Source organism: Thunnus albacares, chromosome 15 (assembly GCF_914725855.1).
Source record: "Thunnus albacares chromosome 15, fThuAlb1.1, whole genome shotgun sequence".
Lineage (NCBI taxonomy): Eukaryota > Metazoa > Chordata > Actinopteri > Scombriformes > Scombridae > Thunnus > Thunnus albacares.
In genome coordinates, this window is record NC_058120.1 from 25,434,112 (window position 1) to 25,495,059 (window position 60,948).

Consider the following 60,948-nt stretch of genomic DNA (forward strand, 5'->3'; position numbering starts at 1 on the left):
CGATCCATCTATTATGATTCATCTAGTGCCAACAGACAAATACTGATGGATTGCCATGAAATATGGAAATTTGTTATCATTTAGCTCATGGCACCACTGCGTCAAAGTAAAGCTTTCAGTCTTGTTTTGACTTGAATTCATTTTAATTAAAGATAATAATAATTTTTGACACAACAGAATGTCAGTGGTGGAAAGTAGTCAAGTTGGGTACCAAAAAAATGCTGTTTTCCCATTAAGGCATCAGTAATAATCAAATTTTGGGATTTAAATACTCTGGAAAATACTTTCAATTTGATTACCGCTGAAAGTCCACTGAAAGTCGAAGGGTTTTAAAGCATTTTGTCACGTAACTAACATGCTGCAAGTTTTATTCCTGCAGTTGCCAAAGTCTTAATCTGGCAGTGGAGGAGGATGTTCTTGAACAAGGGAGCTTCACTTTCAATTAATCTGCTCTGGCTGAAGCAAGTATTATATTAAACAGAGGATGCTTTAGGTACATATCTCACTAAAATGCCTGAATGGAGTGAGAAAGCTGAAAATCCCACAATGCATTTATTGTCTTTTGTGTATGAAAACAAACTTTCATTTGGTTGTTTTGGTTCAGTTTTTGTCAAACTTAAATTTCAGATATTTCAGTGGAGGTGTACAGGAATAGAGTGGTTAAACGCCAGCGTGCTCCTGTTTAATTCAGCCTCGGATGAATATTTAATTACATCTGTGGAGCTACAGCATGATGGTCCATCTCTGCAGCCGAAGTAGAGGTGGAAAAGGGAGACTCCACCAACACTCTCATTTGATGGGAGTTCAGCTCGCTTTCATCACGATGAATCATGCATTTGTCATATCCCTGCAGCTGGAAACAAATACCGCGGAAACATAATGTAAGTGTTAGAGTAAATTCTCAAGCTGCACTTACACATCTTAAACATTGAACTGGTGCAGTGTTTTGCCCGTGACTCCAACAGTTGACTAAGCTCCAAATCTTGAACAACGTCTGAAGCAACCATCATCAACCGTCCACCCTCATCAACAAGTATGGAGATTGGGCTGCAGCGTTAGGCATTGTGACGCTCTAAGATCAAAACCGAATTACGTCACCATGTCAGTGAGCTGTGAGCGGATAAAAGCACATGCGACGTTATTTTACAAGCCTAATGAGGCAGCTATATTAACTGTGAAAGCGCCTTGCTAATTATCATCCCTTGTGGATTGTTGTCAGGGTGAAGCTTGCCTTGAGAGCACGGTGCCCGTCCGGATGCATAAATCATTAGGGCATGGTTACAGGCACTCAGATTAATAGAGGTTAATATGGGTGGGTGATGGGACTTTGAGGAGATGGGTGGCAGGCTCCTACTAGGTGGATGAAGAGAGAGTGCAGGGCTGTATCGGCTCTGTGAGTGTGTGATGTGAGGAAAATGAAAACTTGACATAAGCTTCCAGATTCCAGCTTTTAATGGTATTTCTGCTTCATTGGCTTACAGAGTTCAGAGTGACAGGAATCACAGAGGAGAGAGAGACACAAAGAGTGTGTATGATGTAGACCAGACATCAAACTCACAGCGGCACACCAGCTGACACCCGGTTTTACAGAAACTGTAGAAACAGAACATTTCCTTTCATGAATGAAACGCATCAGTAACTGGGATAAAATCTGTTTTATACCACTGTGTATTTCTAGTTTGCTGATGGGGTTATGAGGTTCACTTGAGGTGTTGGAAAACACACAGAATGAGGCAAGCTGGGTGGAGCAATTTGCTTATTTTTCAAGTAGAAACAGTGAATCCCTGCAAATACGAAGGGATAGCCAGCAGCGACAGACTGGCAGGTAGCATAGAAGGCAAAGTTAAAATAGATGAACTGTAAAAAATCGTAGCACGGTAACCACTCACACCTGACATCTGTCATATATTCAGTGTAAATACATGTAAATTGCAGCTTATTATTCTCTTCAAACACGTGTAGCCTCTGCACTCATGTGTATCATTGTGAGCCGTAACAGCAACAACAGTGGCTGCAAACAGTAAGCTGCACTTTGATTGACAGCCTGATAATTCTGCCCACAGGTGGCTGAGTATGGTGTTGTGGTTCCCGGTGGACACACCACATTCACCGTGTGTCTACGTTAAAGAGGATGTATCATGACATATCATTTTCTGACCTGTACGTGGATGGAAATTTGAACCTTCTCACTGTGTACAAACCACTGATTTTTCCATATTTAATTATCAATAGGTGTAAATGCCTAGCAGGTGTGCGGCTCGCTACCTCAACACACTGCTGTGGTGTTAAAACAAACAAAAATGGAGGCAATGTGACTGAAATCTGCGGTCTAGAGGGACACGGCAGACACATCTGGTACCTTCTGTTAGAAAGTTGCCCTCATCTTGGAAAGCTGAATTCTAAAACACTATCCATTTAGCTGAAAAAAAAAAGAGTGTCACCAGATGTTGTTGTTGCTCTCACACTGAAGAAGCACAGATGGTTATAGATAGCTATAGAAGATAACTTAAATCTATAATAGTGAGTCTTGTCTTTATGCCAGCAATCATTTTGTCCAAGAAGACAGTGGATCTATCAGCCCCCTATATGTTTTTTTTTCTTTTAGTTTCCTCTCTTGTTTTTGGGCTTACAGTACATGTAGTGGAGACGTAGGGGGGGGGGGGGGGTGATGGGCCCCAGCAGCGGTGGCGTCAAGGGACATGAGGTGAAATGGAACCCACGCACTGAAAAGAGACAAGAGCGCCGAGGTGCACGGTGGGTTTTTTTTTTCTCCCCCCCCCGTCCCATCACACCTGTTTACAAGAGGAAACAGTGATGTCATCCACTTCACACTTGGGGACAATGGTGGCTGGAAGAAAGCAACAGGTCGCAAGGGGTGGTGGGAGGAGAGGGGGAGGAGGGAGGAGGCAAGGGAGGGGTTGTCGAGGGGCCTGAAGAAGCTATCTGTTTTATTTACCATGGATACTATGTTTTGGCCCCTTCGTCTTGAGCACAATAACACTTGCGGGTTCAAGTTCCTGCTGTCCCCCTATTCTCTGTCTCCTTCCTTTAATTCTGTACCAGCCTCTCTCTCATACATCATATGGTTGGGGCTCAAAGACATGAATTTCCCATCTATTGAGACTTCTCTGTAATTACCTTGAGAGGAGGAGGAGGAGGAGGAGGAGGAGGGGGGGTGGATAAAATGGGGAAGTGAAGAGAAGGGGGGGCACATATTAAAAGTGCCTGAAAAAGAAATACTCTGCATTCTTCTATCACTCTTCACAAACGCAATAAAAGAATGAAGAGGAGGGAGCAGGGGGGTGTGGGGGGGGTGTAGGGGGGTGTAGGGTATGAGGGTACATAAAAATGGGGTGCGTTCCAGGAGAGTCGTTCCCCCGAGGGAATCTGAATAAATTAATCACAGCGATTGGCTTTCTCTATTTTTTTTTCACCTCCTTTCCTCTGGCAGGACGCTGTCATCTAATTGGGCCCTGCCTCTGCGCAGGGCTCTGATTGGACGAGAGGGAATGTGAGAACCTGAAGACCCCGGCCAACGAGGCTGACAGGGGCTCAAAGGGCAGCTTCTCTCCCCGACTTGAATGGAGAGGAGCTGGGGAGGTAGAAGAGGAGGGAGGGGGGGGGACACTATTATACAGCTACTAATGGAGCGCCGGATTTGGAGTGGGATAATTAAAACCAATGGAAGTTGGGGGAGGTGTGAGGGGAGTGGGAGTGAGTGTGTGTGTGTGTGTGTGTGTGTTTTCACATGTGCATGTTCACATGTTTGTAAGAGAGGAAGAAAGAGCGAGAGGCCATGAGAGGCAAAGGAGTAAGAAGAGAGAGAGACAGAGAGAGAGAGAGAGAGAGGGTGAACCCCAGCAACAAAAGCAGGGATGTTTCCCCCCCCCCCCCCCCCCCGCCTGCTGTGGGCTCCCAATAGCCAGACATCTGCCTCATTATAGCCTGCACTTCACTGCATGCTGCCCATTGTCCGCAGCCTTTCTGTTTGTGCACACCATTCTGAGGCCGGCAGAAATAGCTGCACAGCCACAATGTCTCTTAACACAGAGCGAGTGGTGGCCCAGAGGAAGTGTTTTGTTTTGAAAAACCTTCCTTGAAATCGGCCATTGCTGGAGAGAGACAACGATACCTGGGAGGCAAAGTGGGGAGATCGCACAGCTTGTTCTGGACTTTTCTTTTTTTTTTTTTAACCACTCAGATTCATGTTCCCTTCAGTCTAGTCAAAGGAAAGGTGCGCTGAGGGTTTCAATCAAACCACAAACACCCAGTGATTTTATTGATTAGCACACTTTGATAAGCCAGAGATGATCTAATCAGTGATATTACCTGGTGAGTCTGCACATAAGAGGCATGTTTGTAGATAGGAGGTTGCAGGGTAAACATGAGTTTAAAAAATAAATGGGAATCAATGTTCATCCCTTGAGAGTTTATCACTGAGAAAGGCTTGTACTTGTTAAATGAAGATCACAGTTATTGTATTTGACACTATTTTTCTTTGCAAACAATTGAGAACACATACTAATAGCAACATATTAAAGCTAGTTTTGGTCTGTTGTGAGCTTATTATACAGTCTTTAAACTTCACAGGTGTTTACACTTACTGCCCCTATAATTAGACCTCTCGTTAGGACTGTGCGCTGTTGGTTTTGTTGCACCTGTTAGAGGGACACAACTTGCACCTGTATGATTCCTACAGACCTTTTCCACAGCAGACATTTGAACTTGTCATAGGAAAAAGCAGGTATAATTAATAAACGATGGCTCTGTTTCATTGCTCGCTCATTCTTGCTGCTTATTGGGACACTAACATGAAACAGAGCCATCGTTAATGTTATTAGTTGCACCTGTGCTTTTCCTACTGTGACAATTCAAAGTGTCCTCTGTAAAGATGGTTAATTAGTGCATGGAGTTTGGTGACCTCAGGTAATTCCCAACGCAGTTCTGCCCAACTTCGCCTGAGCTGAGGTCTAATCAGCCAGAATAACTGAAAACACCAGTGGGAGTGCGCGTGGTCTTTTACCACATTTACACCAGGTATTAACATATGATCTGTATCAAAATAATGTATCTGGATAAGGGAAAACACATGTTAATGCAAGGTGTAAATGCACGCATGAACACGTTAGGATTAGAATGCGACTGGATCAGCCAGACCACATTTGGAAGTGGTCAGGCTCGCACTGTGATCGGATCTCAGCCAGGTGTAAATGCAATCCGTGCAGCATGACCACATTCATAGGAAAGAAAAAATCCACTCAGCAAGTTGAAAGGTCACTTAACACAGCCTCTTCCTGCCAGTTTAAGCAAGACTGGCAAAAGATACAAGTAGCAGCAGTGGCTAAAAGTCTCTTTCCCATGACTTGGGATGCTCTATGTTTGTTGACAAGTCCGCCAGCTAATCTGCATATTGAGATCCAATGACAATGCGGGCACAATTGAGATAACGAGAACATATTTTAACACCAGATTCCACACATTAATAGGGCCTTAGAGTCAGAATATTTTGGTGGAAAAGCTTTTTGGCATCGACTATTCACTGTAATAGTTCAGTGAACAACTGAAAACAAAAGCTTTTTGAAGGGCCAAAAAGATTTAGTGGTGCAAATCTTTGGTCACAATAATCACAAAAACTTGAGATCCTGGAGGCAGTGACTGAAAACTAGCTAATAAGATTTTAATACGTACAAAAATCATCCTGCTGTTTTCTTGGCTGGCTCACAGCTGCCCTTTTCATTCACCAGAAAGTCACAAACTGAATTTGTTCTCTGTCTGCTTCTGCTGCTGCTGTCACTGATTTACAAAACCTCCCGGAAGAGCTGTCCTTCCAACGTAGGCAGAGACACAGGCGGCTTTTATAAGACGACACTAATAGTTTGTGTGTGTGTGTGTGTGTGTGTGTGTGTGTGTGTAGTGGGTGTGTAGTGGGTGGCGGTAAACACACACATTAAATGCACACTTACTGTATCTGTGTGTTTATGATGTCACTGTGAACACTGATAAAAAAAACTCTCAAAGCGTATCGGTTTTAAATGCAAGTATAATTTATGTCAGAGGGGTAAAAAACATGTGAAAATGAAATAAAATATTCTCTCACACAGGGTCTGTTGTGTGTTGTTCTAGGATTTGAGTGGTTTCAGGAATAAATTTGAGGTCTTTCTCTAGTTTTCTGTCACTTTTGTAGCGAAGAAGCTGATTTTAACTGTTTACATGCACAAATATATATATTTTTCAGGATTATGCTCTCATTTCACTAGACAACGACTGAATTATCTGCTTAAACAGCAATTAGAGTAATGCAGGACACTAAAACTAAGACTTTACGGGCTCATTCATTCATTGGGAGGGAAACCTGATCCACAATCATGTTATACTTACAATTTAATGTGCATACAGTTACGCACAAATAAGATAAGCACACATGCAAACACACTGTAAGAGCACAGAAGCATTGTTGTCATTTTGCTAATAACTAAAAGCACTGTACTGACTGTAAATGAGTCTGGCGCACAGTCTGAGTGCATTTCATCAGTGTGGTTGTACTACAGTGGGTGGGGATTTAGTCAAAGGGGATTAATAGCTTACTCTAAACTCTAACTTTCATAACGAGCTATGACAAGATAATCTGACTGACTTTTGCTAATTCTCTGCACTAATTACTTTTACTCGGTTTGCGTGTTAAAGGTGTTAATGCATTTGGCTAATTAATCACTGCAGAAGAGTCCCATGCTGCCTGCTCTGCTGCACATGTTCAAGACAGAGAGAGACATATGAGTGAGAAATAGGAAGACGGGGGGGGCGAAATAGAGGGGAGAGAAACCACCTTCATCACTGCAGATTTTTTAATCTTTTATTCCACTTTTCATCCTAAGGGTCTACAATGACTAGGAGGGTGAGGAAAAAATACAGGACTTTAGCTCGTTCCTTTGATGTTGCCGACTGATGAACAAAACAGGCGAAGCTCACAGAGACGAGCTTTTATTGTGAATATTTAAACAAGTGAGAATTTGTAATTCATTTTTTATTGCTTCTCTGTATTTTTTTATCCATTTGCACTTTGCTGTTTTATCCTCTGACATCTATCTATCTATCAATCTATCTCTCTATCTATCTATCTATCTATCTATCTCTCCATCTCTCTATCAATCTATCTGTTTATCAATCTATCTCTCTATCTATCTATCTATCTATCTGTCTGTCTATCTGTCTGAGATACCATTTATGACACAAACCCGTCAAACCTCGGAACCACATCTTGATATGCGAGGAATGCGAGTACCCTTCACAAAAAAAAAAAAAGTAAATAAATCAAAGCGCCAAGACAACCCTCGCCTGCCTGCACATACCAAACGGGCACTTAGTTTCAAAGTAGCGCTGCCCACCATGGCCTGCATACTTTCATATACCGTGCTCCCTTTCTCCTCGGGGCCTGAGGTGAATGTGGCCTTTGAGAGTGGAGGGAAAGCAAACATGTAGCCGGCAGCTCTCGCCTGGGAAAAGAACATCCAAACTGAGTGGGCTGTCTTCAGAGCAACAGCCTGAGCAAACAACCTGAGAGGGCTTCATGAGAGTGGGGGGGCCGCTGGGTGACTGAGGGTCTTCATGGAGCCAGCTGGGGTCCTACCTTTCATACAACAGAGGCTCTTTTACATTTTCAGGCTGCCATCGAAGTGAGAGATGATGAGATATGATCCCGAATGACATTTGAAAAACACAAAATCTACAAAATGATTGATAGCGCATAACCGAAATGAATTAAAGTGCCCCTCTGCAGCTTCACTTGGCAGCAGAAGTGAAGTGTTTGGGAAATTTAAATTTCAATATCTAGAAATTCATGCAGCACACTGCATGCGCACCATCCTGCCAGTCTGTGAAACTTTATATCAAAGGTTGGGGTTTGATTGCATTTTATAGAATCTGAATCCAGTATCGAACCTGCTTCTCAAATCTCTTATCAAATCTATTTTGGGTATATATTGTGACTGCAACCCTACGGACTGCTTTTCTACATAAATATATGAAATAGATGCAAAATGCTGGAAAAATAGTCTTTAAGAATAAAAAGCACACAAACATACACATTCAACTGGTGAATTTGCCTCAATAGTGATGTTTGGTTGAGTTCTAGTTTGCAGAGAGCACATTACAGAGCCAAAAGTTTCATCTCAGCCTTGGTCAAATTACATACTGCATTAATAATACAGCTGACTTGAGTCATCATTTTTTTAAAAAATAATAAAACTTCAGGCAATTATTTCATTTTAACTAAAATGAGTTTTTAAATTAAAGTTTTACCTTTTGTCTTGGGCAGAGGATCGTGAATCAGTTTTCATGCCATGTGGGGACTCAGTGGAATTAGGTCAATACCTCATTATGTGATGGGGCCTACCTGATGAGGCAGCTGGATTCGTGAGATCACAATCCATCTTCGTCAGGCTTCAAGTTAGGTGCTTGTGTCCGAACTACAGCGGTTCGGACCACTCAGCGTCCTATGAGGAACTACTGGCAGCTACGGGCATGGTTTAGGTGTAACAGCAGCAAGAAGTGACTGTTTGTTTGAAAACAAATATGGCGGCTCCTTAGGGGAGGTTAGCTTAGATGCTGCTATAGCATCAGTTATATAAGAACTAGCTAGCTCCACTGACTTGCTTGCTAGCTTCCAAAATTCCTCAGATTAGGGCTTGTTGTTTTGTTTCCTCTTCAGCACTCTCCTACTACGTCATATGATCTGATTATATCATATTTATCTGACTGGTTGAAGTGAGCCCATGATAGACAGTATTTTTTTGAAAGTGCCTGCCCTTTTCCAAACAGTTTCCAACATGATTTCTCAGATGGTTTTTTGTGTAACAAATCATCTGGTGTGTCAGGTTACATTTTAGGCGCCAACCCATAATTCACACAACTGCCGAAAACATTTTTCCTAACATAAAAAATAGTGATTTCACACTATCTGACTGAACAATCTGTGCTGTTTTGCTCATGAAAACAAAAGCAGCTGCATTCTGGATATGTGTACGATGTTAATAAAGGTACAAAGAAATAACAGACTCTGTAAATAGTATCATTCCTCATTTTGCCTATCAATGACCAAATGGAGAGGTTTAAATGTGGAGAAATGTGGCTGTGAGTGGTAGTGGGGGGTTTACTGGCTTGTTTATCCAGCGTCCCCAGTCGTGACTACTGTTCACACAGCCAGGATCAGAGCCCGCAAATCAGGGCTTTGAGTGTTTAGCCCATGGATTAACTATTGTGCCCGGCCAGCACGATCACCCCCACACCCAGCTCACGGCCCACCCCGCCCGCTACACCAACCCCATGGTGGGCACCCAGCATCGAGGGGGGTCTAAGCCCAGTATTCACTAGGCATCTGAGAATAGGATGGCTGATTTGGGACCAAATAGTGTTATTAGTCCATTGAAGTTTATGTTAGGCCTTTTGAGATGCTTGCTGCTTTTCAGATGGCATCAGGTTCAGGAAGTTTAGATTGCAACTGGTCCAATTGGTGCCATTTTAAGAGGACGCTAAAGGGACTTCCAGTGACTTTACCCATCAAATTCAGTTTATTGTCATGGGGAGTACTATCAAGCCTCTGTATGTCTGGATGGAGCTTTCTTAAGTCTGAAAAAATAACCCTTGGGCTTGGAGACGTCACATTTTCAGTTGGGGTTATTTCTTGGGGAACAACAGACAGTGACTGCCCAGAGTCCCGGAGACATGTCACAGAAGCACTGGTGTTGTTCATCAAGAAATAGTTACAGCACATACAGCAACTGCCCTGAAACCACAACTTCTTCTTTTTATATTGCTCTTTGTGTACAGTAAACCAGACGAGCTGTTACCGCTTGCTTCCAGTCTTTATGCAAAGCACGACTAACCACCTACTGGTTCCAGCTCAATACTTGTATCAATGCACAAACATGAGAGCGGTATCGATCTTCTCATCTTGGCAAAAAAAAAGGGAATGAGCTTATTTCCCAAACTGTCAAACCGTCAAATTATTCCGTTAACAGAGAGCTTGTGTTATAAAATGCAAGCAAGGAGTGTGAAAGACACAGACAGTTCCCAGGCGGGGAGATTAAAGAAAGAAAGAAAGAAAGTCGAGTAGAGAAAGTGCATTCAGCGTGTTTAAGAGCTCGACTTAGATGGGAATATAAGTCAGGGTATCTCAGCCTTTGCTTCATCAATGTAGACCACTGTTTTTACAACCTGTTTCTCCCTGTGAGAGGTTTGATGGACAAATGTGGCCCTTCGGAAAGATAAATGATCAATTATGTTAAAACAAATGTCACACTGCATCAAATATCTGTTGATCAAATAATTTAATGTCGTCCAAAGCAATATATTTCTTTAAAAAAAAGTTAAACACTCACAATTGATGATCTGTAACTGTCTCTGGAATCAGTTATGACTTATTTTTATGACTTTTTCAATAATTCTGGAAATTCCTGAGATGAAAAAACAACTTTTGCACTTAGTTTAAGAACATGATTTAACACTGGAACTGAAGACATAGATTAAAAATGGAATTTTCGCAGTGTGTAAACATTTTGTACCAGTAGCCTCTGACACCAGTTAAACGTTTTTCAGCTTAAAAGACTTCTCTCCTCTCTTTACTGGAGAAGAATATCGCACTAATTCAAATTTTCATTGATTTCAGCGTGGTAACACTGTGCATCATCCTTTCACACAGCAGAGCGCCGATGCTCATGCCACATAGCTGCAGTGTCGAGGTGATGGCCTGCCTGAGTGCCGGGCCGGGGGCAAACAGATGGTCGACAACAGCCCAGGAGAGATGTCTTTGACCGGGCGGCAGCGCCAGGAGCTGCCAACAAAAAGCTCTCCAATCCAAGGCCCGGGGAGGGAACAATGGGCCAAATGCAGGGTGAGTCAGTTCTCATTCACTCAGCAGCTGGCTGTGAACCAACAGGTCCAAACACACAGCACTCCACACACACACACACACACAACAAGAGGAGACCTTACCACAACGAGGCCGAGTGGGAGAGCTTGTCGGCAAATGATCAAAATCATTAGAGAACCAATCAATGATGGTGTAATCCCAAACCTCTTTGTTGGCCTACGTTTTTGTTGTAGCACCTGTTTGTCACCTGAAGACTTTGATCACTCAGTCTCTTGTTTTTAGAAGGGCCTTCTCTGTTTTCTGACAGTGTGCACAGGTTCCTCTCACCTCTGATGTGTTGCACTTGAGAAACGTGTGGGGACTTTAATTTGAAGATTGCGGAAGCAGAAACACTTTTCTAGGTTTTAAAAAAAAATCGGAGAAATTCCATATTTTTCCCCATTTTGTCTCTAAAGGTAACGCAGAACAATGCCACTGTTGTTACACACATGTGGATGCATGAGACAGATTTGGCAAATATTGAATCAGTCCATTTAAATGCGGTTTGAATGAGAGTGGAAACCTCACAGGGCATGTTGAGTGTTCATTCCTGCCATATTTCATTCAGATTTTGATAATTATTTCTCCCGGGCAAAGAAAACTGCTAACAGAGTGTGTTACAGCGAGGGTTTAATTTCAGCTGCGCCTGTGTTTGCAACCCTCAACCACAACTGTGAAATACGCCAACATTTACAGGTCAGAGGTAGCAGTGGAAAGAGCCACCTTGTATATTTTAAAGGGACTGTGACGTGATTTATGCTGTACAGTCAGATGTGTTATAACCGCCCGTCTCCCTTTCTTGCTGTCTAATGACATTTCTGCCTATCTGCCCACCAGTCTGCCTGTCTGTCTGTCTCACCCTGTGCTAGACGAAGTAGACTGACTGAGCCCCTGTTAAACTTAATAGCTCTCCACAAGCACAGAAGCCCAGACAGGCTAACACCAATAAAACTCAAGCAAATTATATCAGAGAAAAAGAGGCACCGAGGAGTCATTTTGTTATTGGGTTTAGCATTCCTCAGCTTAGGAGAAGGACTCTTGCGTCACGCAGGAATAACTTTGGAACATTGTAAAAATGATGCAGAGTGTGGGCCTGAATATGCAAACGACTCTTAGCATGACTGTTGAGAGATTGTTGAGGTCTGGCTCCAACAACCTGAGAGGGTGAAAAGTGTCCTGGCAAAGCTCCTGTCCTCTTAGCCTGTGTCACACACCGTATCCCTCGGCAGGCTGCCATGATTAAACATCTGGCTGGTTACTTCACACCAAAATACAGTTTGCAAAAAGTGTGCAGAATGTGGAGGTGAAACTAGCATCACATTCATTGCCATGGAGACATATTGTAGCCTGCTCTCTTACACATTTTTAAAATGATCTGCATTGTTTGTTTACTTAAGAAAAAGGTTGTGGTTTTTGATTCTGAAATATTAGCCATGCATTTGCATGAACTGGTTTGAAGCGAATAATCTAGGCTACACAACGTATAGTTTTGTCAGAAGGTGGCAGTATAGGCTTCAATAATCTGCCTGTAAACAGAGTAGAAGAAGTAGAGGTTGCCAACCGGAAATAAAACAAATAGTTATATTGTGTTGATGAGAGAAAAATGGAGAGAGGTCTTCAGGAATTCATTTCAGAATGTCAGAAGACGCCAAGAGCAGAAACAGCTGATCAGTCATATGAGTTAAACGATTGCTACGTCATTATTTATTCGACAAACCATTTGCATGACCTTTTTTGTACATAAACTCTTTTTTGACGTTTCCAAAATCCACCTCAAGCGAGCCTAATTTTTTTTTTTTGCGAAATTGAGGACGTTTTTCGAATTTTGGTGTTTCCATGAAGCATTTCTAATGCAATTCTGCAAAAAATGTTAATGGTAACATGGCTATTGTCTGCTTATCTCACTTCTCTCTATACAGAGATGTTTATAGGTCCTAAAGTTTTTTTTAAAAATAACATTAATGAAAAACTTACCCTACTGGTTGTGCTTTAGGATATTTTGTTTGTCCAAATTCCTCACACAGCTTAATTAGGACATTAACATTATGCACGATTTACATCCAATGCCATGTTCAATGCAAAACCAGAGGCACCAGACTAACGCCTGGGACACACAGCCTGTGTGAACCTCAGCAGCACGTTGGTGTCGCTGAACTGCTGCGTCCCACACGCTTGCAACATCCACACAGACAGCGTTGCTGCTGCGGTGCTTCTGCTGCGGTGCTTCTGCTGCGGTGCTTCTGCTGCCAGCTCTATCTTTCTACATAGAGTTTGGCTTTGATAATGGCCATCAATAATGGCATGTTTCATATAATTTAATTATAAATTTCATTTATATTTAGTCAAGTATGTGCTCAATTGTTAAAAATAAATAATAATATGTGAGGTGAAAGTGGCTTTCTCTCTGTCGGGCATGGTGGGGTCTGGTTGGGGATACGTCTTTGTCAGCCACATACACTCCTCACACAGGATGTGTTTTTTTTATTCACTATATTAATCATTTCGCCAGTTAAACCACGCTGCCACCGCTCTAAGTGAGGGTGACCTGCAGTGGTGACACCTTCATGTCTGTGACATATTCTACAGATATGGACACTGAAACTATAGTGAAAGGTGTGATGTTGCTGGTGTGACGTCAATATGACTTTCAACAGATCATTTTCTCTATTTTTGCTGAACCGAATCTCTAGATGACGCCCACCATCCCCCCCGACATCATCCATCTGAGTTCAGTGTGATACAATGTGTAAATGTAGCACCTAATTAATTAGAAAAAAAAACATTGCCTGTGAACATAATCCAGGCAGCAATTATATTTGCCAATTCAACATGATTAGGAAAACAATTTAGTAGTATATATAAACCTAATTTCTAGGAGACAGGGTTGTCTTATCAATAACCATTTTATGGTTGCTATGCACGGCCGTTATAGGACGAAATAATTGTGTTGTGTTTGAACAAAAAAGGTTTTCCAGACTTGTCCAATATCAATTTTCTCTCTGAGGAATAAGATATCTTATCAAAAGAGATTTTGAAGTTCCAGTAGCAGACACGCTGCACCAAACACACCTCTCTGTGTGTGTTAAGACAATCTATGAGAGAAAATGAGTGGAAATGCTCTCACAATGATGCAGCAATCTTTGAAAGAAAGTAATTTTCAATCCAAGTCAACTGTAAAGTTAGAAAGAAATGAGTTGTAACTATAGTCTTATATAACGCCAGCAGGAATTTACTGCTATCAAACGTGCAGAGTTTCATATTATGACGCACATGGTTTGTCTCAGCTTCGTGCCGTCTGTGTGGATCCCAGTCTGGGTCCGACATTAGTCACTGATATAACAGACAAACACTGTACCAAGAGTGTTTATACAATCAAAGATAAGAATTTGAATGTCAGTGCTGCCACTATGAACTGTGGTTAACTCCAACAATGTAAATGTAGGACACATTCACAGCCGCTATTGGACCACTGTCTGTGCATAATGGGAGCTCACTGATCACTAAGACACAATACTCCGTCACTGCCTCTGCCAAGCAGTGTAAATATTTAGGGTCACCCGTCGCACAATGGAAAATGAAAGCCATGACATTCACTATGTGCATGTGTGTGTGTGTGTATAAGTGAGAGAGAGACTGAGCACTTCATGAGCATTTGCGTGTGTGTGCACCAAACGTAAGTGTGTGTGAGTGCACAAGCTTATACATTTTTTTTTTTGTGCGTGTGTGTGTACGTCTGTGTTTCTCAAATGCATCCGGCTCTGTGTGGACAGAAGCCAGCAGCACATACCTACAAGTGTTTGTGGGAAAACACAGATTCCCTTTTTTATTTTTTTTTATTTTTTTTTTATTTTTCAGTTCTTCCACCAGGCCGGGACTGTGACAGGAGGCAGAAAACCGTTATCTGTCTGATGTGGAAGCCGTGGCATTCAGGGCACCACATTAATCACTGCTGGAGAAAAGGCTCTCTGCTTAACATAAACACCATCCTCCAGAAACAGAGAGACTGAATGAACCAACACTTGCCTTTACTCTGTCACTCAGCCATCTCGCTCCTTTAATTCTCATTTTGACTCAGAGTTTTAGACCATTAGTTCTAGATCAAAAAGCATGTAAATTGACCACAGTTTCTTTTCCAAGTATCGTTAGGATGGGTTTTTACAGACAGATGGCATTATTTTAAGACACGAATTTGAGCTTTTTCATTACAAATGACTAAAGGTATTTACTGGTATTCCTCAGAATTGTATCATTGTCAAGGTGGATTAACATTTGGACCGTCATGCAACATTAAATCTCTCTACAGACTTATTATATTCGCACCTCTTCAATGCAAAGTGACCTATAATGCCTTTTTTGTGTTTGCAAGATATGTACAGTATATATGATTGTTTTTGACTATTATTACAGTTTAAACAAAGGTCACTCAATTTCTTGCTGCAAGGGACGTTGTTTTGTGCTGCAAATGTTATTTTAAAGTCATATTTTTAAGCCCATTTTTAATCAATTTTTCTATATAAAAAGCTAAATTAATAAGCTCTAGGGATATATTAGACCTTTAAATGCAAAGGAAGAAATTTATATTGTTGGCTCCAAGTTTACCAAAACATTTGGTAGATAGGAAAGGGGTAATTTGTTTTCACAGCCTGCACATGATACAGATACACATAATACACACCTTGGCACATATGCAAATATGCATGAATACACTTACTTTAACCTTAAAGAGTATATATATAGCTGCCCAAACATACTGGCAGTGGATTACACGACTGATATGTCCTATAAATCCTACTTATATGCAGCAAAATTTCCCATTTCCCTGGAAAGAGCAGATGTGATAACTGAAGGACAAGTGAAGCGATTGTGAAAAAATGCAACCAGAGGCACGGAAGGTTGAAAGGTTTGATATATTATAGCACATAAAACAGGTATGGGGGTATGGGCGCGGGAGGGGGTTCAGGAAGACAGAGGCAACTTTCAGAATAAAAAGGAATCCTGTGTTATTAGGAAACAGGTCAACACTAGGAGCATTTACAGGCACTTTGAAAAGAGCCTCAGAGACCTTGCGACGAAAGGAAAACTAGCTGGAGACATGGAGGGATAAATATAACTTTGTGTGTGTGGCCTGTGGTGGATACTCTGCTGCCGAACATAGAGCCTATAGCACTCATTCACTCATACAGAATAGACAGCTTTGACCTCACAAGGAGTCACAGCAGCCCTGACCTGAGCAACTCGTAACGTTATCATCGCTCAGCGTTTTTACGAGAGGTAGGATAAGGTTTCAGTCCCACATTTGAAACAAATTAAACTGGATAAATAAACTACTGAATAAATACCTGTGTTTGTCACTTGTGTGACTCACCTTGAATGGTCTGTATTCAGTTCATACTCGAACAGGGCTCTCTTGTGCTCTCTATACCCTCGACACACCCTGATACACTCAGTCTGTTGTGACCCTCACTGGTCATAAACAGAGGTGGAAAGTACCCAGTTACAATCCCGCCATGGGGGAGTTTGGATTAATGCGTCTTGTAGTTTTGTAGGCATTTATCCTAGGATGTACATTTACTTATGCTAAAAAAATTCAAAATAATGATTCTAGTTTTTAGCAAGTGGCAGCTACCACAGTTTGACGTCAATAATTTTTTTCGAGTCATTATGGTCTCAATCACTAAATAGGTGGTGATTTTGGAAATTATTGTTCCATTAATAAGATTAGAAGACTTATAGCTTTGATGTCTGCCATGTGGTTGTTGATTGACAGTTGGCTCACATGTTGCTCTCCCTGGCTCCAGGACTCGCACTTAGTTGGACTATTGTTGCAATATTTTGGTAAGTTTAATTTTACTTGATTATAATATCTTCCCTCTCAGCACAATTCAGCTAAAGTAGCTAACGTTAGCCCAAGTGTGCAGCATCCCAGAGGTAGCAGGGCGTGTTTCCAGAGCATGAAAGGCAACACTGTGCATTCCTTATTTGGAAGGTCCTGACTCCAAATGGAAAAGATGGCGGCGACCAAAAGCTGCAACTCTGAGCTTCAAACCAGCTCCAATGTAAACCAACAGGTGACGTCACACCTCGCTAAGTCCTTCTTTATATACAGTCTATGGTCTTTAACTGACTCAAAGTTGCATTTTTCATTATTTTTGATATTAACACTGAGACAGATGATTGTGTGCAGTGTGAAGCATTGGAGTATAACCAAACTATTGAGCTTCTTTTAGCTAATTATTTTGGTTTCACGGTACATTTACTGCATTGTTTAGTCACACGTCACTCTGCACTGCCGGAAGGGAGTTTATCATGTAAGCAAGCTCTAACATACACAATGTACACTGACAAAGTTAGCTACTAGCTGGTGAAGCATTTAGCAGCTAGCCAGGTATTTGTCTTAGAGTTGTGGAGACCATACTAGAGCTAAAAGGAGAGTGAATATTTGACTTGCGTCAATCAGAAGAACACAAAGATGACTTCAAATAAATAAAGTTAAAGCTAATGTTACAAACCTGCTGACTGTGTAAATAGGCAATTATTTGCTATCAAGTTAGCATAACAACTTTTTTAGCTTACAAATGATGGTAGCTGTGTATAGGTTAGCTCATTCTGATGTTTTTCTGCTCCTGATCACCCCCTTCTCCTCCTATACATCAGGTCCACAAAGGCTCAACCATGCAACTGGCTTTAACAGACAAATGAGTTGAGTTTTTAAACTAAATTCTCTGATTTGAAGCAGCGATCGAAAAGTTGGAGGCAGGTTTGTGACAAAAAGGTTGAAGGTTCAGTTACTTGACACAAGGCACCTAAACCCTAAGTCAACTTACAACACCTCCACCTCAAAACATCAATCTAACGATACTGAAGGAAATTTTCAGGAATCCCTGAAGATCTGCAGACTGAATCTTTGTGTCAAAGTCAAGATCGTGACATCTGTCTTCTTCCATTCCTTTTCTTTCCTCATTCCTTATCTCTGACTCTCTTATAAAGTATAAATTGCACATAAACATCCTGTCATCTCCACAAATATAAAATATAAATCTGTCATCTGTTCAGATATCAAAGTTGTCATTCAGCACAGCTGCCAGTCAACTTTCACACATCTGAGAAATCAGATTTAAACAAATATGACGTAAAATATTTTACCCAGCGATGCTAAATTGGAGTCAGATGGAGATCTAGAGATACATTTTTCATGACTTTGAGTGGACTCGGCTGCTATTTAGGTCATCCAGCATCATTTTAAGTGATTGGAGAGGATATCCTGCATCAGAGCCTTTGTCAGCAGCTTTCTCAGAGAAGCCTCAGATCAAGAAGACGTCTGACAGCTCTAACGTCTGATTAGGTTAAGGATTCTTAAAGTGGGCATCCTGCTTGGCGAGGGAAGAGAAGTGAAGTGTTTGACGTCAAGAGACTTAGATAATGGTGTTAATATTACAATGTAATCACTTCTACTCTGCATTATTATGAGACACAGTGATGTGATGTCCACAGAGCATTTTGACAGAACATGTTTTGTATAACAAAGCAGCAATGAATCCTCCCATTCTCACTTACAGATTCATAGAAAATGAATCACACTGAATGGACAAGGCCAATATGGCGATCCATATTTATATCTTGTACTCCATGAATATTACTTACTGTCGGACACAACACTATGTAACACCACACCAGATACATCTGAGCTTTAAGGAAAATAGTTGCAGATTTACAGTCATAAATACCATTTGATATATAACAATCTATAAGTGGTATTTCAGTCAGCCAGCAGAATGGATTAGTATGTGAATGTAGAAGGCGTGTGTTTGTATTCGGCATCCAGGCTCTTACCTCGTCACTACCCACATGGAAACAACAAGCTCAGTGAGACTGTTTTCCCAGGAAAAGACGACAGGATGAGTCATTTATGCAAGTGCCCCAAAACTAAACATATTTTCATATCCAGTGACAGAAGCCCTCTGGAGGCCATAGTAATTATGACGGGAACGAAGGAGGTTATCAGGTCATGTTGACCACTTAGGGAGTTTGGGGTGGATGGACGGGTCAACAAAACATCAGATTTTAGTGGAGGTGATCACTGTTCGTTTCCCATTTCGAACAGTGAGTCAATGTTGTTTTGCTTTTTTAACCATGACCGCAATTGTCCTCTAACCTTAACCTTTATGTCGTTGTTATTGTAACCATGACAACAAAGACCTCTTTAGTAATAAGTCTTACCCAATCCGTGACTTTTCCCTAATCCTAACCAAGGCATGTTTGTACTTAAACCTTACCAGACTTCAACCGTAGCATTGGCACATCATAAGCCCTGCTTTATTCACAGTGAATAATACCAACCAGAGTCATACCGTCACTTTGACTTTTGCACAAAACTTTTCTTTATCAGCTCACCAGATGTTATAAAATTGTCTGCCTGGAGTGCAGGGTTGCCAGCACTTTTGGGGGCAAATCTAATCAGCACTGTCGTGCCAGAGGAGATTGATGAATCCCCCGTAAAGGAAATGGATCCATTTCAAATAGTAATAGTGGTTCGAACCTGCATTTACCCCTAACACAGTGCTAATCTCAAACTCATCTCCTGGGAGCTTTGCCTACAGGGCTTGGCAATTTGTTTTTTAGGGAAAAAAAAGAATGATATAGGTGATCTGCATTAATTCAAAGAGCTATTCACTGCCATATAGGACAAGATGCACATAAATATACCTCTGGGAAATGAAAGGGGTGTGGATCAATATGATGACTCAGAGATTACTTCAGCATGTTGACATTTTAGGGCTTTCAAAACTCTAATCTGTTATGGAACAAAAAGTCCTCGCCTATTCAAATTGTTGGACATGTCTTTCAATAACAATAATACTCATCCTTGTTACTGTTGGTTTTATTAGGCCAATTATGAGCTTTCAACTACAATTTAAATATCAGCAAATAAACGTTCTCCTTGTTATGAATCAGATGAACTCATAAGAATTTCAGGGTGTTATATCTAAAAAAAAACAAAACACTAAAGTGATCAAAAAAGGGGGTTAGTAATTTTATTTACACGTAATGGATTCACAAAACTGCTGACACCGTAAAGATTTCATCAGGCCGAGAATGAGACGTGAATTGAATTAAACTCATCCAATTTGGCCGCAACAGATCCTTTGACATTTTTTTATGAATAGTTTTGAATAAATTTGACGAAACTGAAAAGAAAAACGGGTCAAAATATCAATAACTCTGGCAGCCTCGATCCAAAACAATTCCTATATGTCATATTCATAAGGACGCCTAAGTCTAATTTATGCCATATTGTTTTCAAAGGCAGCAGGTTAACATCGTTTGGGTCACCAGTGGTCTTAAAATACATGTTTTGAATGAGAATTTATAGCATTCCCCTCTAATGTGTTCTTTCCTGTGTTTCGTCCCGCTCAGCGCCGCCCCCGCCGTGAGTACGTACAGGTGCTGCTGCTATAGTAGCCTTGAGGAGACTAAAGTTAGTGTATTTTTCTGTTCTTCGTCAGCAGAGGTCTTTCACTCTCTCTAAGTTTTACTCTCTGGAAGCACACTATATAATTTTCTCTAAGCCAGCCGAGTCCCTATTTTTTTCCAACCACTAATTAATTATAATTCAGCACAGTTTGATGCAGTCAGGCCAAAGGAATGCCGGAGCCTGCAAGTCGAGTTTAGAGAAGAGGAGGAGGAGGAGGAGGAGGCTGACAGAGGGGATGGAGTGAGAGGGAGGGAGTCTGTGGTTTCTATCTAGCTCACAGGCCCGGCCCATTGAAGGGATTTAATTACTTGTATGACCAAAGTCTCGGAGGCAAAGACACAACACGCTCACTGACTGCAGAGGTGTGACCGATCACGCCGCAGACAATTACTGAGGGTTGTATAACCTCCAGCAGTTAATCGCTCCGGTCCCATGTTGGTGTTTGGATAAATGAGAAGAGCTGAGGGACGAATGTCAAATGCAACAGGTCCGAGCTCTGACAAAGCCATATGTCAAGTAGCAGAACAGTGAGGGATGTTTTCATGAAGCATCACGCAGGGTTTGCGGTGGCAGTAATGCGCTAAAAAAAAAGCTAGCATAATTAACATATTGACACCAGAAGAAGAGCAGTTTATGAGTGCAGTGCAAATATGCAGTTTATTTGCAAGTACACATGCAGAAATGTATGTTTGTTGTTATGTATGTAGGTGTGATCTCTATTTCTTCCCTTATCTGATACTAGAGAGACAGAGCACTTTACTTAATTCTTATTTTATTGGGATAATTATGACATCAGACTCAGCATCATTCAGGTAGTGGCTAATCACATAGAGCCACTGCTGCTTCATTGTGGTAACAGAGGTCACTATAGTACCTCCCTTACACACCTGGAAATGATGCTTTTTACTATAACACATCAACATACAGAATAAAAATGTAAACTGAAGCCACAGTTTTGAGATTTTTTAGTGTTTTTGGAATACCACTGTGTGAGTTCTTAAGCCTCTGCTGAAATGTCCTTGGCCAGAGCGACTCGATCAGTCAGGCATCTGATAAGGACTCAGACAGTTGCATGCTTCAGAAAGAGCAGGGACCATCTTTTCCCAGCTGGGAGCAGACAAGAACTCCCAAATATGTATTCTGAGACTTTAACTCGAGCCTGTTGCAAACAAGACTTGAATCGGTTCTGTCTGTAAATAAAAAAAACATTTGTTATGCACAAGCATTTAGCAAGTGGACACCCAGGAGATTTTAGAGCCTTTGACACAAGCTATATTTTTTTATGGGTCTGCACAAATGGGCACGGATCACTTGCACAGATTTACTAAACCACATTGTTACACATGATATTTCACACCTCGGTAAAAGGCACATCCTACCAACTCACCCCGAGAATGCCAACAGAGAAGACACTGAATGAGATGGATGATGGCCTATTTGTCAGATATCAAAGGAATTATGGATCGCCTCATTATACTTATACAGCTTGATGACATAAAAAAAAAAAAAAAAAAAGATCCTTAGAGCAAAAACAATCACGGCAAAGCTGCAGTGACAAACTTTCTGTCAACGCCTCTGCTTCTGCTGGCCTCTGCTCGACTGCACTGGGGAATCACAGCCTGACAGAACAGCTTGCCATATGTTTCACCCGGCAGACATTAGCAATCTGTACTTAAATTGAGCCTGAGGTATTCTGATTGAAATACTGTGACTGACTTCATTTGCATAAGTGGCCTTAATTAGGCGCTAAACTGAGGAAAGCTGTGGATGTCAAGTTTTTTTTTGTGCATGGCTGTAATTGGCATAGCGAATACAGCCTTAAATTCATCTGACTGCTTCGGATAAAGGTGCCAGTTAAAAACTTAAAGATTTTAAGAGGCAACTTAATTTCATGCCTCTTGCAAACTAGAATATTTCACCGTTAAAAACATGCTCATCTGTCACTGAAGATGTCAAAGAGTACAATTTGTTGCCTTTGGGAATTGCAGATGGAAACAAGGCTTTTCAACAGTCTCTCATCTTCAGCATAAAAATACAAGTTTGTTATGTTCCAAGGTTCACCACAAAACAAATGTCAACAGAAAGTTTTGAAATTACAAAGCAGTTTGATTTAAAGATATATTAAAATTCACTCTGTCATATTTGCAGAATAGGCTAGCTGTGAATCCTTATGAGAACGAAAAATGCCCCCATTTCCCATGTTCAACATTTTTGCGGTGAAGCTACTTCTTTGTTCATGCAGTTAAACAGCCTCAATAAAAATTTCCTCATTGATTCAGCAGACGGGTCTCAGCGCCTCAGTCTGCAGTATCGGAGTTTGCTTACGTAGGCATGTGTGGGTGGTCCGGCTGTTCTGTCATATAGACCGACTTGTTCTGCAGGGGTGACGATGTCATCGTGGCTGCATCTGCATCGAGTCCACACACACACACACACACACACACATCGCACACACTCAGGGTCTGAGGGTTAGGATGAGAGTGAGGATGATTTATGAATACTTTCAATTTGTTCCAGACAAGTTTTCTTTCTTAGTCTCTCACAGGGAGAAACATCAGTTCCACCACCACCAGTGACTGCAGAGCACTCAAGCTTGTGATGCAAATTATGCATCTTTCACTCTGTGTTCTTGAGAAAGAGGAGCACCAAACCAGAGCTTAACCACGGGGCACTTTGGTCACAATGCCGCAGACTTTAAACTGAGCAAAAAAGATTCTGTTATGCAAATATTTTGCGATGCTGATGCAAGCTTTAATAAGAAGCCTGCAGAAGCTTTGCTTTGCCTGGCTGTGTGTCGTCTCCGAGGCTAAAAACAGGCAGTGGGAGGAACGGAGAAACCAAGACAACAGCAGATGTGGCTGAGCATCCCTGCAGGAGTGCCGGGTGCATAGAACGTGACTGGATAGATTGGCCATCCCTGCTAACAATCAATATTTTTAAGCTGTCACCGGGCAAGTTGTATTATGTTGCTGTGAGTCGGTGAGTGGAATGAGACTCAAAATTCGAGAGCGTGAGAGAGATGCTTACAGAAAGGATTCTAGCTGTTTTGTTGAACTTTCCAGCTTTCTAAAAATGGACCAGCCTGGTCTCATGACATTTTGTGAAATGAGTACAATGTTTCAAAATGCAACAAACAACATGCTTCCTGCAGGGAAAAAGCAAGACAAATGATCCCCCGTCAGGACAGCATCAGGTACAGAAAACTCAGCGAGAAAAACAAGTTTATGACAAGTTTTTCAATGATGAGGGAAGTTTTCTCGCCTGGTTTCTAGATGCCATGAACGACAGGAAACACATTTTGTCTCGAGCATCATTTCATACCACAAGATATTGGTCAATGTTACAGCAACCACAAATCTTAATCAAATCAAGCCAGAATGAAGAAATACTCATGTTTTAGACTTTAGATTTCTTCAGTGTGTGTTTTGTCATTTCTGATTAACTGAAAACATCATCAGATTCAGTTTCCTCTTTCAAAATTTTGTCAGTGATTGTTTTTTTTTTTCTTGCCATCATCTTGTCATTGTTGTCCATCCAATCAGACATTTCTGGCTGCTTTCTGCTCCAAATGGATGCAGAATTGCAACATAATATTTTCAACATGTTTGTATCTTGTTGTTTCTATTTCTCTGGTCTATTTGTTGTGCTGCTGTATTGCTGTAAAGTTTTTATCTTAATTCAGGAAGTGTGTGTGGTTGTGATTCACAATGGCTGGATTCAGTCCCGAGTGTTTCATTCTCATATTTTTCTCATTTCATCATCAACAAAACCATCATCTACCTTTGATTTAACTTTAAACCAAAGTTTTTTGTTACCACAACCTTATCCTTAATCTTGACCAAATATGTTAATGTGATGAACACTTACATATGTCAATTTATGCTTATGAACAGCAGAAGAGTGTAATCTAGTTTTTCAGGACAGTCAAGACTGAATCACGTTTAAAAAATGTCTATAATTAAATCCTTTTAAAGAATATTTCGACTTGTTTTCAATGTCGCTCATGTTGTTTAGCAAATATTCTTATTCTGATTCCAGCAAAGCAATCCACCATATTTTTTATTTTTTCCAAGATAAACTCTCACTTGAAATGAAATGACTTGATAAGATGGAGATTTTTTTGCAATGTAACAGCCCTGCGTGAAGCTGGTTACCATTATTCAGTGAGCAATCTGCCCCTTCTAATTCTACAGCAGGGCGGCAGTAACAGTGGGGTGAATCCAGTAAAGTCGAGCCAGTGTTTTGGTCGGAGGTTACGGTAAGGAGTGCTCTGAATTGCTGTCCAGTTATAGCTCTGCAAACCAGAATAACACGCTGCCCACATACCCCAACACATACGCACACATACTCACAAAACACATGGTTAGCATCCTGAATAAGAGTTATATACTTTCACGCAAGAACCAATGCAGCTTTTTTACCCTCCCATTTTGGGGAAAGGCAGCTGTGCCGTGGGCATCTTCACCACAGGGCGGTTGTTTGCAGAGACCAGTTTAGGCCTGTTTGTCTCCCAGTCATCCCTCTGGGCCCCCGGGTGGAATAACTTCAGCCCCGTCCTATTACTGTTCAACCCCACAAAACCTGGTCAGAAATGCCTGATCTTGACTCCCTTCAAAATAAAACTTAGAAGAGAAAAACAAATAGGACCCAACTTTGATCTTTGCAATTAGGGGTAAAGGCTTAGTGTTTGATTCCAGTTTCTGAGAGTAAATGAGAACAATCTGGTTTCATTTTTGGCTATTTGTCCTCAGCTCACACACTTAACTAACTGTAACTGAGGGCTGATTGTTATAGAAAAAAATCTATACAGTATTTTAAGCTCAAGTTCACCAACAAATTTCCGTTGCCCGACTGTAAAACTTGCAATTATACTCTCCGCTCCGTCCAGCAGGGCATTTAAGGGTACACATTTGTTTCAGACAGTCTACAGAGAAGACTTTATTTGAAAATCTTAATTCACACATGTGCACACTTGTCTGAATAACAAAACATGCGCAGGCCTCTGAGTCCTCCCTCTGTTTTTTTATTTTTATAGATATAAATACACACCGAGTTAGTCTGCAGTAAACCGGCTTTTATTAGGACATAAAACTTTTTTTTTCCATCAACACCATGCAACTGCTGCTGCGGCACACAGGGGCATTTAGCAGGTTTATACTGAAATACCTCCACTCTGGCTCCAGAGGAATTTGTCCATCACGATTTCACTAGAATCCCTGAATCACAATCTTCTCATTGTTTCCCTGAGTTGCTCCTCTGTGCTTAAATACTCCTGGAGCTCTCGCCTCATTTTCCTTGCACAGATTACGTATTTAACCTCTGACAAATGTGTCCTGAAGGAAAAGAGTGGAAAAGAAAAGCTTGCCAAGAATGGAGGCATATCAAACAAACAGTGGCATCGCTGCAGGGAAAACAAGGAGTGGTTATACATATAAGTGTTAGATTAAGATGCGCTATAAATAGATTTAATTTAGCTCTGACTGCTAAACGTGGATCTCGTGGGAACATGCTAAAGACATCTTCTGATAGAAAGCTTTGAGGCCTTTTTTTTCCTCAAGTAATAAATCAAAGTCTTCACCTTTTAAACTGGGTTAAAGATTGAGGAACAACTGTATACACTGTAAAAAAAAAAATACACTTGCTTGTTTTAAAGTTTGAAACCGACAGATTGAATTAAATTTTCCAAATCCAAAAGTGAGTCAAAAGTGATTCAACCAATTTCCAAGATCAGTTTACTCATCATGGACGGCGCTAATCCCATGAAAACAGTTGTTTAATGTCTTGTGTGACTCTGGAGAGAGAGCAAAGCCAGAAAACATACCCCGTATGATGTTATAGTGATGTCATCAGTGTTAACTCAGCCTCAGCTTGGGGAATACTAATATGGACACCCGACTGTTGTTTTAAAACAGACGTGATAAGTTGTGAACTTATCCTTGAAACACAGGAAAGTCCCAAATTTTAAAAAAAATGCAACGTACTTTGTTGTGCTAGTGCAGGTTGGATCCTGATGCATTCTCCAGCTAGCTGCTAGCAACTGCTGCAGCTAGCAGCTAGCATCCCCAGTATGCTGTTTAGCTCAGACTTGCAGAGCACACCTAGTAGTCGGGTCAGGTCAGGGTCAGATCACGTTCTCGCTCCAAACTAACCACTTTAGAATTGCTTTTGGACTGGACCCAGACCACTTCCTCAAAGGGTCTCAGTGTGGTTGCACAAGAGTATGATTGCTGTGTTCAGATCTGCCCAAACAAATCGTGTCAAGGGAGAAAAGGAACCAGAGTCAGACTCAGATTCAGGTTTGAATGCCCAAGGTCTTCTCAGCTTCTACTGTGCCAATTTTGACCGTTCTTCCTGAAATTTGTCTCTCATGAGTCCCCCCCACCTTTATGTGCAATACTAAGGCTGCTTTCACACCTAACCTGTTTGGTTTGGTTAAAATGAACTCCGGTGTGTTTGCCCAGTTTGTTTAGGTTTGTTGTGAAAGCTGTCGATTGAACTCTGGTGTGGACTAGCCAACTGGACTGAGACCCACCTTTTCAGGCAGTCCTGGTTCACTTCCAAGCAAACTCTGGTGCGGTTCATTTGTGGTGTAAAAGTCCTGCCAGTGCCTCAACATAACCATAAAAAAGTTTAATAATGCTGTAGGTTCTAGTGGCAGATATTGTAATACAGGATTGGATATTTGGGCGGAAAAACAGTAACATTTTACCCATAAATGCAGTATCAACATTTTTGCGACTTGCCAGATACGTTCCACATAAACAACTTTTTTTTCACATTATGTTGAGAGAAAACGTGGCAGCATCATGTTTCCTTCAAAACACATTTGCTGTTGCACTTTAGTGGTATATAAATGTCGTTTCTAGGAGACAGGTTTGCTCTTGGTTTGTACGTAAAAGCCAACATGAACCTGAACCTTAAATCACTGGAGAAGCCCTACAAAGGTTTTCAAAATGCTGTATATGTCTTTCCAAAAAAATATAAAAAGTTGTATTACTCAAGACTGAGTAAAGTCTATGTCTGTAGAGCCATAAAACAAAAACCTGCTAGTACTGAGTAGCTACTAACTCAGTGTGCTGTGATAGCCAGTGATCAATGGTCATCATGAGTATGTAATGACCTCAAGATCAGGAGATTACTGCAGAGATGGGCTTCTAAAACACGCTTTAAATGAATAAATATTCAGCAAAGTGGCTGTTTTTCTATTTTCCATTACACTTATTTTCAGAAATTTCAGCTGCTGCTCTAATTCTTAGCGATTTTCATTCATTCTTCTGCTAAAAAAGGATATACTTCAATTCTTAAACCAACAATAGTAGAAGCAGGCAAGTCTGAGGAGGTCAGAGGTCAAAGCATCAGCACTCTGATGTAACAGGACAGCAATAACAAATAGTCCTGTGTTTCTACAGTTATTATGGATTTTTTCCCCCCTAAGACATAAGTGTTTTCAGCAGTCTGAAGAGTGATTTGTAGGCGATACTATAGTGTTACCACTGAATTGTTCATTTGGCACCATTAGTGAGGATCTGCAATATGAGTCACATGGCGGGTGAATCATGTTTTGCCTTTTAGAGGGATTATCTAAGACTGACAAACTGAAAATGAGAAATGTTTTGTTTTCCACCCCTCTTTGTTTTCTTCCTTCCTTCGCTCCTCTTTAACTCCCTCCTCCCATCTTTCAGAGCCCCTCTCTCTCTCTTCTGCTCCCCGTCCTCCCCTGTCACCTTCCTCTCATATCTCTCCTTCGCTTCCTTTCTCTGCTACTTACTCTCATCTCTTTTTTTCAATTTTTGTTTCTTCAACTTCATCTCCTTGTCACCTTTCTCCTCTTTCTTCTTCTTCCTCCTCACCTCACTCTCCGTCCCCTCTGCTTTCCCACTCTTTATCCTACCCCTTCTCTTCCTCCCCCCTTGTCCTCCTCCGCCATCCTTCGTCACACTCCCCTCTCACCCCATCAGCTGCTACTGTGGTGGCGGGGGAGACAGACGGGCTTGGGAGATATTTGTGGTGCCAGGCAGACATAATAAAAAATAAAACCAGAGGGGTGGATATAGGAAAATCTATTAAAGGGACTTATTCACATCTAATGTTGCACATATTGCTTTTGGGATCCCTGAATAACAGTGTTATTATCCCGAAACAAGACATCAGCCAGAGACACAAAGTTTAACAGGCGGGAAACAAGAATACTAAAGCTCATCCACAGTTTGACTGAGTCTGGTGTGAAATAAGAGAAACAAACTTGTTGTTTTGTCCGTGCTAAAATAAACACCTTTTTAAATATACTCATCTTATTTCTGGTGTTATTTGTTCATACTGCCAGCAGGAAGAGAGCACTTCCAGCTTAAAGTTACAGATTTAATGTGAAGAGGCGTCACCTTAGTAAGTTCAAGTTTATTAAAATAGTTTATGAAACATGGGAAAGTAGAAAAAAACATCAAGTGAATGTGAAATACATATAAATCAGCTTGAACTTGAAACAAGATAGACTGAAATGGGAAACACAAAAAAGACACAAACCCTCTGACGGAGCTGTAATCAAAATTTTTATATGAACAATAGATCACATGACTAGCTCGCTTGTATGTGAAAGCGGTCGCTCGCAGTGATCAACCCACAGATAATTATCATCTGACTCTGCTCTCTCAGCTTTATAGAACTTTATTACGTCTTCCAACTCATTTTTCATGGTTTTATTGGACGCAACTTTACAGTTGTAATTTTCTGTCACTGTTCTCATGAAGGAGCCAGAACCAAACAAAAGACAAAGACAAAGTTAACAACTAGATGGTTGAACATAGTGGAGCATTTAGCAGCTGAAGAAGCCACATTTTTTCCCTCAGGAGTTGGTAGAGGTCAAGAACAGAGCTCAAAAAGAGAGTGAATACTGGATTTATATTCACCACGTGGCCGGAGACACGGCTGAAAATGACTGCTAATGTTGCTCTGTATCTACTGGTTGTGTAAACAGGCAAATGTTTGCTAACGAGTTAGCTATTTTAACTTGAAAGGTGATAATACTATATGTAAATGTTGTGTTTACAGCTTGTTCTGCTGCTCCCAAGTGGCCAAAAAAACTGGTTTTGCAGGTTTAATAAAATAATCTGCAGAAAGGAAAACAGCTAAACAAACTATATAATTAAGCTGTAATAATAATATGACTGGGAAGAGTAATAAGACCTGAATAACAGCACGTATATGTACATTTGTCACCTCATGAATCTTGTGTTTCTGATATCTGTTTCTGTCATGAAGATGTTATTATTTAAGGCAGTTGTGTCTGAGCTTGTCATTGTGCTTTTTATTGTTATTTTGAGATTTATTTTAGAGTTGAGATGTTTCATCATCTCCTGGGGGTTGGAGGCGTCTCAGCTGTACTTGTTACTGACTGTATATATTTTTTTTAAAAAGCATTGTGTGTTTTATCACTCTGCATGTGTAAGCCTATATATATTACACTTTAACATCACAGCTTGTCTTCATATTCCATCTCACCTTGAGTACAGCGTATGAAGCCTATAAGCTCTTTGTATTCTCTTGGCTGTGTGAAGGCGGTGACAGCTCCGGCGGTGGCCGCCAAGGTGACAGGATTTTAATTTGTCTCGCTCGGCCTGCTGTCTGGCAGCGTGTGTTAATCGCCTAGACGCCACTCTAATGATTTAACAATAATAACGGACCTGTTTAATAGAAATGAATTACCATCATTACACGGCGAGGGCCTGCCAATCCCAGCGACTCCGGGCACCGTCAGAAGGAGGGAGGTCAGCAGAAAAACTGGAGCTCACTTCTCGCCTCTGCAGTAAAGTGATAAGTGAGGCTGTCAGAGGACTGAGGACCTGCCTGCACAGACAGACAGCTGTCAGGAAAAAAAATCCATCCATGTAACTGTAAGTTTCTGTCATCAACGCTCAACTTTTCTTATTTACCAAGTCAAAGTCAAAACAAATATACCGGCAGAATTTTAGAAATCAGCAAGAGCATGGATGTCAAAAGGAGAAAATCATCTCTTTTCCTAATTCTTAAAAACATATACTATTTGCAAGTAAATGTTTTAGTCTGACAGCAGTGTGCTTCTCTCTGACGGACAGTTAACAATGACTGGAAACGCTCCAGCTCTCTTCTCCAACAAGCAGCAAACAGGGTCGCGTGCCTGCCTGTTTACGGCATGCCACTCAGCCAAACAGGCATTGTTTTATTGTTGCTTTACACAATGTGAGTTGTTAAGCCTGAAAATGAACTCACATTGTATCAACAAGCATCTGGTATTGGTTCACTTTCTGGGATCGCTTCTAATAGGGAAGCATGCGTCTACCGATCTCAACAGTCTGGAGAGTTTAAAACATGAAGGATCCAATCTGCAAAAGAGTCAAACTGATTATCATTTTGCAGGATAAAGACAATAACTAGGAGAGGAATATGCTAATTTATTATATTTAGAAAATTAGGAAAAATCATTTTTAGTGCAGGACACAGCGCCAGCATAAAGTTGCTACCATAGACTGTATGTAAAGATGGACGTAGCGAGGTGTGACGTCACTGGATTGAACTAAGAGTTGCAGCTTATGGTCGGCGCCATCTTTTCTGTTTGAAGACAGGACCTTCCAAATAAGGAGTGTAGGGTGTTGCCTTTAACGCTTTAAAAAACACGCCCCGCTACCTCATACCCAAGCTAACGCTAGCTTACTGGGAACACTGAGCGCTGCACACTTAGGCTATGTTAGCTACTTTAGCTAAATTGTGCTAACAGGTCAAGTATCATTATCAAGTAACATTAAACTTAATGAAATACTGCGACAATAGTCAGACTCAGTGTGAGTCCCGGAGCCGGGGAGAGCAAACTGTCAATCACAGCTGTCAATCAACGCCCACATGGCAGACATCAAACTTATTAGAAGGCCTGAATTCAGTGACTGAGAGAAGGTGACGTTTTTTTAATGGGACTCATGTGAAGCCAGGCATTTTTTTTTTAGAGCCATCATCTAGCGGCTGTCGGTGACACTTTAAGGTACTTCCACATTCGCTTCAGCTTCAAGCTGTGGCAGTTGCAGCTCGGTTAGTATGTGTGAAAATTAACAATTTGTTGTCAGTTTGTGCTGGCAGTGATTCTGTTTCCATTCTCACTTTGTAACAAAACTCACATATGCCTACCTGCCTCCGCTTGTTATTTTTCTCATTGAGCCAAAAAGCACTTTTGCTGATATCAAAAAAAACAAACGGATCAACTTTGTCATTTGAGTAAACCTGAATTGATCTCAGCTGTAATGTAGTCATCGCTTGTGTTCGTACTCCCAGGACTTCTCAAAATACTTTCCTGATCAAAAGCTGAAAGCAGACGGAAACAGACTGTAACAGATCCCATCTCTTTCTCAGCTATAAATCTGAGACTTGTCTGATCTGATGAAGCTATACATGTAAACAAGATCCTATGCAGCGGAGCCTCTCGAGGTAGCAGGGGTGAGTGATTTTATTTTTGTCATCTCTCAGGTATGTATCTCCGTTGTCAGAACAGGTTTGTGCCGTGGTGCTTGGCAGCCCGGGCTCTTTCTGCTCGGCGGCTGAAGATTAATGAGCTGTCAGCGGCGAGGGAGGCATTAAAAGACAACCTTCCCCTGGTCAGAAAAGATAATTACTGTTGATCACTAGCGCTGTAAGAGTAATACCTGTCTCTACTCATCTGTCTGTGGCTACCTGACTCTTTACCTGTCTGTCTGTTTTGCTGTCTACCTCCCTGTATACTGTACATGTCGAGTGGTACTGGAAAAACCTTTTTACTGATCACTTTAGTTTAGCAAAACTTACCCACTTCTACTCCTACTTTTTAATGAGCTTAAGCACAATTCAATCAGGTAATACACTTGAGACTTAAAGTGCCAAAATCCATCTGCTACAGGAAACTCTAGCATGTTTTTTTTTATCAATAGGTGTAAATGTTATGCAGAGTAGAGAGAATCAGAGAGACAGAGACGGGTTGATAAAGTTTCAGGCTCAGACAGAGAGGCAGGTTTAGGCTCAAGTTTATACAGGAGACAGGTTCAGGTTCAGACAGACTCTGGCTCAAGCCTGCACAGTGAGAGAAGTGGCTGTTTTTAGTGTCCACTAATACGTTTCAGAGTCTGCTATTCAGCAGCCACATACATAAGACACTTAATACCCCTAAAGGAATGTTTAATACATGTTTGCAGCTTGTTTAGATGGTTGTGGCTGTACTTGCATATGACAACCGTTTTGTGCCTCCGTCAGCCCTCATTTTGAATCCAAACACAGATATGTGTCGAGATAAAGTCAGTAACAAATGAACTGCATAATTAACAGTTAATTTTATGTCAACTGTCAATAATACAAGCATTATTATACATTCACAAGTTAATTTCATGCTTCAGAGACACAAGTCAGTCTGGCAAGAATAGAGCCGGTGTGTAAAAATAATGGAGTGGAGGAAAGAGCATGTGTCTGTCCACACACACACACACACACACACACGGCGGCTAGGATGACAGCGGATTGTCTCTTGCAGCCGCGACGGAGCCCGAATGCAACGCAGCCGCTTGCTGTGAACATTGCGGGTTGAGTTCAGACAAAACAAGCTGTTTTAAGGTCAGACAAAGAGACAGGTTTATGTTCAGGCTCAAATACAGGAACTATTTCAGGCTCGGACAAAAAAAAAGCAAGTTTCAGGCTCAGGATTAGTCAGAGAGAGAGAGATGTAGGCTGTGGACAGAGAGGTTCAGGTACAGGTTGGGAGAAACAGGGTTACCCACATTCATGTAGTCAAATCAAGCAGTTCTAATGGGCTGAGGCAGGAAGGCAGCAGGACGTTAACAGGTAAACAGTTTCTGCATGATCAGAAGTGATGCGAGTTGAAAAACAGTGATACTCATACTCATTGCATTAACAAATTCATAAAAAATAACTTGAGTCTTAGAAAGCCTTTCAGTAAATTGCAACTGAGTTATATAATAAGGACGTCTATAGAGTGCTGCAACATAGTGCCATTTATCAAAGCTGAGTTTGTACAAAAGCTAGAGAGTCTGTCTTTCTTCTTCATTGAAACTCTGGAGACTTTATGCCTTCAGGAAACCTTCAGTTGCTGAGACTTTGTGCCTCTCAGGAGAAAAACACACTCATTGTTCTGCAACAGGGCTGCTGTATATTACTTGATGCAGCCTAAGAGCTGGATTCATTACCGATCCATAATGCAAACTCCACAGTGACAACACCCGCTGCAGACAAATTGGTTGCTTACTGAAAGTGTCAAGTCATCTATTTTAAAAATTGGACCAAGTTAGAGGTGAGAAATCATACGCCCCTACTTCTGAAGTGTTCGAACCTTTGTTTCATGCAGGTCAGAGAAATAAGGATTGGTTTCATCTGGAGTAGTTCATCGCTGTCCTAGTTTGAGCTGCAGCTTTTTTTTTTTTTTTTTTAAGATTCATGTTTTTTTTCTCAATCTTTTCATGTCTTTCCTCTCAGGTAATGGCAGCGTGTTTCCTGTGCTGCTCAGAAATATCAATGTAACAAGTACAAGAGAGAAAGAAGTGAAAGAGCTTATGTGGGAGCTGTCGTGTATTCATTTTCTGCACAATTGATATGTCAGACCCGCACGTCAAAATGTGAAGCGATAAAAAAAAAAACGTTTTTTGAAAACACGAGTTCAAAGTCAGTCTTTCTTTCTTGAGCACTTGTGAGTCTCTGTATGGAAAGTAAACATGTTTTTCTTGCACTCCACATATTTCTCTTACACGTGTGCTATGGCCTCTTTGTCTAAAGCGCCATGTCTTTACATTCTGCCTCGTACAGAGTACAAACAGTACTAGAACTTCACATGCAGTGATTTTAAAGAGCTGCTACTTTTCCATATATTAGCCCATATGAATCATGACATAGACAGCGAACTGCCTCAGTGTAATGACCCCTCTTCATGTGGCTTCTCCAGAGCCCGTCCTCGCTGCACATACAGATGCAATTACTTCAAAGATGACATGTATTTCATGTGGTGCAAGCTTCCCTGGATTGACTTACTTCATCTTTTAATTGGACCATCATCAACGTGGATGCCCTCGACGACTGTGTTCTCTGTGGAGAGCTGGAGGGAGGGAGGGATGGATCACACATACACTACAAACACTTGAAACTGATAAAATGTGTTTGCGAAGGGATTAATTTCAGCGTGAGACATTAAACAGGTTTTTGAGTAGAAATGTAATGACTTTTAAGATGTTTTTGTACTGCGTGGAAGAGAAGGCTGAATCAAAGATTTCCTGTCTTGCATTAAATAAAATACATGAAAATGAGGATCACAACCAAATGAGACGTCAAGATATATGACCCATATAGTCCCAATTACATTGGTGCCGTGCCATTGGTCCGACAGCCCATTATTCCGCAGCCCCAATATTTCGAAAAACTTCCCATTGCACCGAAAGCCCATTAGTGCAACGGCCCGTTATCCCGAAAACAAAAGCCCACTGCTCCGAAGGCCCATTGCTCTGGAGATAAACACTCTCCCTGGAGTTTTTTGCCCTTAAGATCTTAATGTATTTTAATGTGCAAATGTGAAGATACCATTTATAAAATGCTTGCTTTTTAGTGCATTTAGTGCATACTAACCCTAACCCAAAAGGTAGGTAGGTAGAGGTAGCCTAATCGAAACACCTTACCATAAATACATAATTTCACCACCATGGACAGGACCGGCAGTCACTGAACTCCAACAACTCCAGAAGGTGCACTTTCAGAGCAACGGGCCTTTGGAGCAATTGGTGTTTTCGGGATAACAAGCTGTCGGACTAATTGGCTTTCAGTCCAGTGGGACATTTTTTGAACTATTTGGGTTCTGGGATAATGGGCCTCCGGACAACTGGGCAGTCCCCAATACAGTTTGAATTTAACTCCTGGTATCTGGTTGTTGAGGTGTTTTATTGTTCTATTATTTTTTCAGTATTCCCAAAAAGCAAAGTAACATAATGAAAACATTACTGTTAGCTTAAAGGATAGCTGGAAATGTCTCTGTCTGCATCTGGTATTTTTTTCCGCTGACATTGTAGAAAAACAATTGTACAATCTGGCATGCCTAAAAAGTGATACTGTACAGTCTGACAGACTGTGACCTAGACTTTATTAGAGCCAGAGTGGCATGCAGTGGATTTGTAAGACTGTTGCTTTTGTACAATGTGTAGGTGTTGAGTTTTTCATTGGATGCTGGATTGGAACTGCAATCCTACCATAAGGACAAAAGAAGCAAAACAAACCCCATAATAATAGATGACTGTACAATTAGCAGATTAAATAACAACATCAGGCAAATCATTTTACAATCATATTTTTATTTGATCTGGCTGATGGGTCCGGACAAGTTTCATGCTTATTTCATGGCTTTTTCTGCATTTTGTCACATAAAGTATATACTAAATGTCTAAGTTTTAATGAAAGATTCGCTAACAATTTAAGATACTTATCAATGCATTGCTGTATCTCATAAACACCTTCCTCACATTCATTCAACTTATTGATATTTTCCACACCATCCTCCGTACATGCTCGTCCGTGTAGCTGTAACAAGGCGAGGGGCATTCATGTTTACATTGAAGCAACCCATCAAAATTTCCTGCCAGGGTCTAAATGGACGAGAGCCCCCAAACATCACATCAACCCAAAATGACAGAAATCCAGAAATCCTTTATATGTCCCAATATAAGATCCAGAAACTCTCTCGTTATTTCATTTCGCTCTCTCCGTGACCTCGCGGTATTTCTTTTCAACATCAGGTCATCAGTTCAACGCATGCCTCTGAAATTGGCTCTTGGCACCATCTTGCGTTATTAACTTTGGGATTGAAGCAATATGCCTCCTTGCCAGGAAAAGCGGTGGCTGACTGTGAGATCCTCAGCTGCTGGAGTCATATACAAACATTAGTTCCTCTAATTAAGGATGGCAACGAAAGTGCAGTGTAATTAGTCTGGGAGAAGCGTTCATGTAGTTACACCTCCGGGCCGACAAATCCAGGAAGATCTGAAGCTGCAGAGCTCCGGGAAGGTACAGAGTAATATTTGCTCCATATCGTTTGTCTTCTATAAATGCCAATATATGTATGCTTTATGAATTAAACATCTTCCCTTCCTCCAATTCTTTGTTTTGCCAATTAAATTTGTTCCAGTCATGAAAATGAGCACTAATTACCCACAGCGAACAATCTGAGAATAGAATCAAAGGGTGTTGTGTTTGTGAGCGCGGTTTACCCGCCGACAACAAATATGAACAACAGTTCAATAGATTTCTGATGACCTGAAGGCTCTTGTGCAACCTTAGATCTTTGGAGTCAATAATGGCTCACCGGTCGAACCAGACATCTGAAGAGCCTCCGCTGCTGTTGTTGCCAACCCGCATGCATGCATGTGCAAGCAACAAATTTTGGCTTCACGAATACTCCCAGAGAAATTCGTTGTCACAGGCGTTTGCAGCAAAGAGAGGTGCATGTGTCGGTTACTGGGTGTCATTTGGATGTGCGTATTAGTGGCATCAATGTGGAGTTTCATTCTTCTTCTGTGGCTTTATATTGTTTAGAGGTTAAAAAAAGAAACAACCACTGCCGAAGGACTTGGCTTCCCATCGCTTTTAAGCCCAACAGGCATGGACTTGCAAAATATGTAATTACCAATGTCAACTCTCCTAACAGCAAGCATTTTATTTAACTGTTTTCTTTGTCTAGTGTGGTTCTGATCTGCACTCAGAGTGGGTGTAAAGGGGTTTTGGGATACCAAGATTTACAGATGCTATTAAAAAGTGGGATTTGCTCACCTGAAAGGCCCTTTTACATCTACTTGTCAGCCAACACCCTTCTCCCTCATTAATTTTCACATTCAAGCTGTGTCTCTATGTAGACGTTCGAACCTGTTTAATAAAACAAGGTACAATTAAATTTGATCCAGCATATTTGGAACTGTGAATAGTTTAATTCGCAAACAAGAAAGAAAAGAAAAAGAATTGAAAATATTCAGACTGAAGTTCAATTTCGTGTCACGTCTGTTTGCTGGATAATTTTGAGATGTCAGCAGTGATTCAGAGGTCAAATTCAAATATAGACACGTGCACAAACATACACACAGAACAAACACCTATAAATTTAGAGAAGTTATTTATAATTGTGACAATTATTCTTGCAGAAATAATATCTTATAAAAGTTTAGGAATATGTCTTAGGACGAAGTCTCTTTCTGACAATATGAGGTTCAGTGTTTTACTGTTTAGGTGCCAAAACCATTGTGCAACATGTTAGACATATAATTATTGTGACTATAGATGAATCCAGGTTCCAAAAGGCTAAAGGATTTCACTTTTTAAGCACGTTTGCCAAGAAATCTGTCCTTTTGAGCTGACTGTATAATCATCAAATGCCACTAAACTAAAGGTTATAATCTACTAAAACTGATTTTGGAATGAAATTTAGTCCAGTTTTATCAGTTTGTTCTTTGCTGTTATCAGCTACTCCAATGAGACAAAAAACGGAAAGTAAAAGTCACTTGCCTCTACTTCATGTCTGTCTTCACACCAAATCTATTTTACTTCACATGTTTCCATCACATTCTGACCAACGAGGGACCACTAAAGGCCAAATGATCTGCCCACACAGGGTCGATGGTGAGCTGCCAACCCCACATTAGCTTGGTACTGTTTCATGCCCAAAATTCCACTTTAACAGTATCATGTGTTTCCAATTTTTACTAAATGATGCATTTTTACTAAACAATGACAGAAATCACGGAGTTTGATGAATTAAATCATAAACTAGCAAGTCATTCCTGTGGGGTTTAATTAGCTAAACTACTCCACACAGCACTGCATCATTAATTTCAGACTAGTGAGAGACTGAACAACTTCCACATTCACACAGACTACCTTCATCTGACTGCTGACTGTGATTTACCGACACATCTCTGCTTTCACTGTCGGTGTAAACGTGTTCGGTTCCAGTCCGACACCACAAGTAATGGCAGCGGCGCTTGAGAGCACAACACACAAATCACCCACCAGATTCAGCTATAGAAGACGTCATTTTGCGTCCAAGATCTTTTGTGATGTTCGTTCTTGATGTAGTCTGACAAAAAAAAACCTCAACTCAAAGCACTAGCTTTTTTTTCCAGGGTTCAGTTGTCATAGAGATAGGTTACATCATAAGCTAAGTATGGAACTTTGGTCACTTGATAACAGATGGTCATACATGGGAGCATGTACAACAAAAAAAACAAAACAGTTGCAGTAGCTTACATGTAACAGCTTAGATTTAAAGGGCTAATGAGTAACTGAATACTTCAGGTGCCGAGATTTATGACTTTCAGAACGTATATTTTGACCTGAAGGAGAAGGTCAGTAAAGATCAGAGATTATTCAGTGCTTATTTTAGAAAATCCAAACTAAACTTAAGTCAACTTGACTTAACTAAGAAGCCAGTGGACAGAGTTTTAAAAACACCACTGCAGAAAACCCATCAGAAGTTACCGTGCCTCACTGCTCTGTTAATTATTTCTCACCACTGGTATTTCACACCTGCCGGGGAATGTCGGCGCAGGCCCGGCAGCCAGCAGCTGAGCCAGGGCATGATTGATATCTGTGGTTATTTCACTCTGTCCCCTCGCCCGAAGGCGTGGCTGCACAATGAGCTTCTTCTTCTTCTGCTGTCTCCCACGTGTGTTGCTGTAATTCTTCTCCCCTGATCGCTCTGGCACACCTTGAATGCTGGGAGGGAAGGCGGATTGGGGGATTGATTGTGTGTGTATGTGTGTGTGTGTGTGTGTGTGTGTGTGTTTGAGTGTGCAAAAGTAGGTGTAAGGGTATGTTTTTGCATGCTTCAGAGCCTACATGCACGCACACACACACACACACACACACACACACACACACACACACACACATGCTGCAGGTGACCCAACAGACACACACTCACATTGTTATTGATTTCACCTCTTAAATCCTCTTCAGTCATGAAGAGGAGGTGCAGGTGAAGAAGAGGAGGCTGGTTAAACAACAATTATTAATCTACAAGATTGTTCAGCCAAACTGGCCCAGCACACTGGCTCCACAACAACACGTGGCTCCAAGCCAGCATTAGGATCATGTTCGTGATGTTTTGTCTTGTATAAAGCCGTGTAGCGGCAGCACTGTTGGGAAAATGTTTGGATTTAAAAAATGAAATCACTTGTAGGCACAGGATGCTGTGGTGTACATACAGTGTGCTCCCAGAAAGAATGAAGCTCAACGGATATAAAACCTTTGCATGTCTGAGAACTTGTTGACTGATTCTCCGGTCTGAGTACTGACGACGGAGGAGCTCTTGATCTCTTGATATCTTTTTCAGCTGTTTCTCACTAAAGCGGTGCCTTGCATGGCAAGTATTGTCATGAAATGTTGGGCAGAAACCAAGCGGACAATCCAGAATCTGATAACCACAACCCTGTCAGGAATCCAATACATAATGAAAGAATAAAACGGAGGTATGAATCAATCAAAATGGTGAAAAAAAAAAAGACATATATGGTGCCGTGAAATCAATTAAAACAAGAGCACAATTTCTCTTCCACATGCAGCGCAGTCTCTTACTCTTCATTTGAGGGTATGCGTGTGACATCACTGTGTGTGGAAGTCATTAGTAATTACTAAGTGGCAAAAGCAGACATTCAATATCTGTCATCCATGCATTCATATACTACATAACTGCCCAAATTGAATAGAATACTTCAGATACAAGCATTTACAGGCTGCTGAAGGCTAAAGAGAAGGGAAACAATGTGAAGCAACATTTTCTAAGGTGTTCTCTCAAAGGGAAACTTTGGTATTTTTCAACCTGGACCCCATTTTCTCATCTTTTTGTGTCTAAGTGACTAATGGGGACAACAGTTTTTGAAATTGGTGGAGAGAGCGCTTCAGCCTGCAGCCTGAAAACGGGCTGCAATGTAATGCTTTGGTACAACAGCACCAAGTCAATGTACGTCCACTAAAAGTGCTTGTTTTTGGCACTGATAGGCTCAGATTCTTATTATGAGTGTCTGACAGCATTATGGAAAGGATCCCTACAGAGAAATAAAATGTTTCTCTTTGCCTTTTCTTTACCTTCTTTGTCGCTTGATCCGGTCGGTTTGTTATTGTGTCTAACCAAGTCTCGCTCGAGAAGAAGTCTCGTTCTCACGAGAGTTGAGTTGTTGTCAAAATCAGCTAAATATTCAGCCATGACAGAGCTGGAGAGAGGAGTGCTTGTGTTGCAGTACAGAAAATCCAGAAGATTTTTTAAAGTCATGGCTGCAACCAGAATATCCAGAAGTCGCTGCAATTTTATTCAAGTAAATTCTGGCAAATTATTGTAAAGATCTACTTTAAAAAGTTATAATGATGATTATATCACATGAAAAAGTGTTATCACCACATAACCTGTATGGTATGTTGAGGCCTTGCAATATAAAGTTTAGTTTTTTGCAGCCACTCCCAGCCTCTGTGGTCTTAACTACACAACTGTTTTCTATAATTGTAAGTTTCAGGAACAGGTGAGCAGCGACTGAGCAGGTTAGACAAGCGTTTGGACCACAAGGAGAAAACCTGACACAAGAAAGTGAGTAATACATCTCTCTACAGCCAAGGTACCTTTAATTAAATCTCATTAACACATAAACAAGCTGCATCTTGTAATGTAGCGTAACCATTGTAAAAAATGAGAGAATTTGAAGTCAGTGATATATAGATAAAGATAGCTAACATTATCTTACATACTGGACTAATTGAGGCAGTTGCAGCAGAACTAACGGAGCGTTCAACTGTGGATGAGTACACATTATTGCTAATAAATTCAACTTTATATTTATACAAGAATGGATGGTTTTCAGCTGCTGTAGCTCCTTTATGGATTTTATTGTGGCTCAAAAGTGTCCATCAAAACTGCACTCAAAATCCAAGCAAATTTGGCACGTGTACTGACATCTTTGAGTGTGTTACGTTCTGCCGCCAAATGTGAACACACTGCAAACCCAAAACTAGTGCTGAAATGATGAGCTGATCAATCAGTTAGTTGATCAACAGAGAATTATCTGCAATTTTGATAATTTTAACCCTTAAAGGCACAATACGTAATTTCATCCGCTAGAGTTCTCTCAATCAAAACAATAACAAAAGACGGAGTGTGATGATGGTGTGAAGTAGCAAGGGATCATGGGAGTCTTCATTGTTAGGGATAGGATTACTCCAGTGTTAATCGTTCAGGATGTTTTTACCGGTAGCCGAATTACCTGCAGAGGTCTCCTCCTCTCCAGAACAAACGGACTGGGTGATTACAGGTAAAAACACTGAATAAAGCTGTTTCACCTAAAAAAAATCTGTGTTTCTCCAACGATGTTCGGCAACCACCGGATGTCCGGTACGGGCTGTTAGCCGAGGCGCTGCTAACACTTGTTTGGTTTATTTCTTTGATAACTTAAGATCCAGACGTTCGGCAGGTTTCTACCGGGAACCGAATTATCCGCAGAGGTCTCCTCCTCTCCAAAAAACGTACACTTCGATTAAAATCTTTAAAAATACTAATTAAAGCTGTTTCACCTAAAAAAACAATATTTCTCCGATGATGCTCGGCGAGCACCGGACTTCCTGGGGGGGCTGTTACCCGAGCTGCTGCTAACGTTTGCCCGGTTTACTTCTCTAATAACTTGAGATCTAGACGTCCATATCGTTAAAATTTACCACGAAAATGTGTCTTAAAAATTAAAATTACAGATTTTTCTGGGTTTGAAAATTGTTGGAAACATTTGGGATAATGTAAGTACACAACCCAACAATATATATATACTGGATCTGGTTGTTTTTAGACATTTTAATGTGGAATAATTACATATTATAGCTTTAATGTAATTTATCAAACAAAAACTGTTGCTGGTTTTAGTTCCTCACGTGTGACAATTTTCTTCCCTTCTGCATTTTACATCACTGTAATTTCGATATCTTTCTGTGTTTTGGTACCGTGTTCAACAGACTGATGCAATGTTACCTTGGGCTCTGGGACCAAATAATTCATCAAATAAAATAGATAAAAATACAGATTAATCAAAGATGAAAGTAATCATTAGTTGCAGACTTTTCAAACAAGACTCAGTATGTGGCTCAGGACGGAGCTCAGGTGTGAATGTGCGTTAAGTAGACAAATATGAACCAGGATGTTTCTGTAACGGAGTGTGCACGCTCAGCACTCCCCGCCCAGATGAATGATGGCTAAATAAAAGGTACAGAAGAGGAAAGACAGGTTAAAGATGGAGTGCAGCTTCAGAGTCAGACATGGTTCTATCTTTGAACAGCAGTAGTCAATCGGTTCAGTAAATCCACCAGGATTGAAACATAATACTTGTGGGGTTTAGCGGGGGATGGACTGACTGACACTAACACCCCTTCCTCAAAGATCCTTTTTGTCTTAAGCGTTCGGAGGTGGACAGAGCAGAGCTATCAGGCTGCTCCTAGCGCTTAGCCAAGCAGTTGTGAAAACACACAGACCCCGGCGCCAGGGATCTCACTGCACTTTTTTGACCAAAACCGAGAAGCTCTGGCTGAGACCTAGGGGCTCGGAGGGGGCGGCGGGGGAACCGAGAGTGAAGATGAGGGGGTGGAAATTGAGGAAGATTATTGTCCAAAGCTTTAATCGGGTTTCTGAGGCAAGGCTCAGCGCCTTTAAAGGCGGAGGTCTGGAGTCAAGTAATACTCGGTCCGTCTGGAGTGTGGAACTCCTGTCAAAACAAGCTATCGTGAGAATGCAAGACCCAGCTATTGGAGGGCACAGGGGAGGAAAAAATGCAACCCACAAGATCAACAGAGGTAGTTAATATGAAATAACAGCTCAATGAAGGTTTAATAAAAAAAATCTCCTTGAACCACATTAAAAAATGTAGCGCAATACTTTAAGGCTTGTTAAATATATTAGCCAGCATGTTAGTATGTGGAAAAGTACAAAAAAACACATCACACAGCAGGTCGTTACATAATAGGTGCAAAATCATTTGGGGTTAAATTTTAGCTAATTTGCGATATCAATCTGCAATTCAGCCTTTACATTTTTATTTTCATTATTATTATTATCAATGTATTTATCAGGGATAACATACATTAATTAACATCAATATGATGTAAATGTGTCAAATTTAACCAAAGGACACATTTTCATCTGCATTCCCTGAGCAAGTTGATGTTATACATCATATATAAACTTGTACACACAGTACAGCATTTTATGTACATAAACTCCAATTAAGTTATGATTTTTGATTTCTATCTTGTTAGTTTGTTTGTGAGCAGAATATCTGAAAATGTCACGGTTTTTCACTGAAATTTGGTGGAAAGATTTCATTACATTTTTGAAAACCTTTCAGTGTTTTTTTTCTGAATTAATGTAATAACCTTAATTAAATGATCACTGTGTGTATTTTGATGCAGATCCATATGCAGATGCAGATATATTCTCTATTATTAGAAAAAGCAGATTGTGCAGGCTTGCTGGTGCTCTTTGAGTGCTTTCTAGTACTTAGATTGTGTTGTTTTCTATGTATATTATGTGTGAAGGGAGAGATGTTCAAGTATGTACCTACAGTGTGTTTTTACGAGCTATTTATATGAGATATTAGTTTATAGAATGAAATAAGCCAAACTAACAGAGCGAAACAGGAGGCTTTTATATCAGAATTTGTTCTGTATCTAAAGCACTCTACCACTAGTGTTGTTCATGCTGAAGTGCTCTTAAAGCTCTTTCTATTACTGTGGGTTATTTGCGGTCTTCTATTTTGGATGCGACCTATTTAAGAGTGATGTGTGTGTTTATGCAGTCCTTTAGCCCCCACAGAAACACTCAGGTTACTATGTTGCAGTAATTACGCTCCCTGCTTTTAGCTGTCATAACATAAAATGTTTGGGCAAGGGGGGAAAAAAACAGACGAGGTTGTCACACCGAACAAAACCGCTAACCAGACATAGTAACCCGTGTTTAACTGGGCTGAAATATACTATCGCTGACAGCGGGTGGGAGCATAAAATTGGGCAACCGTCCACTCATGCCAAAACAATAAAAAAGCAGAAGAAGGGGAGGAAGATATATATATTTATATATGGAGACGGAGAAGAAAAGGAGGGGTGGACTGACTAACTTTGAACTCGCTCTCAAAGAACGCTTTTGAACATTGTTTATCGCTTTTTAGATTCTGAGAGGCAGACAAGCGGACAAAGGCGGCGAAACAGAAAAAGCATTCAGACACAAAAGCAGATACAGACAAGTAGAGACCCAGACTGAAGGAGACAGATCCAGAGACAGAAGAAAGGAGGAGGCAGTTACTAGGAACAAAGAGGAGAAAACTGAAGAGCACCAGTCCTGATCAATGTGAGCTCCGGTCCAGCCTGATCCTCCTTTATACAGGCAATCAAGCCCGGGGTCCGCTGAGGTGTTATTACTTTGTCAGGGGAGACTAGGTTGTTTGGGGAAGATGGATGATAGTAGGGACATGGTTCTGACCCAGAAATAGTGTCTCACCTGTGTTGCAAAGACATTTTTAAATAAACCACAAGGATGTAAATGCAGTGTATCACTTAAAAATGACAAATTAACATTGCTAATAAGATGTACACAGTGATTCTGGGGTCTGATTTTGATTCATTCTGAACATTATGACCTCGTATTTCAGAGCATTCATCACTTCCTCCTTCACCTAAAATGACCAATGTGTACATTTTCCCAGCAAGCAACGTCTTGTGGCCGTGTGGATAAAAATGTTTTTCTTTTCCATAAAAAAAAAAAAAAAAAAAGTATGGAAGTGGTGTGACACCGCTGTACCGCTGCGGAACTTGTTAACGGATAAGGCTGGTGATTTTTCTATATTTATCTTACTGGCAACAAAACTCATGTGCAGAGCCAAACCACATTATAGTTACAAGTATTGTGTGTGCATCCAAAGCCTGATATATCTTATTCCTCTGTGCCAAAGACTCGGGTTGTTGTCCAAAAACTATCACACCGTTGCTCTGGGTGACCAATTCTTTCACCATTAACATTATGGTCACGTTAGTTTGTTTAGAAACGGCTCCAAAGACTAATGGCAGCGATAACGTTTTCAGTCCCCAGAGAGCAGTTCAGTGTAAAGCAGACAGCACATGTCACAACCTCTTGACTTTGCGCCACATTGTGAATTTCCTCAAAGAACTTTTAGTGCATAGTCAAGAGGTTTTGATATATATCACAACAAGCTCGTGAAGCACTAAACAGAACTGCGTTGGCATCTGTCTTACACAGAACTTCTCTTCAAAGACTGAAGACTTTCCTAAACAAACTAACATCACGTCACGTCAAAAATATAGAAAATTGCCAGCCTTATTCTTTAAATAGATTGTATCAGCCAGCTTTGAGTTATAATAAACTCACTGGAGCAGACAAAAATACTGTCGCTGGTTGTGTCAGTATACGTTTAATGATACGGTGATCAAAGTGTTGAACCAGCAAGTAACAAGAAATAACAAGAAGTAGAACGCATAGAGACACCGAGGTTTTATCTCCGCTTGTAGTTCTGGTGACAAAGTAATGCTGTTTTTTTTTGTGTTACTCTTCATGTTTCTTGTCAGACAGATACAAACATACATACACAGACCTCAGAGCAGTCAACTATACACTTTTTTTTTTCTAAGTGCATTAAAGCCGAACATCCACCCTGTTAAAAGGCCGTCCACTGCTGTTTCCAAGGTAACCACCAGCTGCCATAAACCTCACACACAATGCAACATACATATCCTTTTTTTATTTTTTTATGAGTTATTTGTTATGGATTTCCAATTAATGTTACCCGCCATTGTTAATCACACCATTACCCACGGGACTGCAGAGATTCTGAGAAATTGATTTTTAGTATTACCATCATGATTGCTTTAATGAGACAGTTTTTATAATCAACTAATGAAGCTCACTTGTTTGTAGAACTGAAATTAGCACTCTAATAATTTTGTTCTGCTTTAGCACTTCATTCCAACAATGCATTTTTTAAAGAAAAAAAATCAGTCTAATCACATTCTAGACACTTTTTTTTTTAGGCTCCCCATGTTCTGCAGGGAAATATCATAACACAAATCAGGTCATTTGAGCCACGATCCGGAAAGTTATTTCTGATGTGATTGCATGCACACATTTCCTTTGTGTTTGCTGTGCAGCGACTGGAGTGCAGGCTGAGTGGGTGTTTTGAAGGTAGCAGCACGTCCCTGCAGGGCAGACAGACAGGTACTAAATGCACAAAGAATCTAAAGACTGTCACATATCCGGTCCGAGTGCTGAGCAGTTATCCACCTCCGCTTGACACTGCATATCTTGGATTCTTCACTCTGCTGCCTCCGAGATCTCTGATAAAAAAAAACCTGTAACCGAGTGAGGAGGAATGAGGGTGATAACTTTAAAACAGGGGTTTTGTTTAACTGACATTTGTGTAGGAAGCTTGTATGTTTATTTACATCCAAATGTAACTCTGCTCCAAGAAAGTTTAGAGTTGCAGAATAAAGAAATTAAAGTCTCCTTTAACCACCTCGCTCTCCAAAACTCATCTATCTGGGGTCACACTTGAAACATGACAGACTTCTCAGAGATTTGTGAGTAGGGTTGGTCTCCACTGTCCAGTCCGTTTCAGGTCCACTTCTACGTTGCTAAAACACTAGTCCTTATATAAAACAGCACAAAAAAAACACATTTCACAGGTGATAAATTCATATAAAGGCATGTAGTTTTCACACATTTCATGTATGAAATGCACATTTTGTGTTTTTGTAAGGAAATAATGTTTTTTTGTGTGAATTTATCATGTGAAACAGCAATTCACATGTTAAATTCACATATATGTACATTTCACTTTTTGGAAAGATGGACAAGTCATCTAGCAAATCTGTTATTGTAACTTTTCTATCTTCTTCTTCTTCTTCTATATCTTTTAGCTAAACATCATGTATCAGAATACAAAGATAAAAGAAAAACATACAAAACATCTTCATCCTTTCCAACTGGCTTCTGCAGCTGATGACGTAATACAAGCAGGTGGTAACTGGATCCACGTGATTAACAGAATTAACTGACCAGATTTCATTTTTTTAAAAATACACTGAAAACTTTTCAGATTGTATCTAATAAACAAATATCCCAAAATAAAATAAAAAAGTTGGCATATTACTCAACAAAATGTTGCAATCATGCATATACTGTACCAAATGCCCAGTCATTTCCCAACTTTTAGTCTGAATTTTAGTCAGTTCCTGTAAACAATCACAGATGTTTTCCAGAGGTCCAAACCCTGCAGAGCTTGGGTTTGGACCCCGGAGTCATTGGTGTTCAGGTGTGAAGCTCCAACTCAAACACAAACCATGAATACAAATCACAACTGTACTCACGCTGCTTTTTTTTTTTTTATCTTCATCTGCAACATGCATAAAATATGACATTGATTTCCATCAGGCTTTGAAGGTTATATGTTACATAAATGCAGCACTAAAACAGGTTTATGGGGAATTTGTCTCCTTATTGCTCCCTGCTGCTATAATCGTTACACTGTAAGGTCATTATTGGGGCTTGGGACGTGAATCCTTACAAGTGGTCCCTGCTGGCCTAATTTACTTGTCTCCGCTGAGTGTCCTTATTGCCTCGAAAACAGAAAAAAACCCACTTAGAGGACTCTATGGGTGTTTATGGTGCATTATTTTGTGCTTCCCAGTGATTAATACGCAGGTTAATGCACCTTAAATAAAACTAGTGTCAAGTGGTAAAGTGCTAAATATCAGGCTTACATTTAAGTATAATATTTGAAGGAAATGTCCTTGTTACCTGAATCGAGGACTAACGGAAAAGGAGCGTACATGCTCATATTTTATGGTAAAACAATTGTTGTGGCTTCAAATTAATTCAGCAAAATTGACAGTTTATACCCTCTTTGTCCTTAAAGCTCACATTAACGATAGAAATGTCAAATAAAGTACACAGAGGTCCACACTCACAGCCAGAAATCAGTTAATTTCATTATTAGCAGATGTGTTTCTGAATCCTTCACAGTGTGGTCCTGTGGTGTTAGTGCCTCCACATAGGACCATTAACAAACAATTTCCAAAGAGGATACAACCATACACAGTTAATTTATAAGAGAAATGGAAATGTATCAGCAATCAACAGTTGTGGCATTGTTTCCTTTTCCATTGCCTGTCAGTAACGTCTCTGAGCTCTTTATCAAGTTGGATTTCTTTGTTTTATTGAGTTCATTATGTCGCTAGATTCAGCAGGACAGAGCTCTGCGGTTAAGAATGAGATCAGTGTGAATATTGCAACATGGCGAGTAATAAGAAGCTAGAACTGGGATTTAAAGCTTTTCTTGGTTGAAGCCGTGTGAATACCCAGCGTCCCCTGCTTCATGTATCACAGCCTTAAAGAAATCACCTTTATTTAATCTAAATAAAAGCATTTTCTTCTGTTCTCCACCACAAACTGACGACGGAAAACACAGTTTCGAGCATTATTCACTTCATGGAAGCGTTTACGTTTGCGGTGTTAACACAGGAAGTGATGTGATTGGCTCTGGAACTTGATTTATAGTGGAAGTGAGAGATGAGGCTTTACGGTACCGTCCACTCTGTTTGATTGACAGGTGAATAAAGCACAAAAACACCACAGAGATTAGCACGTAGCAACAAAGATGGAGACAAAAACAAAACAAGGATTACACACTGTGCCACTTGAATATGAACAAAAGGAAATTACCTGGACGTCTGTGTGGTTGTGGCATTATTAATACCTTCATACATAGTGATGAGTGAAGGCTTTATTGTTGTTTATTGTTAGCCCGGTTTCAAGATATTTATTCATTCTCACTCTCTGCAAATTAAGTACTTCTGTTTTTACAAGACAGGTTTGAATAAAAGCTTCAGACAATCCTGATCTGAGGTGGATCTTCTCCAAGTAATACTGGTAGTCCAACGTTGCACACACTTTCCCACAAGTTAGCCCATAAAGTGGAGAATGTGCCTAATCCCGCGCAGAGTTATGACATATGGTCAGTGGCTTAAGTGATCTGGGGCCATCTTAAGATGTAAGTGGAATGCTATTCCCAAAGGGGAGCGGGAAGGTAAATAAAGGAGACAATGCTCAGCAGATATGGGAAAATATTGACACCGCTGACCTCACTGCTTAACTGATTAAAGCCAGTAACATTTCACAGCTGTTTACCTAACAGCTAGCAGTGTGATTTTTTAAAAAAATGTGAGCTTTATGTCAAAATGTCAAGTCTTTGGAGAAAGAAAGTTCACTTTTTTAAATTTTATCCTCCAAATCTCTCTGAAATATAGAGGATCTAATGAGAAGAGTCATTATTTTTTAACCAAGGGTTTAAATTGTAATGCACCATCCTTTAAAGCTGCTTTGTGTCATCAGCCGTAATGGGAGGAAATTTAAATAGAAGAAGGGTCTATTCTCTATTATCAAGACTTTGGTCACATTTATGGCAACATGAAAGGTCCACTGTGGAGTTTTTGACCACTAAGGATGCTGATGTTTTGATCAACATGTGGCTGACGATGCACATATACACCACACAGTGCTGAGGGTGTTGTCATGTGATGGCAGTGGGTGTGTTTCCATCAACCTATTTTTATTCGTATTTTCAATTTATGCATAAAAAAAAAAAAAAAACCTGAGTGGAAATGCTGAAAATAAAAAAAAAATCTGGAAATAATGCATAATAGTATTTACACTTGGCTGAGGTGGAAAAGTTGCTGTATGCAAAATGCGACGAAGCGCAAAGGAAAGAGATTTAGCAATTAAATCATGACTCACATGAAGCATGTGACTTAAACGTCTATGTACAGTACGTTTCCGTTCCACTGAAGAGACGAAAACATCAGATCTGTGTGAACAGATGAGGAAACTGTAACGCTCCTCAAATTAATACGTCAAACAAACAGAAATGTCACATCATCCTCGTTTAATTACGTCACCTTGTTGCGCCCGCTTCTTCTGAAAAGGTTTATCTTAATGAACCAACTCCAAATATTTGCACCATAAATGCAAATATCAGTAAAAGAGAAGAAGAATAATACTGTTGCACATGTGTTGCAAGCAATGCAAGTTTTAAAATGTTAAAAATAAATGTTTTTAAGAAAGATGCACAAAAAAAATTCAATTCAAGCAATCTTGTGTTTGCTTACAATAAAACACACATAGTTCTAAGTGATGAATTGACAAAACTAAACTAGACTGAGCAGTGTTGGATCTTTTACTTCTCTTGGCTCTCTGCTCTCTTTTTGTATAATGAGGCATCACAGACCATCTTCAATGGTAAAAAAAAAAAACTGACTTTGCAAATCACAGGATTTCTGAGCCTGAAGTTCAAATTCTTAGCTCTTCTTGCCATTGAGAACTGCAAATGATTAAGGACCAAAGTCCAGTGCAATTTTGCATCAAAACCCATCACAAGTAGAAGTGGAAAGTCTGGAAGACCACAGACTTATTGCTTGTACTTTGTGCAGTTTTTCCTTAAGCGCCAAGTCTGTATAAACCATATCAACAATTCAGAACATGCAGAAATTACAACCAAACACTGTAACACTATAGTCTGGTAGTCTGTGTGTCTGAGATGGATTTGGTCATTTATCTAACGGTGTGCAGAACCACTTTAGCACATAAACTACGCTTTTACAATTTTCCTGTTTGACACCATTCTCACATTTCCTCTCTGACCAGAACTGATCTTAGACAAACTGATGAATGTGTGACGAACTTCCAATATGTTCTATTCTCGTACATGTGGAAAAACAAGCATTGTTGAAGTATTGCGTGTGTTTCTCTCCTGACCTTACTGCCCACATGATTACTGAGCTCCCTTTGCTGATCAATGAAGATCAATACTCCTCTGCTTGTTTTGGCTCGAGGAGAGGAATCCTTAAGGCAGAAATCTTCAGAAACCTATAAAACATGCGCAGATTAAACACACGCTCGATAGTTATTCAATGTTTTGAAATGGTTTCAGAAGCCCAATAAGCCGGAGACATTTTTCAATCCAATGTATCCTTCAGCTAATATGAAAATATGAAAATACCAAAAAACCAGTGGCAAAGAAATAGCAGTGGTGTCAGATTATTTTCCACAATTTCAATGCAGTTTTACTATGACTTTTGAAATGAAAGCTGTTAAAATAAGTGGATGTTGTAACACTGGAACAAATAGAATTAACTTTTTTTCACTGGCAGTTCTTTGAGTAATTAAGTTTTGAAGAAATCATGAATCATTAAATCTATGAAATATCTGTTTATTTTTTTGGGTTGTCACCATAAAAAACGGAACGTTTACACAATAATTTAAATGTTAACTGATCAATCTGTCACATCTGTTAGAGTATAGCTTCCTGGAGCTTGTTGTTTGTAAGACTATATAACAAGGTGAGCTGGGTAATGGGTCTGTGTGCTCTGTGCTCTGCGTCTTCATCTGAATGAAGACAAAACGACACACAGCGACAAACAGCCTGCAGCGTTGCCACCTTGTTCTTGTTTTGTCTTCAATCTCCTCCAGAGCTTCATCATGTGCAGATGCGACTAAACAAAGATTGTGAGAAAAAAAACACACACACACACACACATCAGGGGACATTTGGGGGGGGTTTGAACTCACTAAAGCAGGAGAAGAGCACAAACTCAGCTGCATTGCGGGTTTAAAAGAGAGACGTCTCTAATTGACAACTTGCTCCTCCTCTGTGTTTCAGACGTCTTGTCAAGGGTTCTTCTCTGTTACGCCTGTTTTCTCTGCTGGCCTGGGACTGATAACAAAACCCTCTCTTTAAAACACTCTACACCCCCTTACATAAACACACACACATGCACACACACACACTCACACTTGCTTGGTTTCACCAGGCTGCACACAGCATGACACGCAGGCACCAAAACACCCACATGCAATCCTGAGCACACTTGCGTACATCATACTGAGCGAGAAACACAAGCACACACATGCATATGCTTGCACACATACACTAACTCTCTCTCTCTCTCTCTCTCTGTCACACACACACACACACACACACACACACCACTCACTCACTTGCAGGGAGGGAGGAGTCAGTGCTAAAAGACTTGTAATTTGTGTTTTGCCAACAAAGGCTGGCTAATCCTGCAGAGGGCTTTGTCACAGCTGCTATTGTGTGTTTGTGTGTGTGTGTGTGTGTGTGTGTGTGTAAGTGAGAGAGAGGAGAGAGAGTTTGAGGAGGGAAAAATGTGAGGGATAGAAGAAGAGAAAACACAAGAAAGAGCCGAGCTTGATTGCTGTTGAGTCTTTTTTTTTTTTTTTTTTAATCTGTGTGTGTGAGTGTGTGTGTGTGTGTGTGTCACTCTTTGTCCCAGCTGTGTGTGCATATCTGTGGGGGGTGGGAGTGTGTATTTGTCGCCTCCCCTGCAGTTTTCTGCATGACAGAGCTCATTTCAGCCCATCTCCTTCTCTTCCCATGGCCACTCCTCCTTCTCGGCCGGGCCTAGACCTCTGCTCCTCAGGCGGCCCGTGGTGCCGAAGGGTCGTAAGGGTCACGGGGGGGGGGGGGGGGGGGGGGGGGGGGGTGGGAGGGGCAGGGAGGGGAGGGCTGCTACGCTTGTTGGAGTCGTTTAGCTTAAGACGGAGATGATCTCTCTGATATCTGCCAGGGGGCCTCGACCGAGGCGAAATAAAGTCACCAATGTGTGACAGGTGGAAAGAGAGCGAGCTAATAGCTTTGGAGCGGAGAGGGACTATTCTGCCTCTGACCCCCCCCACCCCCCCACCCACCCTGTCCCATTCACAGACTTAAAGAAACCACTGAATCAGACTTACCTTCCAGTGACAAACAGGGAGGCGACCCAGCATGAGGCTAATCAGAATTAGGCAAATTCATCAGCCGTCACAAAGTGTCTTCAAAGAGCAAAGCGCAGGTATCACAGGGCTTATTTGACTTTTATTTTCAGTTCCAGAAAATTTCATTGTGTCAGTTCTTTTGGTGGGAATTCGCTGATGGGCTCGGGTGTTCGAACTAGTGGCCTCAGGGAAGTAACTGACGTGCAGCCTGCAGATTTTTGTTCTTCTTGGTGAGCTCTGCAGTCGAGAGGTGCTGAGCTGCTCTTGGCAAATTCCCTCCGTCTAGGAGCAGAGATCATAATCTGCATGTGGAGTTCAGTGTTTCTGTGCTGATACCATGTGACAGAGCACGCAGGTGCAGCTGTGGACATGTGCGAGCAAACAGATGTGCAAAATACGATTTCAACACTGTAGCACATTCATCAGTGGGGGGTAGATAACAGTTGTGTTCATCGTTTAACTGTGATGTAGCAATAAAGAGAAAGATGGGTGGACTATGACCAATCAATGAACATCCTGAGTACACAGTCAGACTGTGTATCCACACAGACAGACTTAACGCTGTTCTGCTTTTCACTGTGCCAAATTGTTAAAAATGTTGCATAAGAATATGGAAGTTTCCAGTTTCTTGTTGGACTCATTTTGTACAATTGGCAGATTATATATATTTAAAGATTTGAACCACAACCTCAAAACTTCAGAGCTGTATCAGTTCTCACACTATGAATAAAAATAACTCTAAAAATCACAAAACTTTTTAAAATAAAAAACCTTGAGACATGCACCTGAAGAAAATGCTCATGAAGAAAGTAATTAATGAATAAATATATCTGAAATTACATTAAAAGCTGAAACAACTAAATGATTAAATAAAATAAAAAACATAGAACCCAGATGTTGGGTCGAGAACAGTGAAGTTTCTTGTTTCTTGGTTGAACTTGATGGATAGTCTGTGTTCGTCTGTGTTATTCAGATTTGGACACAATGAGGTCAGGAAGGCGACAGGGGGAGTGAGCGGTTTGGCAGGCGCCACTCAACTCCAAACTTTAGCCTTTTTAACCATTAAATTCACATCTACCAGCCGATCAAATATCTCTATCAGATAAATAAGAACTTAAAGTTTGATCCAAAACAATACGGCAAAAAACAAACACAAAGGCATCAAAGTTTTGTACATACCTGCTCCTGTGAGACCGTAAGTGTACCTGTCAGTGTCAGGGCTGTCGGGGATGTGGGCGCTGCTCTGATTGGCCCCTCACCAGAGAGGTGGGTCGCACAGAGCAGTGCCAGTGGGGATCCAATGCAGCTTCAGCGGGCTACTTCTCTACCAGTGCCAGGGGGCGTGTGAGCTGGCCGACCTGGCGTGGTCTAGCGTGCGGATCGATACCAACAAGAACGGACACACTGCGATGGACAGCTAGGGGGATACTCTACCCACTGGTAATACAAACTTCAGACTGAGAGAAGTAAATCCCGCTCTCAAAGAACATTGTACAACTTAACCATAGCCGGGTCATCTGGGACCTGAAAGGCAAACCAAAGGGTCTAGTAGGAGGTCATTTGAATATGCGCAGTGTCCTCTCAAAAAGTGATCCTATATAACACCTGATCAGAGATTCAAATCTTGACTTTCTATGTTTATCAGAGACTTGGCTGCATGAAAACCCTCCATCTGCTGCACTGACTGTACCTGGCCATAACATCTTAAGGAGAGATATGCCTGAGGGAAAGAGTGGTGGTGTGATGATATATATATAAGAGATATTTTCTAATGTGAGCGAATACAGTGGTCATCTTATAAGAATCTGGAATGTGTCGGACTAAATTTAATCTTGTCACCTCAAACGTGCTTTCTCCTTCCTGTAATATACCACCCTCCTTTTGCCAATAATGTGTTTTATGACCAGTTGTAGCGTCTACTCGAGGAATGTGATTCTAGGGAAGAGATTCTTCTGCTGGGAGATTTTAACATCATAAAGCAGATCTCATCCAGCCTAGACTTAACCCAGCTAGTTAAAGGTCTGACTAAAACCTGATTGACTTTATTTTCAGTAATAAACCTTAAAGAATCATCAACTTTAATATAATAACTGGTTTGTCTGATCACAATATAACACTTATGGCAAGGAAGCTGACTAAGACGCTGTTTAATTTTTCTATTCCCAAACAGCCCAAACAGTTTAGAATTTCAAGAAGTGAACTGGAAAACTTTGTAACTGCACTAAAGGAAGCAGACTGGAATAAACTATTGTCTGGGGTAGATGCAGAGGCAGACAGTGATATATTACTAACCACAATTAAGAACACAATAGATGAATTTACTAGAAAAGCCAAGACCAAGAACAGACAAAGCAGAAGAATAGTCTGCACTGGTTGAACTCAGATGTATTGAGATTAATGAAACAACGTGACCTTGCATTAAAACAGGCTCTTAAATCTAAATTAGAACATGATAAATGTAAATTTATTATGTTAAGTAACTAGGTAATTAAGGGATTGAGAAAGGCTGAAGCAAACTTCTTCATAAATATTATTGGAGAGACAAGAGGCGATGCAAAACTGATGTGGAAACAGATTAAAAAAACTAACAGGGGAAAGACCACACATCGGGAAAGCACTCAGACCTGGACCTAGATGGAAATCTAACCCAATCAGGACCCATATAGATTAGCTGAGGCCTTCAACAACAACAACACTTTATTGACTCTGTTGCTGTACAAGCACAGAGCTTCCCCTAGAAGAAGAAGTTTCAGAAATCAAAGTGGTTCAGATCATCAACTCACTTAAAATGACTTGAGCTAAAGATTTATATGGTACGGACACTTCCATGCTGAAAACTGGCACTAGCACCCCCTATCTGTAAGGTTATTAAATTATCCATGTATGGAAAACAGCTATAGTGACACCCATCTTCAAAGCTGGTGATCATAAAGCTGTTTGTAATTATAGGTCCATCAATATATTGCCTGTCATCTCTAAGACTGGGTATCTGAACAGCTCATCTTAAAAACAGCCCCCTCTCCCTGCACCCTATGCCGTTTGGCTTTAGAACAAAACACTCCACTGAGACGGCCAACTGTTATTTTGTGGAAAACATTAAATCAATGATAGACGAGGGTTGTGTTGTTGGAGCTGTTGGAAAGCCTTTTTAACCATAGCATCCTTATAGCTAAGCTCTCCAGGTTTAACTTCTCCCCTAATGCACTTAACGTTATGAAATCATATCTAGCAGACAGAACCCAATGTCTGAGGGTAAACCACCAACACTCAGCTTTTATCAAGTCTTCTACCGGTGCCCCCATAAGGGTCTATTCAAGGCCCACTCTTGTTTAGCCTGTACATAGATGATCTACCATCAGTTTGTTCTGACGTTAATGTCCAGATGTATGCTGATGATACGGTTGTCTATTTGCATGCCAAAAAACAAAGATGAAGCTGCATCAAAACTGTCTGCTGTAATGGTACAAGTAACCGCGTGGCTAATTCAATCCTGCCTTCAGTTTAACTTTACAAAAACAGTCAGCATATTCTTCACAAAAAGACCCAACCTCAACACCAAATCCAGATATCAGTCTCTGGAAAACACAGGACAGATTGTGTCTGAGTTTAAATACCTTGGCGTCACTGTTGACTCAAATCTGTCTTTCACATCACACATTAAAAAAAAAAAAAAGTTTCAAGGAATGTTAGATTTAATCTGGCCAATTTCAAATTCACAAGGAACTGCATGACCACTAATACAGCTAAAATCTTCATGAATACAATGGTCCTTCTAAACATCATGTACTGTTTGACAAGTTGGGGACACTTCAATAAAACCACACTAAAGCCAATAGAATCCGTGTACAAACAAACAATAAAAAACCCCCAGACAAGAAGCCACAAGGATACCACCATTGCAGTATTTTGAAAAAGCAACAATTTGCTAATCTGGGAAAACATGGTTAAATATAGTAGACTCTGTCTCATTTTCAAGGTATTACACAACATGGCTCCTCCACCACTCTGTCCTTACATCACATTAAAAACAAGCCAAACTACTAGAGCAACAACAACTAGAGGAGACTGTCTTACTCCTGGAAGACAAAGTAGTTTTGGCCGATCTGCTTTTTCTGTCGGAGCCTCTCGGGATTGGAACAACTTGCCACAACACGTAAGAAACTGTGCCAACTGCCATTAATTCTCCACAACATTAAGAGCCGGGTTCATTAGAAATCCAACTTGTGAACACTTGAACAGTGAGGTGTTTTCATGTTGTTTGTTTTCTTATTTGTCATTATGATTTATTTTATTTGATAGGGACGATGCAATTTAACATAGTTCTGAAACAGAGCATGAAACTGCTGTACTGCACACAGAGAGTTTATAGCTATTGCTCATTTTCAACTCTTGTCCCTAGTTGGGCTTTATATATACAGTGTAATTAAAATATACAGCTTTCATCATCATAAAAACCACAGTGCACTACAGATATGGTTAGTGTAAGAGCTGCTCCAGCTTATCATAGGCTCTATATATAATATCCACACTTCACTGGTCTTAACAATGTGCTGTCATGCTATTTGTTGAATGTGCTGTCATGCTATTTGTTGAATGTGCTGTCATGCTATTTCTTGATTTGGTGATTGTCGTCATGCTATTGTTGATTTTTATGTGTCTTAAGAGCCATCTTTCTTGTCTCTATGTAGTGCACGCTCTGTTTGTATCTGCATATTTCCACTGCTTTTACGGTTGATACTATTTTCAATGCGTTTGTGATTTTCAACTATTTGCCTGCCCAGTGACTACAGATGAAAATTAGCCTTTCCGGCTAACTCGTTTTTGTATAAGAGAGAGTATAAGTATGTATTTACAGTTTGAGAGAGGACTTGACCCAACAACCTCTCTGTTACTAAACCTACCATTCAGCCCACTGAGGTATGAAGGCATCCTGAGCTACATTAGCTCTCACATAGAGAATAATGAAATATGAAGTTCAGATAAAATCAGAATGTCCGTCGAAATCAAACCACAAAAAAAGTGTTTTTATGCAAATATGTCTGAAAGGAGGTTTAGATGAAAACCACCGAATGAAAAAATACCCTAAAAATATAACACAAAATAAACTTTCCAACCACAACAACTTAATACTAAAACAAAACTTTTGCTGAACATCCTGCCAACTGTATGAATATCTCACCGATGGGAGAGTTTACAATCAGTTGTGTAACATCTTATGAGGACAGCTTGTCTCAACATAAAACTACACCTCTACCTCCAACACGCAGCCAGCTCTCGTCTCTGCCTTTATGTGACAGATCGGGGCCAGCTGTAGAGAAGTGATGACTGATAAATGCTGTGACATACCTCCCATCTGCCAACAACACTCCTTCACAGGCCTGTTCGCTGCTGAGGGCAAGAACGCAGGTGAACCACCTGACACCACTCCTCTTCTATATGCATACACTATCTAGGTCCCAGCACTCCTTTTCTATATGCATACACTATCTAGGTCCCAGCACTCCTCGTCTATATGCATACACAGGGTTTTATGCATACACAAGGCTTTGATTTCATGTGTGCTTTCCCTTGTTTACATATCAGCGATAGATAAGAGCTGTAAAATGCTGCATCTGTTTGAACAGATTGGCAACAAAGCCTGTACAAAGTTGCTCAGCTAGTAACACAACACAGCCAACACAGTCTTATAAAATATTGTGAAAATCTATAACTGAGATTACATAATGTGGGCACAAATTATGTAGATTTATTTTTAAAAAGTATTTCAAATAGTCACAAAAATGTTAATGTTTTTGTAAAACGTTAGACCATATTGCCTTTACTTTCCATGCAATATTTCAGTGTCACGCTTCTGCCTGTTTATTTCAAAAAGAAATGTTTGTACTATTGTGTTTTTTGATGCTTTGCAGGTGAAAACAATATCTTGGTATCTACCTGCCACATTGTTATACATTGTCACTGAAAGTTTGTTGAAATAATGGTCATATAACATTGATTCAACAAGTCTTCATACCTAAAAGATTCTTTCAAAACGGCCCATATGATGGTTATATATATGGTTAAAATATTCTGATCTGCCACCTTCATGGTCTGCTTAGTTTAAGTAATTAAAACTACTCAGTTGAAGCTGTTTTGTGTCTTTAAGACAGAAGAGAACATGGGTCGATACGTGTAGTCACATCAATGATGCATCCTTCCGTACATAATGTCCACTTGCAGTGTTTGTTTACAACTTGTAGAGAGGAGCGCTGTAGCAAGAACACAAATCAATACATGCAAACACATTGTAGACATATAGAACATGGCGATTACAAGTTTAAAATAAAGAAATAAATATAAAAATACAAAGCAAACTTCCTTTAAATGTGCACGATCACAGTTATTAAACAAAACAAAATGATCTTGTCACGACTAAAAGGAACCAACGTTAACTCTTAGTAGGAGATGGGATGCAAAGCGAATTCTCCGGTGTGACATCACACGCTTTGTATGTCCAACCATCCACTCCGACCTCCTGCTCAAGAGGCTTTGTGGAGGTTTGAAAACATCATGCCACTTCCACCCACAGTATGTAGGTTGTTTTAAGAGTTAGAACAAATTACAATGCTGTTGTCTTTCTGGTGAGACTGGTGCAGAAGCATTCCTGCCAACAGCTAAAGATTTATGCGTTTTGCAGGAGATCCTTTACAATTAGCATGTTTAAGTGGAGGCACAAGGTGTTTGCATGTGCTCAGTGCTGGCTGGTGTATTTTAAAATGCTCTGAAATACTTGCTGTTGATTTTCTGCTTCTAGTTCTTAGCCTGTTTATTGCCAAATTTAGTCAGTTTTCTTTCATTCTAAGTTAATCATCTAAAGTTTTTGTACATCTGAATCACTTTGTTTATCTCTAGTTCAGTGAACAGTGATGAAGGGGTCAAGTATAAAGGTCAAATGAACCAGTAGCACCGAAACTGTTGATACAGTGAATATTAAGTCATAATTTATTTGTGTCTTTCTGTGTTTAAACAGTGATTAAAGAATTAGCGTGGAACAAAACACTTGTCATGTACACCTGTTTGGACAGCGATGATGTAACCTTGTGTCACTTCACAGTAGCTGAGATAACATCTAGTTTGATTGGCAGATTGTAAATCAAGTCTGGCTGAAGTCAGTCAGTCATCGAGGTGCTCTGTGTGCTGCTTTCATCCCGGCTTTACGAACAGGTCTGACTGGCCGCGTGAGTTCCTCCTCCACCTCCACCTTTCCTCCCACGCTGCTGCGCTTGCAATCCTGCGGACGAGCCCGGCGGTTGTGTGCAGAGAAACGAGAAACCCGGGGCAGAGATCCACCTCTCCACCCTCCCACACAGTCATTAAAACAGCCTCATGCAGCAGAGACAGAAAGAGAGAAAAAAATATATATATATCTCGCTCTTGTCAGATGAAGGCAAAATATCCTCTAATGTGTTCATGTGATAAGAACTGGCAGCAGTTGAAAGGGCACCAACTGAATCATGGGAGAAAGGGGCACCACTGGATATCATTTTCATTTTTAACACTCATTACATCACCACACACACACACATATATAAACCCCGCCCACCCCCCCCCCCCCCCTTACCTGTTCAATCACCTCTGCGCCACATTGCCGCAGCTGTGACGACGTGTTAGTGCTGACCTGCGCACACGCACACACCCACACGCAGATGCATATTCTCCTAC

General features: G+C 40.6%; 2 long non-coding RNA genes across 3 annotated transcripts; both read left to right on the top strand.

The window, feature by feature from the left end:
• The first annotated feature begins 10,000 nt into the window (after positions 1-10,000).
• On the top strand, positions 10,001-15,211 carry LOC122998642. The gene is made up of 2 exons (XR_006407458.1): positions 10,001-10,885; positions 14,759-15,211. It is a non-coding gene; the product is annotated as an uncharacterized LOC122998642 (long non-coding RNA).
• A 16,248-nt stretch (positions 15,212-31,459) lies between these two features.
• On the top strand, positions 31,460-45,267 carry LOC122999011. 2 transcript variants are annotated; one of them, XR_006407560.1, is made up of 3 exons: positions 31,460-31,829; positions 40,892-40,968; positions 44,576-45,267. It is a non-coding gene; the product is annotated as an uncharacterized LOC122999011 (long non-coding RNA). The 2 variants fall into 2 exon arrangements; XR_006407559.1 differs by lacking the exon at positions 31,460-31,829 and adding an exon at positions 35,713-36,407.
• Positions 45,268-60,948: the final 15,681 nt, after the last annotated feature.